The following is a 69,392-nucleotide window of genomic DNA, read 5'->3' on the forward strand; positions in this document are numbered from 1 at the left end:
ACCTTTCTGTTAGCCGCTGAGCACTTTAACCTCTGTGCCGCCAGGGCTCCCCCACGTACCTGAGGCCTTATTGATGTACTCTAGCAACGATATCACTTCTGGCATAGTTGCTGTGATCAGGGATACTACTTGCTTAATTCACGGTAGTTCACAGCACATTCTCCAGGACCCATTCAGTTTGTGCAGAGGCTAGACTGATGAGTTAAATAAAGATGTGATAGAGACCACCATTTCTGTACCTATTAGGTCTCTAATGGTGGCATGAATCTCTGTCATCCTCTCCTTTTCTCTGCTCCCAGGTGCAATATTGATTTTTAAACTTTTAAAAATTACAGTTTTATTAAGGTAAAACTAATATACAATAAACTGCACATATTTAAAGTGTACAATATAATACATTTTGACAAATGCATACAATTGTGAAACCATCACCGCAATCAAGTTAACGAACATTTCCATCATCTCTGCCGAGAAATCTGGAAGACAGTTACCTGGCCAACTGACTGGAAGAGATCCGTATTTATGCCTATTCCAAAGAAAGGTGATCCAAAAGAATGTGGAAATTATCAAACAATATTATTAATGTCACACACAGGTAAAATTTTGCTGAAGCTCATTTAAAAGCAATTGCAGCAGTACATTGACACGGAGCTGCCAGAAATTCAGGCCAGATTCAGAAGAGAACGTGGAACAAGAGATCATTGCTGATGTCAGATGGACTCTGGCTGAAAGTGGAGAATAGCAGAAAGATGTTTACCTGTGTTTTATTGGCTATGCAAAGGCATTCGACTGTGTGGATCATAACAAATGATGGGTAACGTTGCAAAGAATGGGAATTCCGGAACACTTAATTGTGCTCGTGAGGAACCCGTACTTACACAAAGAGGCAGTCATTCGAAAAGAACAAGGGGATAATGTGTGGTTTAAAGTCCGGAAAAGTTGCATCCTTTAGCCATATTTATTCAATCTGTATGCTGAGCAAATAATTTGCGAAGCTGGACTATATGAAGAAGAACGCAGCATCAGGATTGGAGGAAGACTCCTTAACAATCTGCATTATGCAGACCACACAATCTTGTTTGCTTAAAGTGAAGAGAACTTAAAGCACTTAGTGATGAAGATCAAAGGCTACAGCCTTCAGTACGGATTACGCCTCAACATAAAAAAAACAAAAATCCTCACAACTGGACCAATACGCAGTATCATGATAAATAAAGAAAACATTCAACTTGTCAAGGATTTCATTTTACTTGGATCCACAAGCAACGCTCATGGAAACAGTAGTCAAGAAATCAAACGATGCATTGCATTGGGCAAATCTGCTGCAAAAGACCTCTTTAAAGTGTTAAAAAGCAAAGATGACACTTTAAGGACTAAGATGTGCCTGACCCAAGCCATGGCATTTTTAATCGCCTCCTATGCATGCGAAAGCTGGACAATGAATAAGAAAGACCGAAGAAGAATTGACGCCTTTGAATTACAGTGTTGGCAAAGAATATTGAGTGGACTGCCAGAAAAATGAACAAATTCGTCTTGGAAGAAGTACAGCCAGAATGTTCCTTAGAAGCAAGGTTGGAGAGACTTTGTCTCACGTACTTTGGACATGTTACCAGGAGGGCCTAGTCCCTGGAGAAGAACATCGTGCTTGGTAAAGTAGATGGTCAGCAAAAAAAGAGAAAGACCCTCAGCGAGATGGATTGGCACAGTGGCTGCGACAATGGGCTCAACCATAACAATGATTATGAGAATGGCACAGGATCAGGCAGTGTTTCATCCTGTTGTACGTAGGGTGGTTATGAATCAGAACCAACTCGATGGCACCTAACAACAACAACAACAGAATTTTATATAAATTAATCATTTAGTAAGTACTGGTTTTCGTCTGACATCTTTCATTCAAAACAATTGTTTTGAAATTCATCCGTGTTGTAGTATGTATCCACACTTCATTCCTTTTTATTCCTGAGTAATATTCCATTAAGGAGTCCTGGTAGTGCAAAGATTAAGTGCTCAGCTGCTATCTGAAACCAGCGCTCTGCAGGAGGAAGACCTGGCTGTTTCCTTAAAGATTACAACCTAGAAAACCCTATGGGCAGTTATATTCTGTTACATGGTGTCGCTATGAGTTGGAATCTCCTCAAAGGCACCCAACAACAACAATATTCCATTGTGTGGATATACTACAATTTGCTTATCAATTCACTTGGACATTTGGGTATTTCCAGTTTGGGGCTATTACAAATAAAGCTTCCAAGAACATTCACATACAAGTCTTCATTATAAACCTCTTCCCCTTACGGAACAAAATTTGCCCTGAATTTTCCCGGAGCCACACAACAGTCTTCCAAGACAAAGAGGGAGAGGCTAAGTGTTTCACACTGAGTATGAGTTCAGCAGTAGGTTCTGTAACCTGACTGCCTGTTGAGAATCCATTTTCTACTACTTAGAATCTGAGTGACCTTGGCCGAGTCTTCACTTCCCTGAGCCTCAGTGTTCTCACATGTGAAACATGTTCTCTCTTTTGAGCTCCTGAACCGAACATACAAACTTTTTCTGGACATCTCTTTTTGTGTCTCCATCGACCCCTCAAAATCAACACGAGCAAAACAGGGATCGTATTCTTTCCACAAATACAGTCCTCCTCTGTGGCACAGTGATTAAGGGTTACAGTTGCTAACCAAAGTGTTGGCAGTTTGAATCCACCAGCCACTCCTTGGAAACCCTAAGAGGCAGTTCCACTATGTCCTGTGGGGTCACTATGAGTCAGAATCAACTTAACAGCAGCAGGTTTGTTTTTGTAGGACCGGAGCCCTGGTTGTGCAATGGTGGAGAGCTATGCTGCTAACAAAAAGGTTGGCAGTTTGAATCCACCACTTGCTCTTTTGAAACGCTATGGGGCAGTTCTACCCTGTCCTATAAGGTCGCTATGAGTCATAATCAACCTGATGGCAGTGGGTATATAGGACTAGCTACATGATTTGCAGGCACCAGTGCAAAATGAAAATGCAGGGCCCTTTGTTTAAAAAATTAAGAATTTCAAGACTGCTGCAGCAGAGCATTAATCAAGTGCAAGGGCCCTTCTAAGGGCAGGGTCCTGTGCAACTGCACAGGTTTCACACCCATGAAGTCCACCCTGTTCCTGTGTTCCTTTTATGAGTCAGCCTACAATCCTTTCTGGTCCACCATTTACCTCTTGCTCTGTGGCACCCTCCACTCTCCAGTCATAATGGACTTTTCAGAGTTCTCTAAATCCCCCAAACTTTTGCCTCTCGCCTGGGTGCCCTCTTGTTTCTTCCTCTTTACCAGCCTCAGTCTTTTTTCCTTGAGGCCCTTCTCGAAACAATGTCTTCTGTTTTCTGCTGCGAACACCACTTCTCCCTCATTTTCTTCAAACCTCTTGGCAAGTTCTTACCAAGTCTTTGCCACCTCACCCTCTCCTACTTGGTTTTTGTTTTATCTCGTTGGTGGAATCGCTGAGCTTTTATTTTAGCTTTAATAAAGTAGATAATAAAATTCACATAGTTCAAAACAAGCATTCACCAGTGCTTAAAGTCTGTCTTCACTTCCAAATGATGTTTTCTATGATCAAGACCTAGGTGGAGGTGACATTCACAAGGGCCTCAAATTTACACTTTTGAGGTCATCTCCAAATGAAGTTTGGAGACCCAAAGGAAGAAAACATCAAACAACTGTAAAATTACATCCAGACCACACCACCTGGAGGTACAGAAGCGCAAAATGTATGTAAAAATTTAAGTACATATTTATGTATGTATATATTAAAAGCTCAAATGTGTTTAGATGTACATTTAAAATATACCACAATTTCTGTAACTCAGCTTGGCCTTTCATCCTTCTTCAATTACTGCTAAGACTCAGAAAACTAAGTGGCCCTTTGGATCTTTCTACCTCTGTGAGGGAAAGTATCTACCTTTATTCTATTTTTTGGTATTCTAGTTTATCCCCCAAAGAGCGAATGAATCAAAGGAGACAAAGGCTGGCAGCGAACCCAGCGCAGCCTCAGCCCTGCAGCCTGATGCAGCAGGTTTGTATGGCGCTTAGCAACCGTTACCAGGGCAACGCAACTTCAGAGGACGCCACACTGAGTGTGGCACAACGCGATATACCAGAAGGCACTGCTCTGTCTCTAAGTCTTCCGCCTCCCTCTATCCCAACATGCAACGGGGCCAAAACGCCAAGCTCTCTTCTTTAGGGCAGTTATAGAAATGCCTAAAGATCCGCATTCATTTAAACTTTTAAATTGTCTGAATTAGACTCACATTTGGGAAAGAGCTCGGAATATCTACCTTAGTAATTTTTCCAGAGCGCTTAATAGTAAATCTGGAGGAGGAAATCCCTATTTTCCTCTGGACTTTCGCGGGCGCCTCATTGGACAGCCCGCAGAGGCCCGCTTCGTGGGGGGTCTTCGGGGGCTTAGGCCGGGCACGTGCGGAAGGAAGTGGCGTTGTCTGTCCGCGCGGCGCTGGTAGGCTCATCAACGTGGAGCGATGGGAGGCCTGGAGAAGAAGAAGGTGAGTAGAAGAGACGTCAGGGGTGCCTGGGTGGTGGAAGATGGGGGCAACGGAGCTTGGGGACAGTGCCCTTCCCCGGTCTTGGCTCCTCATGGGAAGAGGAACGGATCAACGCGAGGGGAGGCAGCTGTGAGTGGGGATCCGAGGATAGATGAGGACGGCAGTGCTCGTCCGATGGTAAAATCCGGGGAAGAGCCCTGGAATGGGCTGTGAGACAGAGCAAAGTTTCAGAAAAGCAGACCGAGCCGAGAGAGGACTCTTCATTGGGTGGTAAACTACGTGGAGATCATCTCTTAGACTTGTTCTCTGTAAGATTTCCATGTGTCGGAGTCGACTCCACGACATCTAGCAAGAAAAGAAGACTTATTATTCTTTTTCCACTTGAACCAGATCATCTCCTGGGCATTGGGGATAAAGGCGTGAAAAATCAGATGTCATCCCTGTCTTCCTGAACTCACTTTGTAGTAAACAACTAAATAAAATTATCACAGGTTGTCACTGTGAAGGAAACAAACGAGATAAGGCTAGAGAACACAAAAGGATACTGGTTTTAATTAGTGTTGTTTTGAAAAGTCTTTTTGAGGTGGTAGCATTTAAGCTGAAATCTGAATGAGTAGATTTAACCTTGGATGGGTCCTGGGGCATAGGAATGCTCAGTGAACAAGCTTGGCAGGGGAGACTGCAAGTGCCCAAGACCCTCGGGTGGGAAAGGTTTGCTCTGCAAGAAACCGGAAGGACATCAGGATGACTGGAATATACCAAACCAAGGGAAGAGCATCGGGTGAGGTTGGAGTTAGGCAGTGCTGCAATCATGCAGAGCCTTTTAAGCCACGGTGAGGAGCTTGGATTTTATTCTGAGTGCAATAGGGAGCAACATGATCAGAGTTTTTCAAGAAATTGTTTTTACTGCTGTGAGAGGAATCTCCTCTGGTGGCAGGAAGAAATTAGAGAGGGGGTAGAAGTGAGGAAGATGTAGTTGGCTCAAGTATTTCCTTCAGCTGGAAAGTTTCTAATACCATTTTTGTTTTTAACACAACACATTTACTGAACATCTGTAAGTGCTAGTCATTTGGTGCTACAAAGATGTAAGACAGAAAACCTGCCCTTGAGGCGGAAATGCAGATATGTGAGCAAATTATTACCGTTCTTCAAAGCTGGGTTTTGCAACCATTTTGATATTTTGGACCAGATAATTCTTTATTTTGGTAGGGGGAGGGAGGGAGGCTGTCTTGTACATTTTAGAACGTTTAGCAGCATCCCTGATCTCCACCCACTGGATGCCAGTAGCACCCAATAACCAAAAATGTCAGCAGACATTGCCAAATTGCACCCCATCCCCCAGGAGCAAAATCACCTTGGCTAAGAACCGCTTATCTCTTTACTTTTTAAAAGGATAAGTCTTGTGACAAGTATACGTGGTGTAGGGCAACGGAAGACACTTTTAATGAAGACGCACCATCCTGAGACAATCTGAAACCTATCTTTGCATCCCCAGGACTTAGCATGGGCCTGATCTGCAGTGAACAATTAATACCTGTCTGAAGGAAGGAAAGAGTGAAGGGCCTGTTTCAAGACTAGAGCTATTCATGGACATACCCCTCTGGAGTCTCTAGGTTTGTCTCTTTACAGCTGGTCCTGGCCTTAGAGGCCCTTGTTGTCTTGCTCCAGGAGGAGGGCTTGTTTGAACCGACATGCTTGGTCAGCATTGCAAGGTGCATGGTGCAAGACACTGCTACTCTCTATCAGGGATACAGAGATGTGAGTGTGAGGCAACATTTTAGCACCACAGACATCCAAATGGTTGCACAAAACAATAACCACCTCGGGACAGGTAGAGACCAGGCCTTTTACCTTAATTACCCTTGTAGTATCTAGCTTAATGCTTTGACTATAGTCAGAAACCAAAACCCATTGCCTTGGAGTTGATTCTGACTCATAGCGACCTTATAGGACAGAGTAGAACTGCCCCATAGGGTTTCCAAGGAGTGGCAGGTGGCCATGAACTGCTGACTTTCTGGTTAGGAGATAAACGTTATTGTCTGTCGAATGAAGGAATGAGGAAAGGGAGGGGTTGTGTGGTCTACAGCCTGCATTCTCAAGCCAGGCAGTACCACCCTCAAGGGTGCAAAAATTGGTTCTGGGGGAGGGAATTTTAGATATTACAGTGATTTATGGCCTTCCAAAGGCCTACGTTACATAAATATATAATAAATCTGTAGTATTAAAATTACATGAGTCTGTGAGGCTGGGGGAAAGGGAGTAATAATGAAAAGAAGGTTGAGAAATACTGGATTCATGCTTAGGAGCTCAGACTCAAGTCAAGCTGGTTTGAACCCCAGCTTCAGCACTTAGAAAGCTGTGTGACTTGGGCAGGTTATTTAATCTTGCTGAGCTTCTTTCCTAAGGAGCCCTCGTGGTGCAGTCGTTAAGCATTTGGCTGTTAACTAAAAGGTTGGCAGTTCAAACCCACCAGCTGCTCTGCAGAAGAAAGATGTGGCAGTCTGCTTGCATAAAGATGGCAGCCTTGAAAACCCTATGAGGTACTTTTACTCTGTCCTGTAGGGTTGCTATGAGTTGGAATCGACTTGACAGCAGTGGGTTTGGTTTTGGGTGTTTTGAGCCTCTTTCCTCCCGTGCTAAGTGGAGGAGGTAGGTGGATTATAATGGCATCTACCTCAGCGGGCTGTGGAGATTAAATGAAATGGTGCATGGAAATAACTCATCACGATAGCTAAAACCTGGAGCTGATACCGAGTGCAAGGTACAGCACCCGATACACAGCAACCTCATGGTCTCCAGCTTGTGTTTTGCAGATGTATGTGTCCTCTATACTGACAACTGCAAGGACAGTGCAGGGCTGCTCTTTCAGTTGGGTGGGCTCCCTCTCTACAGCATTTCCCATCTCAGAAGCGCTTCAACCACTTCTCTGGAGTGTTAGTTACCTCTGGAACAAGGTGTGCCCAGAGTTTGATGTCAGTCACCGAAATCATTGCTAATGAAGATTTGTTTTCTTCCTCCTCAAGTATGAACGAGGCTCTGCCACCAACTACATCACCCGAAACAAAGCCCGGAAGAAGCTGCAGCTGAGCCTGGCCGACTTCAGGTAAGGCCGAGAGGACTGCAGAGAGGGGCCTCAGGGTGCCTGGGCAGGGAATGCACAGTGAAAACTCAGCCTGACCGTTGGGCGTTATACCTGACTTACAGAGCTGCCCAGATGTTCTGGGCATTCTGGTAGTCCTCCTCTTTCTTGCCCAGCTAGCTTTAGTGGATTGTGCTTTGCCAGACATGGTCTGATGGGAATCTGGAGGAGAACTGAGTGATAGAGCCCTGAGGTCATCAGAATGGGACCACTGGGCTAGGGGTGTACCACCTGTTCCCTTCTGTAGGAAAGACCTCTGATCCTGCAACTGGGGGTGCCCACTCCTCAGAGAGTCAAATCCAGACTCCTCCATGGCCCGCGGGCCCTGCAATCTGGCTGTCTCTGACTTCTGCAGCCTCCTCTGGCTGTATTCCAGCCACATGGCCCACTTTTAGTTCTTCAGATACGCCCAGCACTTCCCAGCCTCATGGCCTTTGTCACCTGTCTAAGGATGCTCTTCTTCCTCCCGCCCCCCCCCCCCTTTTTTTTTTGGCCAATAAGAGCAGAATTTTATTGTCTCATGGTTCTGGATTCTAGAAATCCAAATCAGGGTGTCTGCCATGTTGGGTCCTCCTTAGGGCTCTGAGGGAGACTCAGTTCCATGCCTCTCCTAGCTTCTGGTGGTTCCATCCATCCTTGGCGGCTAAACTCTGCCTGTGTCTTCACATAGCTGTCTTTCCCCTGTTTCCCTGTCTCTGTGTATCTTCTCTTTTATGAGACACCAGTTATACAGGATTAGGACCCACTGTGCTCCAGTATGACATCACGTTAACTTATCCGATAACATCTTCAAAGACCCTATTTCCCAAAAAAGGTTGCATTCTCAGTTCCTGTTATGAGGGAGTCCTGACAGAGGCCAGGAGCCCAACATAACTTTTGAGGGAACACAGTTCAATCCGTAACAAGGGGTAAAAGGATAAATGAGTCAGGCAGTCAGTATTCTTCCCTCTGCTTTTTCCTTGGCTGACTCCTTAGGTTTGCTGAAATGTCACTTTCTCTGCAAGGCTTTTCCTGACCCACTTAGTGAAGGGGGTACCTGCCCGTCAGCCCCTCTCCATGTCCTGTGTGTTTCTTGCCAGTGTGTGGCAGTCTGCATCCTGTTTGTTGGGAATTCAACCTGTTGCTGCCCTAGGATGTTAGCCCTCTGAGGGCAGGGGCCTCGTGCTCCCTGTTCTCGTTGTTTTCCAGGCCCGGCCACAACCAGTGACAGTGCGTTTACTAACAGAACAAATGGCTTCTGCCTTCCAGGCGGCTGTGCATCCTGAAGGGCATTTATCCCCATGAGCCCAAACACAAGAAGAAGGTTAACAAGGGCTCCACGGCAGCCCGGACCTTCTACCTTATCAAAGACATCAAATTCCTTCTCCATGAACCCATCGTCAATAAGTTCCGGGAATACAAGGTGAGGCCTAGGCTCTAAACTCAGGGTGGGTCCCTATCAAGCTTGGAACCCACTAACTATGGCCTTGGGCAGATTACTTAACCTCTCTGAGTGAGCCCCTGCAAGGGAGAATATCATTCCACCTCAAAGGGATGTCATAAAGGTCATCTGACTATATGTGTGGAAATCATCTGCACAGACCTTGATAGTACTTTACCTGTGGTAACTTTTCCCTGGTTCTTTCTGAAGTTTTTTGGCTCTGAAGCAAAGGTGTGTTCTCTGCCAAAAGAAACAGCTCCTATTATGAGTCTTTCTGAAATTGCTCCCAGGAGGCCAAGCCTTTCATTCCACAAATAGAAGTCATTAAATGCTTAAATATCTCAGGGAAAGTAGAATCCTATTTATGCCAAATGCAAATAATGGAAAGTAGGCTACTGCTGGAAACCTTGGCCTGGAGCAGGCCAGGCCCTCCCTGGAGGGGTGGGGCGCCACCTGGTGGCCCACAGAAGGCTGGCCAGCAGCTGTTGCCATCCCTGCTGGCCTAGCCTGCTGGGAGTGGGTATCTGGTCCTGTTTCACTGCTGGGTTTTGTAACTACATAAACACACCGAGTTGGAAGTGGACCCTTTGTCCACTTAGTACTGCTGCTAGAAGTACTGGGAGGGAAGAAGGCTCATCTGTGAGTGGTTCTCACAGCCAAAGGGGTGCATTGGTCTAACCGCCCTTTAGAATGGGTCAGCCTTGCTGCTCCTTGGAGTTGGCAGTCTCGTAAACCCTGGGCTGAGGGTGCTGGCCAGCTTCAGGAAGCTTTGAGAATCCTCTTGCCCATGCCTCCATCCTCCATGGAAGAGAAGAGTCCAGGAGCCTTAGGGCCCTGGCATGAGCAGTCTCTTCTTCTTTTCCAGGTGTTTGTCCGGAAGCTCCGGAAGGCCTATGGGAAGGGCGAGTGGAACACTGTGGAGCGTTTGAAGGACAACAAGCCCAACTATAAGCTTGACCACATCATCAAGGAGCGGTGAGCTGGGCACCTTCAGAACACTACTGTCTTTGTATTCACGCCAGCCTCTGTCCTAGGCCTGGGGGGACAAGACCAAGACCCCACTCAAGGAACTGGGACCCTTTTGGAGAAGGCAGGCCAAAAAACAAATTAATAGATCACCATAATGATTGCAAGATACAATGAGTGCCATGAAGGGTGCAAACTGTGTGAAGGGGTCTGAGGGGTAGGTTCATCAGAGGAGGTCTCCCTGAGGGGAGTCATTTGAGCCAGCATGTGCCAAGCACAGAAAACAGCAAGTGCAAAGCCCCTGTGGTGGGGGAGAGCTCTGGGGTGCATGCTGGGTACATGAGAGATACGGTGGGACCCCTCTGTGGCCTTAACCCTTTCCTGCCCAACTTTCTCTGGAGTCCCCCTCATTTACTGGCTAAATCAGTGGTTCTCAGCTAGGGGCATTTTTGCCCCCAAGAGGACATTTAGCAATGGCTAGAGAAATTTTGGGTTATTATGACTAGAATGGGGATGCTGCTGGCATCCAGTGGGTAGAGGCCAAAGGGCTGCTAAACAACCTACAACACACAGGACAGCCCCCACTACAAAAAACTGTCTGGCCTGAAATGTCAATAATGCGGAGGTTCAGAACCCCTGGGCCAGATGAATGTCCATCTTCTCTTGCTCTGATGGCCCAGGACCATTTGGCTCCAGGGTGGATGGACTTGGCTTCATTGAGGCAGGCTGCCCCGCCCTGGGCTCCCACAGGACGAGCTAGACAGCCGGCATTCTTAGCCTAGCTCTGCGGCCCATGAGCTGGGTGGCCAGAAGACATTCCCTGTTCTGAGGGAGCCCTCATCTCTAACAGAGACGATGGTAATTCCTTTTCTGCCTCTGACACACAGCTGTTGTGTGGAACAAATGGGGGAAAAAATGCAAAAGAAAAATGCACTTTGAAAGTTAAGTGCCTAGATTCACACACACACACCAGGTGGTGGTGTGGTGGTGGCCAAGCCTCAGGGTGATGATGTTCCCAGCTCTGCACCAGGAAGCCAGACCATTTGAGAGGCCGCAGAAAGCACTTCTCTCATCTTTCTGGGTTGAAGACAGGGCAGACCCTACCTGACTTGTTGCAGTGAGTGACACCATCTAGAACTAGGAGGACCGTGGCGGTCTCTGGGCCCCTGGCTTTCAGAGTCCTTTTGTGAAGCAGCAGAGCCCTTTGTTCAAAACGAAGCTTCCGTGGAAGGCATTTTGGAAGCCACCCTGATTGAGAGAGAGAGACTTGGAGCCCTGTCTGCCCTCTTGTCCTCAGGCATTTCCGGGGAGAGTTCCAAGAGCCCAGTTTTAAACCAGCAGTGTGTCCTCACAGTGTTGTTTTCCAGATAAAGACAGAATCACAGGCCAGGATCACAGGCCAGAGTATGGGGCTGAAATCCAGGTCTTGTCACTCACAGGCCCTTGTTGGGTCCACCAGGGTGGCTTATTCTCCTGGCTTCCTCAGTTAGCACAGGATCCCTGGAAGCACTTTCTTCCTGTGGCTCTTCCTGGCCCAGGATGACCCAATTACAGCATTTTTACCACCTGGTTCTTAGTTCACAAACTGGACAGACTCTGGGTGATGAGAGACAGGGATGGTGACCTGAGGGAGGAAGGTCCCCAGCTCCACTTGGTTCAACTAGGGCAGCTTCTCATTTTTCCGTTTTATGTCTTGGATGTCCAGGTAGATTTTCTCTGAAGTAAAGGTTCCACCTTAAAAAAGACTACAGAGCCTCTGACCCGGTTGTCCCTCTTCCATTACAAAGTATGGCAAGGGCTCGAGGCTGGGTGCTCAGTGGGCAGCAGGATTCCTAGGCCTCATCAGGGTTTGATGCGCAGAGCCCAGTGGCACAGCCTGGTTGGTGGTTCCTCCCAGGGCTGTCCCCAGGTACTCAGGCCTCTCTGGGCACTGCCTAGCCTTCTGGTCAGGAAGCGGCAGTGACAAGGCTTGGCTTGGAGAACAGTGATCCCTGGGGCAGCTGGCAGGTGACCGAGTCTGTAAACACTGCCACCATCATACAGGTACCCCACCTTCATTGACGCCCTGCGGGACCTGGATGATGCCCTCTCCATGTGCTTCCTCTTCTCCACCTTCCCCCGCACTGGCAAGTGCCACGTGCAGACCATCCAGCTCTGCCGCCGGCTTACCGTGGAGTTCCTGCACTACATCATCGCCGCGCGCGCCCTACGCAAGGTGAGCCACGGCCACCGGTGGGGGGCCCCACCACCACCCAGCCTTTGCCACCTGTCGTCACCAGGCTTTCTGTCCCCCCAGGTCTTCCTGTCCATCAAAGGCATTTACTACCAGGCCGAGGTGCTGGGGCAGCCCATTGTGTGGATCACGCCCTATGCCTTCTCCCACGACGTGAGTGTGCCTCTGGGGAGGGGCTGTTCCAGGCTGTCGCTTCCTCTCTCCTGGCTGCTGGACAAGATCAGGGTGGATGGTGGGGGGATTGTGCTGTCCTGAGAAGTCCAGTGTGTGCTAAGTTCCTACTCGTTGGCTGGGGGGCAGCGTGTACTATGCAACCTTGTGATCAGGGCCCCAAACTGGTTCTTCCTGGTTTGATCATGGCCAAGGAAGCGACACTGGAACAGACCCAAATTTTTTAAATTTGGGTGAACAGTTGAGTTGGAAACAGTGGTCACCCACTCAAAGCTGGCAGCCGATCGTCCTGCTTTGAATGTGTGTCAATCTTCTCAGTCCTGGGAATAGTCCAGTCTCACACATCTGGCTCCAGAAAGGCTTCCATCCCCATTCCAAGTCTCTCATTCCAGGGCATCAAGCTGTAATTTTCCCCTTCAGGCTATCATTCTGGATCACCCAGATTTTCAGAATTCAGGTCTGTTTCCATTTCGCTTCATCAGCCAGGACTGAACCGGTTCAAACGTGCTCAAAGCCCTGGTTATAATTAAGAGCGTGAACGCTGCACAGTGGGTGAAGGTGGCCCTTTGGGGTGCAATTGGACAGTGAGAGGGGCTAGTGGGACCGAGTGCTGTCTGCACTCTGAATGGGTGCCAGAGCCCAGCCTGCAGCGAGCGTACTGGGCCCTGCTCCCTGCTCTGCTCTGCCCTGCACCCCCGCCCCCATTAGCCCCACAGGGGAGGAGGACGGGTAAGCTGTGGCTGTGAAGGGAGGAGCACAAGAGAAGCACCTAGCAAGGGGTGCTGCTGCTTATTCATCTTTTAAAAAACCATGAGTATTGTTGGCAGGGGCCCATTGAAGAAATCCTGTTCTTACCTCTGTAAGCTGTAACTTGGCTTGCTGCCTGGCCTCTCATTCTGTGGGCCTGCATTTGGCCCAACTTCCTTCTTGGTCTGTGGGCGAGCACTGGTGCCTCCTGTAGAGAGCAGGTGCTGCGGGCCTGGCTGATGGCGGGTTTGCTGACCAGGTTATCGGATGCTCCAGGGTGAGGCAGGAGCTAGGCCCCATGTCCACTCCCCATTACCCAGGGCTGGTGGGAGCCTGAGGGTCATAACCTGCTCTGGCCATGTGGGTGTCTGGTGGGGAAGCTGCAGTCTGTCTATAAGTGAGAGGCAGGCGTGGCTCGCTTGGCAGTCCAGTTGATGTCCCTACTCCTGGAGGCAGACACGGGCACCTGTGGTTCTCTCTTTCCCTCTCTCCCTCTCCTCCTCCTCCTTTTTTCCCTCCTTCCTCTCTGGTCCTCCTCTATGTTCTCTTGGATGCCCCACCCCATGCTGCTCAGACTACTCTTTGTGTGTGAATAGGGCCTACACACAGCTGGCCCTGGGGGGAAGGGTGCGGCTGCCCCTGCCTCCCTCCTCCCTGGCCAGCTTCCTGCCACTACTTCCTCTCAGCAGGAGAATGGGAACTGGAACTGAGGAGTGACAGAGGACCTGGTGTGACCCCCACCCCCTCTGGGAGATTGTGGTTATGTGGGAACCCAGGCAGGTAGTCGGGGTAGGGGGTGCCCTGCTGAGTGCTGTGCTATGAGAAACAAGGCTGGTGCTCAAATGCCCAGCCATGTCCTACAGGGCAGATACTAGTGCAGAGTGGAGGTGGGAGCAGAGGAAGTCAGGCACCTCACGGCCCCAGGTTGGAGAAACAGTTCCCAGTCACAGGTGCATCTAGTACAGACAGGCTGTTGTGATCATTACCAATCAATCCTTGCCATTGCTCGGCATGTCCTCCCGTCCAGGTCCTGGGACCAGCAGGGCTGGTCAGCCTCCTTGACATAGATAGCGACACCATTTGAAAGTTGAGGCATTTCGGTCTAGTCTCCAATCAACTTGTGGAGGGCGAAGACGAACCCTTCCATCTCCCCTGCTGCTGGGCTAGAGGTTAGGAGACTGCCTGGGCGCCTCTGCCCTAAAAGGCGGCCTCTGTGCTTCCCTCGCCCAAGGGCTCCCTGGAGGCTGGGCCACCCCAGCCTATTCTGGGCCCTTGGGCTATGCCTTTGTCTCTGGCTTGGGCCTGGCCTGGGTCACTGAGTTCCAAGTGTCCACCCCATTACTGCTGTCAGGGTATGGAGAGGTGAGGCCTGTCCGCCTACAGCTCCCCCCAGGCAGAGAGGGACCGCTCCAGGGTCACCTCGGCCAGCTGTGGCTTCCTTGGGCCAGGGATGGTGCTGGGCTCTGGGAGTGTTGCTTTCCATGGTCAGTCTGGCCCTGGAGGCAGGTGTTCCACAGAGAATGAGGGAGGTAATGGCGAAAGCCTGAGCTCTGCCTGGGTTGGCTAGGGAAGGCACCCTCTCCAAGGACAGATGTCTAAGCCAAGACTCGAGGGATGATGGGGAGAGCCAGGGTCAGAAGGCAGCCAGTCATGGGAACAGTAAGTCCAAAGGCTTCCCTCTACTCACTCGTAGCTTCCCTTCATGTTATGCGGTCTGGTGCTGGCCTCTAGGACATCCCTAATCCTTGGGACCCTTGTGTAGAGCCTCACTTGTGCCCAGATGCCCCCGGGTGAGCACGTGGCATTCCACCTCTTCCCTGGGGGCAGAGCTTTGTGGGCAGAGCTGCTCTTGAGGAGCCCGTGGTCCTCTGGTCAGCCAGACCCCAACCCTGTGCGGGTTGTCAGTGCCTTCTTGCCCCACACCTGGCACCCACACCCCTGACGCGCATCCCCTGTGCCCCCAGCACCCAACAGACGTGGACTACAGGGTCATGGCCACCTTCACCGAGTTCTACACCACCCTTCTGGGCTTTGTCAACTTCCGCCTCTACCAGTCCCTCAATCTCCATTACCCCCCCAAGGTAGGGCCCCAGCCCAGCGCCTTCTCCCCGGGACCCAGGGCCTTGATGGTGAGGGACCTTTGTCCACAGGGAGATGACAGGCTGTGTGTGTCCTTTTCCCCCTCTGACCTCCCCCTTCTCCCAGCTGGAGGGACAGACCCATGCTGAGCTGAAGGCCAGTGAGGGCGCATATGCGCTGGACTCCGAGAGCTCTGTGGAGGTGAGCAGCCTCAGGGGCATCAGTCCTGCATCTCCCCAAAGGTGATCCCTGTCCCCAACATGTCTGGGGGCCTGGCCTCAGGTTGAGTGGCAGTCGTGGCTAGATGGCCTAGGAGCCCAAACCCAGTATTATTACCACTACCTGTCCCCAGTCCTGGCAGCCCACCCAGACGTGTCCCCCACCTGCAAGTAGGCATCCTGTTTCTTTCCTGTAGAAACTGGCTGCTCTCAGTGCCAGCCTGGCCCGCGTGGTGGTGCCTGTCACGGAGGAAGAGGCCGAGATGGATGAGTTTCCCGTCGATGGGGTGAGGACTGTGCTGCTTCCAGAAGGAGATAGGCGGGGAGGGTATTGGGGCTGCCCACTCTGGCCTGAGGGATCTGGAAGGAAGCTAGGGATGGGATCACCTCCACCCCCTGCCCTCCAGTGGGGGTGGGGGTGGGCCTGGTGGTACGAGGCCTGGCCTCTTTCTCAGCAGGAGGTAGTAGCACAAGAGGAGGACCGAAGGAGGGAGCTGGAGAGTCAGGAAAAGCATAAGAAGCTCTTCGAGGGCCTGAAGTTCTTCCTGAACCGTGAGGTGCCCCGTGAGGCCCTGGCCTTCATTATCAGGTGGGGAGACCATGAGCGTGGAGCTCTGTCACGCTCTGGGCCTGCCACAGATGGGGTAGCCCTGGACACTCGGCAGTACAACCGGATGGGTCAGTCACCACTGCATGGGGTTGTTGTGAGGATTTTGGTTCATCAAAATGGTGTAAACGGTGCCTGGGAAGTGTGAGGCATAGCACCAAGTACAGCTATCAACATTTCATTCATTACAGTCTGGGGCAGAAGGACAGGCCAAGGGCAAAAGTGCTCAGCTGTACAGGGTCTGGGGGTGTCAGCACAGACTGGAGGATCCTGGGGGGTCAGGGGGTAAGTGTGTCCTAGGAGGGAGAGCTTGTGGGCTGGCAGCCACGGGTCTTGGGGGTCCCAGGGAGCCAGGCCCAGGGAAAGCATTTCATGCCAAGCACCCTTGAGTGCTCCTTCTGCCTGTAGGAGTTTTGGGGGGGACGTGTCCTGGGACAAGTCTCTGTGCATTGGGGCCACCTACGAGGTCACGGACTCCAGCATCACCCACCAGATTGTAGACCGTCCTGGGCAGCAGACCCTCGTCATTGGCAGGTAGGCCCCCGAGGCCCTCCCGTCTGCCACCTGTCTGGATTTCTGGGCATAGAAGTCTCATGAAGGCCCCTGTGGGTGCAGCGGGCCCTCGGGTTGCCCCATGACTGGTCTCTGCTCGCCACTCCTTGCCAGATACTATGTGCAGCCCCAGTGGGTGTTTGACTCTGTGAACGCCCGGCTCCTCCTCCCCATGGAGGACTACTTTCCCGGAGTGCCTCTGCCCCCACACCTCTCGCCGTTTGTCTCCGAAAAGGAGGGCGATTACATCCCACCCGAGAAGCTGAAGCTGCTGGCCCTGCAGCGGGGAGAGGACCCAGGTGAGCCGGAGGGACTGGGCTGGGCAGCTGGTGGACAGGCTCCGCTGAACTGGCCTTGGCCCCTGGGCCTGAGCAGAATCCCTCCCTTCTTGGCTACAAAGGTGACACGCTCCAGGGAAGAGGACACCAAAGTCACAAGCTTTCCTTGGGGTTCTTACCCTTTGGAGTAAGGTTTAGGCAAAATGAACATTTGTGTAGTGCAAGGTTATTTGATATCAAAGTAACTGAGTAGAAGAATGATCGGGAATTGTCATTGTTTTTTATACAGGAGGCAGCAGAGCTCTGGAATTCAGGAGCTTGGGGTTTCCTCAGAAGGCAGCTGGGGCTGGGGGCTGGGTACCAGAGGGGTCAGGGTAGTACAGCCCAGGGCTGCCTTTGCATATCTCTGTGAATGGCAGGATCAAAGAGCAGTGCCTGGGGCCAGTTCTCACCCTATAAGGGCAGGAGGAGGCTCCCAGGCCATTCAGAAATCCTCCATTGACTGTTGACAGGAAATAAGAATGAATCTGAGGAGGAGGAGGAGGAGGAAGACAATGAAGGTGACGAGGAGGAAGGGGGAGAAAATGAGGAGGAGGAGGATGCGGATGCTGATTCGGAAAAGGAGGAAGAGGCCCGCCTGGCGGCCCTGGAGGAGCAAAGGATGGAGGGGAAGGTACATGGGGCACTGGACAGGCTCAGCCTGGGGAGCAGCCCCGTTGGCCATTGTGGGGCCAGCCCTGGGGGCTGGTGCGGTTGGGGGTACCCATAGTGCTCACCCTGTGTCCCAGAAGCCCAGGGTGATGGCAGGCACTCTGAAGTTGGAGGACAAGCAGCGGCTGGCCCAGGAGGAGGAGAGTGAGGCCAAGCGGCTGGCTATCATGATGATGAAGAAGAGGGAGAAGTACCTGTACCGCAAGATCATGTTTGGCAAAAAGCGCAAAGTCCGAGAGGTAGGTACCTGCCACCCTACCGCAGCCTGAGACTCTGGGTGTGGCCACCAGGTGCAGCTGCCCAGGTGAATTTGGAGGCCAGCTAGCTCTTTTCTGAGGTACCTGCCTGGCCCAGCCCTTCCACGGCGGTTCAGTTTCCCTTCCTGCTCCCAGCTGTTCCTGAGTCTGCCAGGTTCTGGGGGACAGAATCTGAACCTGCTTTTCCAAAGGCCACTTAACAAAACTGCAGCAAGTAGGAGGGGCTGGAGCCAGTGCCTCTGGGTTTTTTGTTTTGTTTTGTTTTGTGCGTGCAATAACTCGAATGTTGTTTAGGGGTGTCAAACTACATGCAGGTTTTTTTTTTTTTTAACAATAACGTGGTCTTTTTAACCGTATCCACACACAATACGTAGCCTGCCCGCTACTGGGAGGATTAGATTGCTTTCCACTTTCAGTTCTTAAACCGCATCCTCGAGAATGTCCCTGCTGGTTAAGTTCTTAAGAGTGGAATTGCTGGTTGAAAGGCCCACGCATTTCCTAGTTGCAACCCCACCAGCACCTGGCGAAGGAAGGTTCCAGGGACTTCCCAGCTTTCCCAGCTACAGGGAGCAAGTGGGGCAGGTGCCCAGGCTCCTGTGACCGAGGTGTTGGGCCCATAAAGTAAAAGAGTTGTAAGGCACCCTTATGTTCACATGAAATCTTTTCCCAGGGTAATTTGTCTCTCCCCCGCCGACCCCCCCCCACCCCACCCCCCCGGCCACACACACACCACAGCCTGACTCCTCTCCCCACTTCCTCCTCAAAGGCCAACAAACTGGCGGCAAAGCGGAAAGCCCACGATGAAGCTGTGAGGTCTGAGAAGAAGGCCAAGAAGGCAAGGCCAGTGTGAGTGCTGGCAGCCCCTATCTGGGCTACGGCCACCTCCCAGTGGGCAGACAGGATGGAGACAGGCCAGAGGGCCTGGGCTGCTTTTGTTCTCCTCCCCCTCACTCCCCTGGCAGCCCTGGCCCCCGCCGGTTCCCAGCCCAGTTTGGTGCTCCCAGACATCAGTGATCTGGGGAGTAAGGGGCCAGCCATCATCACAGTGGCTTTCCCCAGCCCTCTCGTCATGGTCGGACCCATGATTCTCAGTGCTGTGATGAGGTGGGGATGGGGGGAGCATTTATTAAATGGCTGTAGTTTTGCAGTCAGTTGGATTCTCTGTTCCTGAGCTTTCCCGGGGTTGGGGAAGAGTAACGGAGTGCCCTGTGTGGCAGGCTGGGCCAGCCCTGGGTATTTGTCAACAGGGCCTGGTTGTTGGTCACACCTCTGAGTTGCCAAAGACCCTTTCAGGTCCAAGGCTGCCAGGAGTTGGGGGCAGAGCTTCTGGGCTTGGGCTGCCCTGTCACTGTGACTGTGGTTCACATCCAGTGTAGGCACTTTCCCCTGGGAACCTGTTTCCTTGTCTGTAAAATATGGGTAGGAATTCTGGGGACTCCCTCACAGGGATGCACGTGTTGGGAGTTCAGAGGTGATATATAGGTTCAACACTGTCACATGCCAAGTAAGTGCTTGGTACACACCAAGTGTGATTGGCATCACTTCCTGCAGAACCCAGGAGGTAAAAGCTAATGCTAAAAGGATCTGGGGCTCCAATCTGTGAGTCTTGAGTTGGGGAACCAAGCCTTCCCTCATGGCAGAACTGCTGAGTAAACCCCAGTGTGAGTTTTGCCAGCAGCCTAACTTGTGACCTTGTCAGGCCTTGCAACTTCCCACCTGTTCCCACAGCGCCCCTGCTGGGACTGCAGCTTGCCACAGCCAGGGCTAGACCTCAGGGCTCAGATGCTTATTCCCAGCCTCTCCCTAGTCAGGCAGGGAGCTTCTGAACCCTGGGTGCCCTTGCGAGTAGGGTCCGGGATGGGGAAGTGTGGGTTTGGAACTGGGCCCCAACTTCCCTGAATCTGAGCACCCCAGGGCTTTGGCCCTATACTGTCCTTGCTCCATAGGTGTAAAAGTGTTTTTTGGGGGGCAGTGTCTACAAGAACTTGGGCAGGCTCTGGCCTGAGAAGCAGAGAAGCCTGGGCCCCCAGCTTAGGCTGGGCCTTGTGGGCGGAAGGCTATGTCCCATGTCTACTCCCAGCATGCCCATTGGGGGAGGGGTGCTTCATGAGGCTGGGATGGGGTCAGGGCCTCTGGAGCCAGAGCCTGCGGCCCCAAGGGATAGAGGTGCATCCCAGGCTTTGGGCAGGAGCACCAGGGCAAGGCCAGAGAGCAGACCCGTCAGATGTGGAAAAATCCCTGGCAGCTATGCTGATGTGGAATATTCCCCATTCCAGAGTCGCCCAGTGATGGCGGGGGCAGCAGGGCTCTGATGTGGCCCATGCCCCCCGGGGGGCCAGCTGGTTCTGCATTGCCCACAGCTGGAGCGGAGCATCCCCAGCTCCACCGGACATTAGTCCACATTCTTGGTCCTGTTCAGGGGGTGAAGAAGGAAAGCCGGGCCTGGACCAGGAGGTGGGTCCTGGACGGTCATCTGCATCCTGACAGCCCTGTTCAGCCGGGTGGGTGCTCTGGTGAGGCAGGGCAGCTGGAACCTCCAAGTGGTGCCCTTTTGGGAGTGAGGTCCTGAGCACCCTTTAGGAGATCCTGGCACCCTCTCCCCCATGGATGCGAAAAATGTATGCCCCTACCCCCCACCCCCGACTTCCGAACAGGAAGCTCCATATCTTGCATTGGACCCTCAGAGGGTTTCAGAACCGCCCCCCCCCCGCAAAAGTTAAGCAGGCCGCCTCCTTTTCCCAGAGCCCCGCTGCCTCCTCCCCACCCCGTTTCCCAGGCACCTCGAGCCCCCTCCCGGGTTGGGGGCTCGGCGGCGGGACAATGGCCCCGTTGGCGCGCCCGAGACAAACGCGCCTTGTTGGGCTGGCGGCGGGGGCGCGGCGCTGCGCCCCGGCGCGCTGAATACAGCTTCTGTGCGTCCCGGGCGGGCGCCGAGGACCACGGGGCCCGGAGTGCCCATTGGCCGCGGCGCCGGGGGCAGGGCCAGGCCGGCGGCCGCACCTGGCCAGGAGCGGACGCGGCGGCGGGGGCGGGGGCCGGGGCCGGGGCCGGGGCGGGGACGGGGGCAGGGCCCAGGCCTGGCGGACTGGGGGCCCGGCGGGTGCGCCCGCCGCTCAGTTAGCGCCCGGGCGGCGCGGCCCGGGCCGAGCCAGCGGCGCTGAGCCCGAAGAGGACGGGAACAAGGTAAGTCCAGGGGCCCGGCATTCCCCGCCAGTTTGTGCCTTGCCTCAGCGTACCCCATTGGAGTCCCATCTACACTACCTCAGCCTCAAACTGGGGCCCCGTGCGTCAGACCCCAGGTGGACATGGAGTCTGGGAGGATGGACGAAGGAACTGGGGGTGCTGTGCTGCTGCAGCGGGACTGGGCACCCCTGCCGCTGCCGAAGGGTGGGTGGCTGCGGCCAGGGAGGGCACAGGTTGGTGCTCCCCTGCCCGGGTTTTCCTCCCTACAGCCCCTTTTTCCAGAGTTTCTTGAGTCCCTGGAGTGGGGTGGGTGGGGCTGGGGAAACAGGCACTTGAGCTGGAGTCTGTTAATGATTAATCTGCTTGGACACAGTGCCCTAAGCCCTGGAGGGGGAAGGGCCCAGCTGTCTCCCCCCACCAACCCTCCCCAGAAGGGGACCAGGGTCAGAGCAGAGGCTAGGGGCTGGAGTAAGGGACAGGACCCCTCTGCTCGGCAAAGGCCCTGTCCTGTACCCCAGAAAGAGGAAGTCACCGGCCAGAGGCATGGAGAGGTGAGGGTGGCACTGAGACAGCTCTGGTATCCAGGAGGGCCCCATAGGAAATCCCAGCAGTCTCCTGCTCCCTGAGCCAGCACCCAGGAAGGGGGTCCCGCCAGTTCTGCTCCGCAGTGCCAGGCCAGCACTCGGTAACAGCCGAGCTGAACGTAGAGCAGGACTGTGGCCCTTTGCAGTGGGGACCTCCTCCCCAGCTGCACGGAGCAGAGAGGTGATGGGTGCACATCTGGCTGCTGTCACCCACACCAGTGGGAGGGAGAGAAGAAGGGAGGGCAGCAGGCCTGACACCTGATGCCGGGTTGCCATGGTGACAGGTGCCATGGAAATCCTCAACAGGAGAGGGAGGGGTGGAGGGCGGTCCAGTTGGGAGAATCCAATCTCCTCCCTTACCAGGGGGTAACCTGAGGCCCGGAGAGGATGAGGCTTGTTCAGGGCCACACAGGAGACTGGGGCTTGAGAGCCCCCACACTGTGCTGACCTCCTGGTGGTGTCTGCAACCCCCAGCAGCCTTGAGAAGGAGGCATTGCTACTATTTCATTATCCAGAGGGGAAACTGAGGCTCAGGCAGACTTGGCAACTTGCCCAAGGTCACGTAGTTTAGAGGTGGCTGAGTTGGCTCCCAATGGTAGGAATCTTGCCCCACCACCTCCTCAGCCCCATCTTGGGGCTCCAGTCCTGCCCAACAGCTGTCTGTCTTCCTGGGGTCTTAGCCTCTTGGATCTGCTGGGGCTGCCCCCAAACCCCAGCTTGGGACCCCTCCCCCTCGCCTCCCTGGCTCCCAGCTCTGCCTGACACTCGGGGGGGTGGGCAAGAACAGAGACAACGGAGCCCTGTTCCCAGCTGCCACTTTGGGCCGCCTTTATCCCTGCTGAGGGGAGCTTCCTGTGGACGAAGAAACACGCTGCTTCTTGCATGCCCCCTTCCCCTAGAGGGTCCCATGCCCTCTTGCCACCCACTGAGGAAGGAGTGTCGCCTATGGCCCCTCCCTTTGGGCTCTGAGGGACTGAGGGCATCACCCCAGGAAAGAGGCAGTGACTAACTTGGAAGAAGGGTGCACAAACAGCGTTTCTGGCACGGCAGCAAACTGGGGAAGGGCTGCTTGCTTCGTTCCCACTGGGTGAGGAATAGGCTAGCCCCCTTTTAGGGTCCCCTACCTTTCCTGAGAGGAAGGCAGGTTGGAACAGAAGTGCCCATGGGGATCGCCAGGGGAGAGCGTTGCTGGTTGGGAGAAAGTGGGGGCCCGAGGGCACCTGCTTCCCTATCTGCCTGTTAGTTCCAGGGCAGAGAAAAGGGTTGGGGCCTCTCTCTGAGATTCAAGTACGGCTGGCTGGGCACCACAAACTTGGCACTAGCTGTCTCAGTTTCCTTGCATGTGATACCTAGGGATTGGGGCAACTTGAGTCTGAAACACGGAAAATATGGAACTTTGGAAGGGGAGGGTAGCCTTCCAGAAATTTGTAGGGGCAGATCCTACTTGCCCCACCAGGGGGGCCTAGGAGGGTAATAGTTCATTTCTTCCACTAACATTGACAGATGGTCTCTGGGGGTGCAAATGGTTTATGTTTGACAACTAATCAAGAGGTTAGTTGGTGGTTCAGACCCACCCAGTGGTGCTACAGAAGAAAGGCCTGGAGATCTGTTTCCGTAAAATTTACAGCCAAGAAAATCCTGTGCAGCAGTTCTACTCTGTAACACATAGGTTGCCGTGAATCAGAATCGACTCAGTGACCGTGGGTTTGGCTTGGTCAACAATGACTGAGTTCATGCCAGGCACTGTGCAAAGGACTTCACGTGCCAGAGATCCTGTGAGAGGCTCGCGGTACCCCCATTTTACAGATGAGCAAACTGAGGCTTGGGGAGGGAAAGTCACTTGCCCAAGGTCACCCAGCTGGGGAGTGGGCGAGGGATTCATAGCCAGGACGTCTCAGAGCTTGTGGCTTCAGGAGCAGAAAAGTGGGCAGGTGCACCCAGGGTACCGCACACAGCAGTGCTCAGGACCTCGTTTCAAACTTTTATATGATTAAATAACTTTATGGAAAAAAATACAAGACACTCCTGTACAAAATATTTGAGGCAGGTTATAAAATACACTCTTTTTATATCACTTTATATCCCCAACTCCTACATACACATTTCTGGGGTTCTCAGTATCTTTGGAGCAAATAAGGAAGCAGCTAACTTCCTGGTTAACATCTTTATCACTGTTCTCCAGTCAGAGCTACTCTGGGGCTTCTTAAATCCACCACCAGGGAGGGTGTAGATTTGCCCAGGACAGGGCAACGTCATGGGAGTTGCTGCGAGCCTGCTCCTAGTTCTGGTCTTACTGTTTAGACCCTCTACAAGTTGCAAAGCCTCAGTTTCCCCACATGTCCCATGAGGTTCTCAGAGGGTACTGAGAGGGGCTGCTGAAGTCGTGGTGTGGCTGCCTTTTGGCCTTTTGAAATAGCAAGACAGAATGTGTTGCCCCAGCAGGCCTGGGCCCCAGCTAGCAGCCATTCCCCTCAGCCGAGGGGGCACTAGAAGCAAGCTCAGAGAGGATGCTGTGAGCCAGTGTGTTGGCTGAAATGCCCCTTTGGGTGGTCCACCCGTGTCCGCTGCAGCACCCCACTCCAGAAGGCTCAAAACAGGGAAGCTTCTGGTCTTTAGAGTGCTATCCTCTTTCTTCTGCACTTTCAGCTGTAGAGCTGATACTTCCCAGTTCCTTCTTCTGCTCCTTCTGTTCCAGCCCCCTTCCCACTCAGGACACTGAGGCTCAGAGAAGGTAGTGTGCCTGCCATAGTCACACAGCAAGGTACATGGCTCACATCAGCCACTTGGCCCTCTTCCTCCAGACCTGTTTTTTTCAGAATGGAAATATCTTTATTTTTTGCTTTTTACAGAAGTGATACAGGCTTATTGTATATAAAAAAAATTATATGTACATAGATACTCTACAAAAATATATGTAGGATATATATGTATATATGGTCTATAGAACATATATATATATTCCACAGAATCAAAATGTGAGACAGAAAATGAATGGCCCCACTCCCCAGGTAATTACAGTTAACAGCTGGGTATCTTTTTAGACCCTTATTTGTGTATATAAACATAGGACTTTCCTGTACATTAATAAATTCATTCTATACATATTGTAAAGGAGACCTGACAGTGCAACGGTTAAGTGCTTGGCTACTAACCGAAAGGCCTAGCGACCTACTCCTGTAAAGATTATAGCCTTGGAAACTCTATGGGGCAGTTCTACTGTGTCCTGTAGGGTCCCTAGAGTCCAGATCGACTCGACAGCACCTAACAACAACAATACAGCATACACAGTGTACGTCATGTGCAATCTGGCTTAATATGGTTGTTAGGCGCCATGAAGTCGCTTTCAACTCATAGCAACCCTATGTACAACAGAAGGAACCCCTGCCCAGTCCTGTGCCATCCTCACGATCGTTGCTATGCTTGAGTCCATTGTTGCAGCCACTGTGTGAATCCATCTCGTTGAGGCTCTTCCTCTTTTTCGCTGACCCTCTACGAAGCATGATATCCTTCTTCAGGGACTGATCCCTCCTGATAACATATTCAAAGTACATGAGACGAATTCTGGCCATCCTTGCTTCTAAGGAGCATTCAGGCTGTACTTCTTCCGATACAGATTTGTTAATTCTTCTGGCAATCCATGGTATATTCAGTATTCTTCGCTAACACCGTAATTCAAATACATCAATTCTTCTCTGGTCCTACTTATACATAGGCTTAATATTCTCATTGTCATCGAGTCCATCCCAACTCATAGCGACCCTATAGGGCAGAGTAGAACCACCCCATAGAGTTTCCAAGAAGGCCCTGGTGGATTTGAACTGCTGACATCTTGGTTAGCAGCCATTGCTCTTAACCAGCACACCACCAGGGTTTCCAGCTTAATATTAGGCAACTTTAAAAAAAAAATTCTCTGAGCCTCAGTTTCCTCATCTACAAAGTGGAGGTAAAGGTTTTGTGAGCATTTAATGGGCTGATTACGGTGTGTCAAGCTCTTTGACCATTCTCAGCTAGAAAAATACTATATCATGTTATCGTCCTCTTGGTTTTTTTTTTTTTCCACTTCATTATACATTGTGGACATCACTTTAATGGCTGCATAATCATTCATGGGGTGAGTGTCATATAATATGGTTAACTGGCCCCTATTGTTGGACATTTAGGTCGTTTCCATTTTTTCTCTTTTTCTAAATAACACTGCAATGAACATCTGCATGTGTCCATCTCAGTCCTCTTACTAGGTCATCTTCTTTTAACATGTTTCCACAGATGGAACTGCTGGATTTAAGGATGGGCACTTTTAGCACTGTGATACCAAAAAAACCCCAAACCCACTGTGGTTGAGTCGATTCCGACTCATAGTGATCCTATAGGACAGAGTAGAGATTCCAAGGAGCACCTGGCGGATTCGAACTGCCGACCTCTTGGTTAGCAGCCATAGCCCTTAACCACTGTGCCACCAGGGTAAACAAAAGGTAGTTGCTGTCAAATTTGCACTTCTGTGCACCGTTGAGAAAGTCTTTTTGCACCACCGTTAAAGCCTCCTCACACTCTGCATCTAAGATTCTCCAAGTACGGGAAATTGCCTTAAGACACCTTCGTCCCACCACAGCCCTGTTCCCACCTGTGGACACTGAGCAAACAGCTTGAATGTCCCTCAGTCAGGAAATGGTTCTTGGAAGTTCGTGGTGGAGACTGTGATACTGCCGATGGCATTGGAAGCTCTGGCTGTCCTCCCCTCGGTGGGCTCCTCCCCTCCCTGCTCCCCTCATCTCCTCTCCTTCCTCACCCTTTCTATGGAGATCCCATTCTCTCCTATGGCCTCACTTTCCACTTCTGTGCCAATAGCCCCCATCCTCTCTCCCCCACCCAAGACCTCCCTCTTGCGCTCCTGGCAGAAGATCCTACTGCCCAGTGGGTATCCTATGAGCATCCCACCCAGACCTCAGACTCAACATGTCCTCGAGTGAACTGACATCACCCATCCCAGCACCAACCTGCCCCTCCCTCAGCCACCTCTACTCAGGGACTAGCTCTAACCCCAACCAGCAGGGAATCTCAGCCAGGACTCCTCCCTGCTCTCCTCCCACGCCCAGTACCCACCCAGTGCTGTCCAGGCTGTGGCCTTCAGCTCTCTATTGCCCACCCCCATCTTTGCCTTGGTCCAGGTACAGTCATCTTGTCCTTGGGCAGCTGTAACAGCTACTGTTGAATCTGCCTGCTTCTCCTACTCCGTCCTCAATCCTACATTTTCCATCCAGCAGCCTGAGGGGAATCCCAGCTCTTCACTTACTTGCTGAAGACCCTCTCAGGGTCTCCTACTCCCCACAGGATCTAGGCCAGACTCCTTAGCATGCTTCCTGGGGCCCTGCCCTCCTGCCCTTGCCCCTCATATTGGCTTTGTCTCTCAGCTCCCCTGCCCACTCAACACCTTCCATGCATACTGGACACACCAGCTAGGTGGAACATTTGTTACTTTCTCAATCCACTGAGTCTTTACACATGCCTGTCTGCTTGGCTCATTCCAGTCTAACAGGTGCATTCGTTAATGCTAGCTGCGTAACAAACTCCAGGCTCCAAAAGGCTTAGCACAATGACAGTTTAGTTCTCATTTTCATGAAATCCGATTCAGCGTTTGGTCCCATCTTATAGCTCCGCCAACCTCCAGATCCTTTGAGACCGCTCCATTCATCCAGCACAAGGAAAGGCCCACCCACTTCTGAACTGGTCAGCACTGTCATGCTGGTCATATTAAACTGCAAGGGAGACTGGGAAATGTAGTTCAGCCATGTGCCAGGGATCGTACACAGCAGCCTGCGACACCCCAGTTGCCTCCCCAGGAAGCCTCCCTCACCACCCCCAGCAGCCTCCCCTCTGGAGTGTCCTCTGTTGTGGCTAGCAGGTGCTGAGGAAATACCTGTGGAGCAGATCAATGCAACTCTGTAATTATGGTCACAAAAAGAGGCCCACAACTGTTGATATGTGGAGAAAGCAGATTAAAAACAAAATGTATTCCAAAAAAGAGATCCCTCCCGTCATGATATGCTTGTATAGATAGGAAAAATGTGAGAAGACTGAGACCTCTGGGGGCGGGACTTTTTTGATCTTCTTCGGTATACTTTTTCTCTATTCTCTACTTTTGTGTGTGTGGCGGGGAGGGGGGGAACAACCAGTGATGGTGTCACCAGGTGCCCTGGGAAGGGACGTCTCTGGCACAGTTGGCAGGCAGATTCCAGAGCACCCTCCCACCACGCCGCATACTCAACGGCCCCCGCTCTGGGAATCTGCTCTTCTGTGCTCTCCTCATCCTGTGCGTGACCTCCAGCTCCTTCCTGATGCCCTGTTGCTCCAAAGCCCGAGATCCTCTCCCAACTGGACAAGATCTTCCCCAGCCCTGCCTCTCACCAGCTGTGTGCCGTTGAGCCTGGCAATGCCCCTCTCTGAGCCTCAGCCCTCTCCTCTATAAAATGGGGATGATAGCAGGAGGTCCACAGAGAGGATTGTGAGGGTACATGGATGACACACTTTCCCTATTCGGTCCAGAGTCCATGATCGTAAAACACCATCACTGCTATTTGATGCCAGCTGTGCCCCAACTCATCCTCATAAAACTGTACTCACACTGGCTCAGCACACAAGGCAAAAAGGCCAGTGGGGTGTTAGACAGAACAAAACGCCTTCTCCACACTGTGTCCCAGCCCTGATACCAGCATTCGGAGAGGTGGGGACTCTGATGTCTCATGGGTGCTGCTCCCAGGCTGGACCCACACTGGGGACGGGGGCTGTGCAGAGCAGATGCTGCATGTATGCTGTTTCCTGGGGTGGGGGAGGAGCAGCTTCTTAACCCATGAACATACTCAGTGCCAGGGGTGGTGTGGGACACATAACCATCACAATAATAATAATGGTTAATTGGTGGTGACATCTGGGTCCCCAGAGTGCATGCCTGGAGCATTAGTGCTGAAGGAGAGTAGAGAGGGCTCTTCCAGGCACAGGGGGACCCTCAGTCCTGGAAGAAGCTGAGAGAGACCAAACCTGAACCCAGCCAAGTGTAAGGTGGAGAGAGTCCAGGCCTGGGTTGAGTCTGGGGCCCCTGGGGGTCAGGGCCAAGCACCCAGAACTGCCCCCTCCTGCCCAGGCCTGACGGATCAGCATCTCTGATCAGCCCACATCCCAGGTGGCTGTCCCTCACACAAGAGGGGAGACAGAACAGGTCCAGAGTGGCTCTCAAACCTCTGTAATGGAGGATTCGTAGCTCAGAGAAGGGAAACCCCATCAGATGCCTCTGCCCAGCCCTGGTCAGCTGCTCCGCCTCCAGGAAGGTTTCAGGCTGAGCTAGGTACTCTCTACTCTGAACTCCAAGTTAGGCAAGTCGCTGTTTGGTCTCTGGCTCTGCCCTTGGCCAGCATGTGACCTTGGCAGGTGACTTCACCTCTTGGAGCCATGGCTTTTCACCTGGGGAGGGGGCTGACAGTGCCTCCCTTGTGCACCCTTCTCCCACCATCCCCAGTCTCTCCCTGGGCCTTTGGACCTGTCTTGGGCTCTCTGCAGGGCTCTGCGGCTGCAGTGTCCTTGGCCCAAGGACATCTGGGCCTTTGCTGACCCCCTGGGTGAAGGAGCTGCCCAGAGAGGGGCGGGTGCCGCCCACGGCTGCCCAGTAGGGGCAGAGGGCCAGGGCAGCACCTGCAAGGGACTGGAGCATGTCACCTGGTGTCCCCAGGGAGAGGACTCATAAATATTCAAATATTCAAACCCACTGGAGCGGGAGGGAGCCAGGCTGCTGCTGGGTGTCATTGGAGCATTCCTGTCTCCTGGTGACCACAGAGGCAGCCTGGGAACCTGACGAGGCTCCAGCAGGGAGAAGAGAGAGTGGCTGGCACAGCCCAGGTGAGTATGTCTCCCTCTGCCCGTTGGCATGAGGGTCACTGGCACCGAGGCTGGCCTGGTGGTGATGCTCTAGGCCAGAAAGCTTGCCATCCTGGGTCTGTGTCCCTGCGTGCAGGATGGGGGAGGGGGTGAGTCAGGCTTGCTGCATCTGGCCTGCTGCCAGAGTCTGCACTCATGGGAGCCATGTGGCTTCTGATAGCTAGTGGGGGCAGGAGTGGAAAGGGTGGGCTAGGAGGGCCCTGTCCCTCCTGAGTGCCATGGGCCGAGGAGGAGGGAGGCCCGGTCCCAGTCCTATCTGTGCAGCTGCTGAGCTGTGTGACCTTAAGTGCACCACTGCCCTCTCTGAGGGCCAGGCCCTGCCATGCCATCTTCCAGCCTGGATGCTGTGAGGCTCTGAGGCTCGGCTGTAGTGAGGTCTTCCTCCAAACCTCAGGCCTTGGACATTGGGCCGTCAGCTGCCAACAAGCTGCCCCTTCATGGGCCAGTGGGCGCATACCTTGCCGGGGCCATGGCGAGACCCTGGGGTGGTAATAGAAATGATGATAATAGCAGTAGTGGCAGCTCGATGAGTTTGCTCTGTGCACGCCCCATGCTGGGCGCCTTCCTTGTGGGGTGAAGAGGATCCTCGAAGCACACTGTGATGGGGGGAAGTATCTATGTCATCACTTTGGAGAAGAAATTGAGGCATAGAGAGGGGCACAGCCTTGCCTGAGGCACTCAGCAGGGAAGTAGCAGAGCTGAGATTTCAACCCAGGACCCTGGCTCCAGGGTGCTGGCTCTGTGTAGCTCTTATGTGCGGCTCTTACACGTGGTACTCTCACCTGTGACTCCCATACATGGACTCTCACATACATGTGGTTTTCACATGTATGACTCCCATGTGTAGCTCTTACATACGGGCTCCCATACAAATGTGGCTCTCATTTATATGTTCCCACGTATGGCTTCCACACACAGGCTCACATACACATGGTTTTCACATATGGCTCCCACATGTGGCTATCACACACGGCTCTCACACATATGGCTCTTAATGAGGTGTTTTCTGCCTGGGTCATGTTCTCATCCACATTCTCTGCTCAGACCTCACAGCCCTGGGCCACGTTCTCCCTGAGGGTCACAGGGGTCATTCATCAAACATTTACAAGGTGCCAGCTTGGAGGGTGCAGGGATGAGTCATCATCAGGCCTACCTGCTGCTCCACCTGCATACCTGGGCCCTGGTCCGTCATGGTGATAATAATTAATATGCATCGATTGCCTCCTGGGGACCCACATGCATCCTGTCGCTAAAAACTCAGAGTCTTAGGACAGTTCTTCCCTGAGTTTGGGCTTCTGACTGCCACTCAGCCCCTCTCTGGGCCCCAGTCTATCTGCAGGCTCTGGCCGTGATGGCAAAGGGCCCCGTCTGCACTGCCCTGGCTGTCATCATTGTGCATATGAGGAGACTGAGACTCACTGGAGCTGGGTAGGAAGAGAATGGCTGGCCTTGGGTGCCTCAGGCTGCAAAGACAGGAGGGACCAGCCACCTCTCCCCTCATCCTGGCTACCCCAGCCAGGCCACAGAGCCATACTCTATTATGCTCGTGGAGCAGATCTCCCCTGCCATGCCTCAGCCTTCGGTGATGGAACTCCATGGTGTACACACCCACCTTCCCAGGGGGCTTGGGGCTGGGCTTGGGACACACCAGCCTGCCACAGACACAGCTGGAAGCTGGGCATTGCAGGTGGAACTCCAGCCCTGCCCCGGCCTTGCCAAGTCACCCTGGGCAAGTCACATCACCTCCCAGAGCCTCAGTTTTCCTCATCTGAAAAATAGGGGTGACAGTAGGGTCTGCCTCCCACGATGGCTGAGTGGAGTCAACGAAATGCTCTGAAGAAGCCCCCACCTAGGGCTTGGTTCATACTAGGGGCTCAAAATTAAAACTAGAGGGTGGGACGGCCCAGAGCACAGTGCTCAGCATGGCCCAGCACCCAGCAGAAACCTGCAAGGTTTGAGAGAGCTAAAATGGGAGAGTGAAAAAATGAATCAGTGAATCAGTGAATGAGAGGGGTGGGGCCATCCTGGGCAGGGCCAGGCGGAATCTGATTGGTGGTTGGGGAGGCTGGTCTGCCCCCTGCTGTCTGGCTTCCACCTAGAGCCTCCATCATTGCAGCCTCTCAGAGTTCTGGAAAGTGCTGTGGTGAGTGGGGCTTTCCAGGCAGGGTGGGCCCTCAGGATTTGTGGGGCAGGCCGTAGGAATCCTAACACCTCCGCGTTTACAGTAAGAAAAACTGAGGCCTAGGGGCCCCACTCAGGTTTAGGCCTGAGTCTGAGGTTCTGCCTCGTTTTCCGTGGGCTGCCCCTGGGGAGCAGGAGGCTGATGGAGGCACCTGAGGCGTGGGGCAGGTTTGTGCTTGGTGACGAACTACTCCTTGTCCAGGGGACCCTCCTTAAAGAAAGGAAGACCAGGCCGGGGCAAGCACCTGGGACTCAGGAAGGAAAGAGCTAGCACTCTGGGACAATGACTATATGCTTTGCCTGTCCCATCTCACAAAGGCTGCCAAGAGCCTTGCAAGGGAGGCTTCTAGTGCCCTTATTTTACAGGTGAGAAACTGAGGCTCCAAGAGGGTTCCTGGCTTGTCCGAAGTCACAGTGCCGGGTTAGAACACGGACCTGGGGTTCCAGAGCCTGAGGTCAACACCCCCTCCTCCCGGGGCTCTTTGTTGGCCAGGCTGAGGCTGGCCAGCACATCCCATCTTGAAAGTGTTATTATTTAAATGTCTTCAATACATTTTACTGCCTCTTTCTGTTTAAGAAAGTAATACAAACCCATCGCTGTCCAACCGATTCTGAGTCATAGCAACCGTATAGGACAGACTAGAAGGGCCCCGTAGGGTTCCCAAGGCTGTCATCTTTACAAAGTAGACTGCCACCTCATTCTGCCGGGAGCGGCTGGTGGGTTCGAACTACTGACCTTTGGGTTAGCAGTCGAGCGCTTTAACCACTGTGTCACCAGGGCTCCCAAGAAAGTAATATATGCTCCTTTAAAAAATGCAGCCATTACAGAGATGAACAGTATAGAAAAAGATACTCTTATATGCCCCTTTCCCTCTGCGTGAGAGGAAACCACTGTTAAAATTTACAAGAACCAAACCAGTGGCCGTGGAGTCGACTCCAACTCATGGGGACCCCGTGTCAGAGTAGAACTGTGCTCCATAGGGTTTTCAATGGCTGATTTTTCAGAAATGGATCGCCAGGCCTTTCTTGTGAGGGGCCTCTGGGTACACTCGAATTGCCAACCTTTCAGTTAGCAACCAAGCACTTTAACCGCACCACCCAAGGACTCCAAAATCTAGAATACTGTCCCCAACTTTTTTTTTTTTTCCTGGGCCTGCATGTATGTTATTTACCTACCTACGTGGATTTTTGAAGGGGAGGGCATATTGTTCTGTGACTTTCGTTTTTCACATAAATAGATCATGGGTATTTCTGAGTCAGTCCACTTACCTTTGATTGTGGTAAGAATATACATGACAAAACACTTGAAAATTCAACAATTTTCACATGTATAATTCAGTGATGGCGATTACAGTCTTCGTGTTGTACAACCTTTGTCACTGTCCTTTTCTGGCATATTTCACCACCATTAACATAAATTCAGTGCCCTGTAACCAATAACTCCTCCTTTCTTCCTCCCTCCCACCCCTGGTAACCACTCATAAGCTTTGGTTTCTGTGTATTTGTCTGTTTCGTATAAGGGAGATCACACAGTATTTGTCCTTTGGCGACTGATCTCGCTCAGCGTGCTTTCAAGGTTCATCCATGTCGTGGCATCCATCAAGACTTCCTTTCTCTTTACGGCCGATAATATCCCACTGTACGTATAGACCGAATTCTGTTTATCCATCTGTTGATGGACATTTAGGCTGTCTCCATCATTCAGCTCTTGTGACCACAGCTGCAGTAAACACTGGTGGTCAGGTTTCAGCCTTGGTGTTTTTTAAAGCCTGCAGATGACTCCATCTGGGAATGGGCCTTTATTTACAGTCCCCTTCTGATGGCCACTGAGGTTGTTTCTATTTCTCTTCTATTTCTGACTGAGCTGCTGTGAACATCCTCACACCCGTGACTTTGCTCACTTGCCCAGGGGTTTCGGCAAGATGTTGGCAATCAGATGGCTTGCCTTTGACTGAATTGCCCTCTGAAAACCCTCTCCCCGTGCCCTGTCCTCTCCAGGCCCTGTCCACTCTGCCTGTCTGAGGGTGAACTGGGATATTGCACCGTCATGAGGGAGGCCAGATTCCCTCACCTATCGTTTCTTCTTCTCCTTCTTGGTGTTATTTTCTGTGAGGAGAAATTTCTAGATGACGAGTCAAGGACTCAGGCAGTAGTTCCAGCCAGTCTGGAGAGCCTGGGATGCCCCCTTCTCTTGTGAATAGGCTGGAGGGGTTTGTGGGTACCCCAAGTAACTGTTCCAGGGGAAGTGTGTGGGTCCCTCCCCAGGCGGGCTTCCTGGCTTCTGCGCCTCAGGGTCAGTGATGCCGTGCTGTGTGCATGGTCATGGCGTGAACGTGTGACCTCTCGTACATGGCCTCAGGGGCCCAGGGTGCAGTGCAGCATGCACCAGGACAGGAATGGAAAGTTCTGAGCCCCAGCCTTGCAGCTAAGGGGAGACGAGAGACCCCTCTGAGCCCAGCTGCCCTGGACCCCACCCCTTAGCCTGAACTGCCCCTTCACAGCTCAGGGGAGGCTGGAGGGCCTTCTGAGCCCCCTCTCTCCAGGACCCTGCCCCTCAGTCTGAACTGCCCCCTCACAGCTCACGTCTAAGTCCCCTGCTAGTAGGGTTGCCACATTTAGACACCCTCACAAAAAAAAAGGACCAGTTAAATATGAATTTCAGATAAACAATTTTTTTTTTTTTTTGGTGTAAGCATGTTCCATACAATATTTAGAATATACTTATACTAAAAAGGAAACCCTGGTGGCCTAGTGGTTAAGAGCTATGGCTGCTAACCAAGGGCCGCCAGTGTGAATCTGCCAGGCTGTCCTTGGAAGCTTTATGGGGCAGTTCTACTCTGTCCTATAGGGTCACTATGAGTTGGAATCGAGTCGACAGCACTGGGTTTGGTTTTTTTGGTTTTATCCTAAAAAATTTATTTATTATTTATCTGAAGTTCAAATTTAGTTGGGCAACCCTGCCTGCTGGGAAGGGAAAAGGAGGTGGATGTGTGGGCAGGGGCCTGGCCAGCTGTGCAACCCAAGCCCTCACCTTCCCCCACAGGGCAGTGAGGAGAGACGAGGAGCCCTGGCTCCCCATGGTCAGCTGGGAGGGTGGCACTGGGAACAGATGGGGTGGCTGGGCCTTCTGAAAGTCAAGGGCTCGCCCTGGGGAGGTTCTGCCCCCTCCCTGTGGACAGCCCTGGTTCCAGCCCTGGGGAAGATGAGCATCGGGGGAGGGTCGTCTTTTCCTTTTTTCCTTAAAAAACTGTTTCATTATGAAGCCCCAAAAGCTATAATAAGCGAATGAACCCCCTGTACCAGTGGCATTACTAGGGGAGTGTCACCACACCCAGTGACATTGTTAGAGGGGGTGACAACAAAATAACTGTCCATGAAATTTTTGTGCAGTGTTTCAGCAGAAATTTATTATTTTTTTTAATAAAAAATCCCTGTGGTCAGTTATAAGAACAAAAACATTTTTCGCAAGCCCAGCTTACATGTATCACAAACCTACAAGGCTAAAACTATATGCTAATTTACTTTTTGAACCTACTAATGCTCTCGGTCAGAGCTGTCATTATTACCCAATTACAATAATGCTTTGAATCACGTGGTTTCATCCGCAGGGACTAGAAGCCAATGTTTTCACAGTCACTGATTTTGTCAAATTTTCTGGCGTTTTTGCTACAATATTGGGATTAGAACGAGGGTGGGAACACTGTGAGTTACCACACTGGGTGACACCAGTCCTAGTGACACCACTGCCCTGTACCCACCACCCAGCTTGGAAATAAAAGCAGAACCTTCTCCTTGTGGCACTCCCCAATCTCCTTTGAGTTGGCTTTGCCCACCATGTCTCTCTCTCCGCCTGTCTCTCTCCACAGTGTGTCTCTCTCCACAGTGTGTCTCTCTGTGTCTCTGTCTACAGTCCTTTCACTGTCTCTCTCAGTGTGTTTGTCTCTTCGGTGTCTGTCTCTGTCTGGATCCTGCTGGGGGGCCACAGGTGAAGGCAGGTTCTGGGATCAAGGGCCAGCCTCAGGGGGCTCCCTAGGGCCAGTCTCCTGACGCCTTCTCCCCCCTGTGCCCCTCAGGTGCTGAGATGCCGCCACAGAAGAAGCACTGGGAGTCCATGGCCAAGGGGCTGGTGCTGGGTGCACTCTTCACCAGCTTTCTACTGCTGCTGTACTCCTACGCCGTGCCCCCGCTGCACGCTGGCCTGGCCACCACGTGAGTGGCCCTGCTGGGTGGCCTCGGGTGGGGTGGAGAGAGGGGCTGCTGCCCTACATGGCCACCCTGAAGATCACGGCTACCTTCTGGGTAGCCACCCTGTGCCCTGCACCATGCCAGGTCATGCCACGCACAGTTCCATTGCGGGCAGAACTCATTGTGTAACCCCAGGCCTCCCTGTTCACCTCTCCGGGCCTCAGTATCCTCATCTGTGAAGTGGGGATAATAACTTAGTCTGCCTCATGGGGTACGAGAATTAAATAACACAGTCTGTGTACTGGCTCAGAATATCAGGGCTCCAGCAGGAGTAGGGGTTTGGCAGTGACTTACACCAAAGGTCACACAGCTGGCATGGGACCTGGATTCTAACTGGGGCCCGTCTGACTCCAAGCCCAGGCTCCTAAGCATCAGGCCAACTCACTCCTCATGGAGGAGGCCCTGGCACAGCGTAAGCCCTTACTTAGTGGCATTAAGTTGAGATAAAGGAAACTGCCTACAGAAAAAGGCAATTTTATGTGGTCCTGACACTATTTTGTGACAAATGCAGGACGAGCTGCTTTGATTGGTGGGCCTGCCACAATCCATCTCCCTTCATCTCATGTCAACACCACCAGTAGAGCCTGTTAGTGTTCCCATTACACAGATGAGGAAAGTGAGGCCAGAGAGGCCAAATCCTGGACCCAGGCCCCACAGCTGGGTCGGTAGCTGCCTTGCCATCAATGTCCCCAACCACGCCCCCCCCCCCACATACCAGGGTGGAGGGTCCTCAGGATCCCAGCAGCCCACCAAGGCTCTCCCTACCTCTCTGTCCCCCCAGCAGGACTCCCGAGGCCGCAGCACCCTGCTCTCCAACCCCGGACGAGCCCCCGGCGGTGGTGACTCCAGCCAACGGCTCAGCAGGCGGGTGCCAGCCAGGGCGAAACATCGTGTTCATGAAGACGCACAAGACAGCCAGCAGCACCCTGCTCAACATCCTGTTCCGCTTCGGTCAGAAGCATGGGCTCAAGTTCGCCTTCCCCAATGGCCGCAATGACTTCGACTACCCAGCCTTCTTCAGCCGAAGCCTGGTGCAGGACTACCAGCCCGGCGCCTGCTTCAACATTATCTGTAACCACATGCGCTTCCACTACGAGGAGGTGCGTGGCCTGGTGCCGCCCAACTCCACCTTCATCACAGTGCTCCGCGACCCCGCCCGCCTCTTTGAGTCCTCCTTTCACTACTTCGGGCCGGTGGTGCCCCTCACGTGGAAGCTCTCGGGCCGCGACAAGCTGGCCGAGTTCCTGCAGGACCCGGACCGCTACTACGACCCCAGTGGTTACAACGCCCACTACCTCCGCAACCTGCTCTTCTTTGACCTGGGCTACGACAGCGGCCTGGACCCCGGCAGCCCGCGTGTGCAGGAGCACATTCTGGAGGTGGAGCGGCGCTTCCACCTGGTGCTCTTGCAGGAGTACTTCGACGAGTCGCTGGTGCTGCTCAAGGACTTGCTGTGCTGGGAGCTGGAGGACGTGGTCTACTTCAAGCTCAATGCGCGGCGCGACTCGGCCGTGCCGCGCCTCTCCGGGGAGCTGTACCGGCGCGCCACGGCCTGGAACATGCTGGACGCCCGCCTCTACCGCCACTTCAACGCCAGCTTCTGGCGCAAGGTGGAGGCCTTCGGACGGGAGCGCATGGCCCGCGAGGTGGCCGCCCTGAGGCGGGCCAACGAGCGCATGCGGCACATCTGCATCGATGGCGGCCGGGCTGTGGACGCCGCCGCCATTCAGGACTCAGCCATGCAGCCCTGGCAGCCGCTGGGCGCCAAATCCATCCTGGGCTACAACCTCAAGAAGAGCATCGGGCAGCGCCACGAGCAGCTCTGCCGCCGCATGCTGACGCCTGAGATTCAGTACCTGATGGACCTCGGTGTAAACCTGTGGGTCACCAAACTTTGGAAGCTCATTCGGGACTTCCTGCGGTGGTGACATCCCGCCTGCCCAAGGGGCCCTGCCCTGCCGCTCGCTGAGGAGGGGCTGGACAGGGACCCTCTGGGCTGGCTCCCTGGGTCCCCCCTGGTGCCCCCCGGTCCCCGGGGTGAGGTGGGGATGCCGCGGGGACACAGCAGGCCAGGACCAGGCCCAAGGCACACTGAGAGGTCTAACCGAGATCAGTATTTGACTAATTGTACCCTTTTTTTATTAAACCCTCCAAAGAGCAAATGTTCTATTTCCTGCCTCCCCTTAAAGGGGAGACCACAGAAGTAAAGGAATTTGAAGTTGTGTTTTTGTTAAACTGCCTCAGTGGTGGTGACTGGTGGGGCCCTGGGTGGGGAGACCCTGAGGGTGCATAGTGGGGGCCTGTGTGAGTGTGTTCACAAAACAGAGTCCCATGGTGTGGCTCAGATTTGGGGTGTGTCTTTTACACCTTGAAGCCCTGTGTGCTTCAGGAGCTCACATGAGCTACCAGGACCTGGAGGACTGTGTGTGGGGGGTGTATGTGTGTATGGTGTGTGCGTGTGGTGTGTGTGTGTGCTGTGTATGTGTATGTAGGTATGTGCGTGCTGTCTCTGTGGGGTGTGTGCATGTGCTGTGTATGTGGGGGTGTGCACATGTGGGGTGTGCATGTGGGGAGTGTGCGTGTCATATGTGTGCATGTGTGCTATGTACTGCCTAGGTGGGGCATGTGCGTGGCTGTGTATGTGGGGTATGTGCACATGTGGGGTGTGTGTGTGTGTGCTGTGTTTGTGGGGGGTGCACATGTGATATGTGTATGTGTACTATGTATCCACGTGTGTGTGTGTGTGCATCCTGAGGGTCATGCCAACTGCTCATGCTGATGAACCCTCACCCAAACTCAGGGATGCGGGCACTGTCGTTAACTCACGTGAGTTAGGAAGGGACCTCAGAAAGGGAAAATCACTTGGCCAAGATCAGACAGCAAGTGGTAGGATGCAGGAGGGGTCGTGGAGGGCACGGCCAGATCACATTGTCAGTGTTTGGGGGGGCGGGGAGGTGGGGAGCACTCACAAGGCATCGGCCAGCCTGCTCAGGCTAGGGTAAGGGCTCCTCACATGATCTCATTCATCTCCACAAAGATCCTTCCAGGCAGGCATAATTACCGTTCCATTCTACAGATGTGGGAACTGAGACAGCGAGGGGAACACTGCAGGACATGTCAAACCCATTACTCAGACCGCCTTTTGAGACCTTGAGCCCCTTCCATCTAGTCACCCCATCCCTGCTAGCTCCTCTCTTGGCTCTGGGCCAGCTTTCTTCTCTGCCCCACTCTGTCCTTGGACCCCCCCCCCCACTTCCCACCCTGTTTGCCCCGCATACCTGTTTGTGCTTCAGTTCCACCCAGATCCTGGGCTTCCCCAACCATCCTGGGATCCAGTTAATTAATCCAAAGAGTATTTGGTTTTCACCCAATGTCTGTTCTGCCCCAGCCCTGAGCCAGCCCCAAGAACACAGCTGTCAACCGGGTGGCTGGCCCTCCTGAGCTCATATCCAGAGGATGGCATAAGCCTGGCTCTAACGGGAGCCTTTCTTGGGCCTCCAACCAGATTCCAGCATCAAAAAGGCAGAAATGACAGCCAAGCAACTCTTTACTGAAGACCCGTTTGTGCCAGGCTGTGCCAAGTGCTGGTATACACCTTACCCCACTGAATATCTACCACACCTCGGCTTTATTGACCAGAACTCAGAAAGGATAAGGGACCCATCCAAGGTCGAATAGCTAATTAGTGGCTGAGCTGGAGCTCAAACCCATATTGTTCTGTTATTAATCCAACCCTGCTTCCTGGGGTGAGCGCGTGGTCCAAGGAGGGTGATCAACTGTTTCAGTTTCCCAGTACTGTCCCAGTTTTAGCATTAAAAATCCCGCGTCTGGAAAACCCCTTAGTCTTGAGCAAACCAGGAGGATTGGTCCCCCTGGGTTGACTCCACCCCCACGGAGCCACTGCCTTCACCCTCATAATGTTGTCTGCAGCAAGAAACAAGCACACGCCTACAGTCTTTGTCTAATTTATATGGACAGAAATAAAAAACCAAATCCACTGCTGTCGAGTCGACTCCAACTCATGATGACCCCATGTGTTGCAGGATAGAACTGCTCCACAGGGCTTTCAAGGCTGTGACCTTTTGGAAGATTGCCAGGCCTTTCTTCTGAGGCACCTCTGGTTGGGTTTGAACTGCCAACCTTTTGGTTAGTAGTCAAGCGCTTAAATGTTTGTGCCACCCAGTGAACCTATGGAGAGAAATAAACAACAAAGAAAAATACAACTGACAGTAGCTAAGACGGTTCACAGAAAAGGGTGTTACTGACCACAAATGTGAGAAAATTCGTTCCCCCATTTTTATTAATCAAAGATAGATATAACTGTGCAATATGATAACATCCTAGATTTCAGCAATCCCGCAATATATTTCCTTGGACCCCTGAGGGCCCAGAAATGCCAATAATAATATTAACAACAACAACAATAATAATACAAGTGACTTCATTGGTGCTTACTATTAGCCAGGTTTGTTCTAAGAGCTTTATAGGTATTGGCTTATTTATTAATAATTAATACTTTAATAAGAAGTAGTTGTCAGGTACTGAGCAACCACTCTGTGTCCAGCCCTTTGCCAAGCGGGGACATACAGGGTCGTCTTTGCTTCTCTCAGGAGGTGACCGAACCCAGGGCAATGTTATGCCAAAGTTGGTCGACACCATTGCAGTTGGCGCCTTAACCTCAGATCAGCTCTGAGGTTCCTTGCACAGTGGAAAAATGTAGCATCACCAAGGCCTTTTCTCCTTGTTGTAGGCAGAAGCCAGGCTGCTCTTACCACACCCAGGCAGCAGAGGGCACCATGGGGCCAAGCCTAGTTTTGCGTGGCCCTGACACTCCCGGTGCAGGTGGGGGCTGGAGGCACCATGGTGCCCTGGTACCCAGGGCCTGTTATGTGGAAGCCTGGGCTGTGGGGAGGATGGCCGCCTCCAGGCAGAGAAACGGTGGAGACCCTTTCCTTTGCACTCCCTGTCCCTGCTCTGCGTCACAATGACTCTTCCTGATCTTCCTCCCCCAGGCTCACCCAGGCAAGCACTTCTCCTCTGCTCCCCCATCAGCCCCACCACGATCCCCACCACCCTCGGGGAGAAACTGGTGCTTCGTGTCTCTGGCTTTGCACATGCTGTTCCCTCTAACGAAGGCCCCCTTTGCTTTGAAGCCTTAGCATTCCTCCTTGTTTTCAAAACAAGCTCTGTTGGCACTTCCTCCAGCACCCTCCCCAACGACACTGGAGCCTCAGGCTAGTTTAGGGCCTCCCCTAGGGGCCCTCAGCCACCAAGCTTCCCCCATTACAGCTCTGCTCACCTAGGACCTGAAGAGTTCCTTAGCTTACCTGTGACACCCGGATGTGAGTTCCTAAGGAAACTGGGTCTTATTGGCACAATTGGGCCCAGGACAGTGTTTGGCATACAGATCACCAGTTGCCATGGAGTCGATTTCAACTCACGGCGCCCCCGTGCGTGTCAGAGTAGAACAGTGCCCCACTGGGTCTGCAATGGCTGATTTTCAGAAGTAGATCACCAGGCCTTTCTTCTGAGGTGCCTCTGGGTGGACTTGAGCTGCCAACCTTTCAGTTAGCTGTTGAGCGTCTACCATTTGCACCATCCAGGGACACCACTTTGCACACAGTAGGTTCTTAATAAATGCTGAAAGACAGGAAAGAAAGAAAGAAAAGGAAGGCAGGGAGAGAGACAGGGAGGAAGGGAGGGAGGGGCCATGGTGAGCACAGGAGTCAATGTACAAAGGAGTCCCCGGCGGCGGGAGGGGGGACTGTAAGGTGCTCACAATAGCTAGGCAGATAGCAGATGACAGGAGGTTGTGGGAGTTTAGGGTAAAGTACTTGGGGGGCAGATTGCTTCCCAGCTAGCAGATCAGAAAAACCCTCCCAGAAGAGGCGGTGTTGAAAAAGGCACTGAGGGCTATGGAGATTTGGATACAGTATGATGCAAGGAAAGGCATTCCAGGGAGAGGGAACAGCATTAGAAAAAGCTGGAAAGAGAATTGCAAAAAGGCAAGGGGGCTAGAATAAGTAGGAGAAAATCAGCTCAGGAAGGACCCCAAAGGGCCTTGAACACCAGGCTAAGGGGCTTGCAGTTTCTCCTGAGGGTGTCAAGGAGCCATGGGAGGCTTTTGAGCTGGGGCGGGGGGACATTCTCAAAGGTGGGCTTCAAGAAGATGGGCCAGAGGTGCTGGGTATGGGAAGTCAGAGGGAAGGATGAAGGCCTGAACCGGGGCAGGGGCAGGGACAGAAGAGGGAGTCTTGCACTTGCTCTTTGTGGCTAAAGCCCCAGCTTGCAGGTCTGTGGGGCCCTGGGGAAGCCACATACTGCAGAAGAGGCAAACACACCCCAGTTAACCCCCATGCAAGGTCAAGGGTGGACCATAGTGGGGCTCAGCAAGGCCACCCCTGTGCATGCTCCACCCAGTGGTAGGTACAGGGGCTCCAGGGTCCTTGGCTCCAGCGCTGTGGCTCTCAGTCCAGACAGTCGTGACTGGCTCACTTGCTGCATGGCCTCAGACAAGCTGTTTCCCTCCGGCAGTCTCTGCACTTGTCAGTCCATCACATGGGAGAAGGCTGGTCTGGGGCTCACAGAGCAAAAAGCCCTTGGCCTAGAACCTGGCATGGAGCCCAACACAAAGTTCCTGGTTATAGGAAGCTGCGGTGCCCTGCCCACGTGCCCTCAGCCTCACACTTCCCAGCTGTGGCACCTGCATTTCTCTGCCTGAGGGCTTTCTCCAGTCTTCGAGTCTGCACAGCAGGCCTGGAGTGCCAGCAGGATACTTACTGATGAAGGTCAAAGATTATAGCTAGCCTTCAATGCGGATTACACCTGAACGTGAAGAAAATGAAAATCTACACAACTGGACTGATAAACATCATGATAAAAGGAGAAAAAAGAAAAAATGAACCTGTCGGTGATTTCACTCTACTTGAGTCAACAGCGGATGTCCAGGGAAGCAGCAGTCAGAAAACCAAACATTAGGCAAATTTGCCTCAAAAAACCTCTTTAAAGTTTTCAAAAGCAAAGATGTCCCTTTGATGACAAAGGTGCGTCTGACCAAGCCATGGTCTTTTCAGTTGCCTCGTATTTGTGTAATAGTTGGGCAATGAAAAAAGAAAGCAGAAGAATTGATGCATTCAAATTGTGATATTGGTGAAGAATATTGAATATTCCGTGGACTGCCCCAAAATGAACAAATCAGTCTTAGAAGAAATAAAACCAGAATGCTCCTTAGAAACAAAGATTGTGAGACTTTGGCTGGCTTACTTTGGACCCATCCTCAGGAAAGATCCATTGCTAGAAAATCACGGCATGGTTGGTGAAGTAGAGGGTCAGCAAAGACAACGAAAACCTTGACACGATAGCCACAACAACGAACTCAAACATACCAATCATCACGACGGTGGCACAGGACCGGGCAATATTTTGTCGTATATAAGGTTACCATGAGTCAGAGCCAACTCAATGACAGCTAAGAACAGTAATAGCAAGGACGAGTCCTCAATCAAAGGCTGTCAGAAGTTGATGCATAAATATCCCAACTCCCTCATCCCTTGGGTGGGACAAGCCTGAGGTGGGTGTTCCCCACTGTCTCCCAGAGGTCCCCAGCAGGATTAAGCTCCAGTTGCCCACAGTGGTAAGTTCCTTGGCAGCCCTTCCTATCTAGCTGCCTTCCTTACTCTGTCTCCCTTCCCCACTTCCCTATTTGTGTTTCCTGGGATCACCTCCCGAATAAACTTGTAAACTTGCACTGGAATCCTAGTCTCAGGGTCTGCTTCTGGGGGCGCCGGACTAAGACAAGCATCTATTTTGTGCGAGGACGTATCCTCATCTCGAGCTCTGGTTTCTGGATGTCCAGGGAGTGGAGGGGGCAGACAGGCCAGATGTGGCCCAGCCCCAGATGCATATCTACCTCCTTGGGTCTGAACTTGGGAAGTCTCTCCCTCCCCCTGAAGCCAGATGGCCTAACAGGCAGGGTGAATCATGGACAGATGTTTCAGACATATTAGTTGACAGGTGGAGCCTAGGACACACTGGGGTGTGATGGCAATATGTTCCAGGCCTCTGCTGGGGGTGAGGGGTAGCCTTCCCTGGTTCCAGGAGGCCTCTGATGGAGTTATAGGAGTAGTGGGGCAGGGTGGGGGGGACTAAGAGGCACAATGGAGAGCAGCCCCCTGTGTGTGACAGCAGGTGGTGTCACTTTAGACATGGTGTCACTTGTTGTCATCATCCCCACATCAACACAGCGAGGCAAACATCACTGTCCTTGATTTACAATGAGGACTTGAACCCAGGGCAGCCTGAGTCCAGGGCCAAGCTGAGGATACCTGAGAAAGAATGAGAGGCCCAGCAGGAAGGGGCGGACCCTGGGTAGGCATAGACCTGGGCCAGCTGAGCAAAAGGCAAGCAACCTGAGGGACCTGCAGACCGGGGCCTGGACCCAAGAAGAGTGAACCAGACCCCACTCCTGCCACTGTGGGCAGCATGAGCAGACAAGTAGGTGACTGAGCCGGTCACAAGAGAAGATGCTGGCTCAGGTGAATCAGGGAGAGCCCTATGCCGGCCTCAGTTTCAACTTGTGCCCCATGAGGGGCAGGTCTCAAGGCACCTGGGGTCCCTGTGAGCTGAGCAGCTCTGGATCTCTTCCTAATCTTGAGGGGCTTGGTGGCCAGAGGCTACACCATGACTGTCCTACAGAAATAGAGTGTGAGCCACAAATTGAAGTCACATATGTCATTTAGAATTTCCTCATAGCCAGATTAAAAAAGTAAATTGAAACAGATGAAGTTAATTTTAATAATGTATTCTACTTAATCTAATATGTCCGAATCATTTTCATTTCAACATGTCATCAATGTAAAAATTACTATTGAGATCTTGTTATTGTTGTTGTTAGGTCTTTGGAATCACGTCTGTATTCTGCACTCATAGCAGATCTCAGGACCCGCCACGTCTCTATTGAGAGTGGCTCCCATATTGGACAGTGCAGGTGTCGGCTGCTGGTTTGGTGGGCTGACCACGAGGCAGCCCAGGTACTCATCACCTCCCCGGGGAGAGGCAGGGGCAAGGATGCATTTTCCTCTCTAGCCTGTAAGGAGTTCCTCAGGAACTTTTCCTCTGGGCTCTAAGCATGGGCTCTAAGCATGGGCTGTGGGAGGGTTCAAATGGGGGAGCAACTGACCCAATTACTACCCTAAAAGTGTTCCACTTCGGGAAGGGGGCACCCTGCCCAGGCCAGAAATGAGCCCTCTTACCAGACAATTGGGGTAAGGAATTGGGTTCAAATCTTGGCTGAGAAAGTCAGGTCACCAGTTCGAGCCTCAGTTTCCTCACCTCGGGATAGGTATAATGGCAATATCACAGCAAAGATATATAGAAAAGATACTATAGTCAGGATTAATTGAATGCTTAGCCTGGAGCCAAACACCCCATCATGTTTCTGAGGATAAGGGTTTTCAGTTCATTTGGAGTGGGGCCCAGAGAAGGTCCTTTGAGCAGCTGTTGGAATGCTGAGGAGACCAATCCAGAGAGAGGGGAAGTGACTCAAGCAAGGCCACACTGGGACTGCTGACCCTTTGTCCAGTGCTCTTTCCCTGACCTGATTTATCAGTGTTTGAAGCTGGCTTTGGCACAGTTAGCAATATCCACCCTCAGACTCCAGGGCCAGCTGGACTGCCCTGACTAGCTCCTAGGGCCCATCTGTGAAGGATCCTCTCCCAGGCCTGGCCAAGCCACTTCTCACTTGGGCCTGGTTGACCAGCTCTGGACCAGATGTGTGATTTGCCTCCCGACTCTGCCATTCACTGACTGTGTGACACTGGGCAAGTTGCTCAACCTCTCTGTGCCTCAGACTCTGTGTGACCCACTCCCCCCCGCCTGACCTGGGGGCTCCCTGAGGACAGAGACCAGGGCCTTGAAGAGGATCCTCCCTGCCTCCATACTCCTAAGTGCAGTGAGACTCAGAAAATCGTTTTCATGTTTAATGCTCACTTAATCCGCTCTGAAGGCTTGTAGGGCTAGCTCATTATTATTCCATTTCCCACAGGAGAAAGGCAACTGCCACGACTTGACCAGGACCTGGCTCTCCCAGTGTCCAGGTGTTTTGGGGGCCTCTTGACTCAGACACCCTATTCCACAAAGGAGGTGAGCCCTGCAGGCCTGAGGGTGGCTGACCAACCCTTTGATGGCATCAAAGGGGCTAGGGAGCCTCTAACCTGGGTTTCTGCCTGCTTTGTCCCTAGTTCCAGGAAAATATTCGGGATGTGCTGCCTGCCCTACCCAATCCTGATGACCACTTCTTCCTGTGCTAGCTCCAAGGTGAGGACGGAGGGTCAAGGGTACAAAAGAGGACTGTGTTAGGTATTTATTGCTGTGTAACAAACAAATTACTCCAAAGCACAGCAGTTTAAAACAATCATAAACATTTTTTCTCTCTCACTACTCTGTGGGTCAGGAATTATAGAGTGGCTTATCGTGGTTCTGGCTCAGGGTCTCTCATGCTGTTAGATGTCAGCCAGGGCTGCAGTCTCATCTGAAGGTTTGAGTGGTGCTGGAGGATCTACTTCCAAGATGGCTCATACATGGAACTAGGAAGTCGGTGCTGGCTGTTGGCTGGAGGCCTCAGTTCCTCCTCACAGAGACCTCCCCAGAGGGCTGCTTGAGTGTCCTTACAATATGGCGGCTGGCTTCCCCCAGAGCGAGGGATCCAAGAGAGCAAGGAGGAAGTGACTTGAAAGTTACATTCCATCAGTTCTGCAATATCCTATTGGTTACTCAGGTGGCCCTGCTCAGGGTGGGAGGGGACTACACAGGCTGTGAATACTAGGAGGTGAGGATCATTGGGGGCCATCTTGGAGACTGGCTACTGAAAGGAGTAATAATAATTACTAGCATCTTTTGAGCACTTATTCTGTGCCAGACAGTGGGTAAAGCAATTTTGGCTTCTTATTTTCTTCTTTTTTTTTCCCACACTAATCCAATGAAGTAAGTACTATTATTAGCCCCATTTTGCATTGGAGAAAACTGTAGCTCAGAGTGGCTAAAGCACTTGACTAAGGTCACCCAGCTAGCAAGTGGCAAAACCAGGTCAGTCTGACTTTTGAGCCGATTACTTGATATCTTCCCAGAGAAAGGCTTTGGGAACTGGGGTAGCAAGGGTTTGCTCTTGAGATAAATGTTGAAATCCCAGGAATCTGAACGCACAGACAGGAGACGCTTTCTTGGTGGCCCTGAGAATGTGGTCCTAACTCCCTCCCTCAGAATTCTTCCTGATAAGGTAAGGCTGGAACCGATATCCTCTGCTGTGAGGAAACCATTATAAAACAGTGTTGATTATCACATCTGCTGCAGCGTTTGTGAAGTTCACAGGAATTCATGTCCCTGGAGGTACAGGGAGAGCCCAGCATATTTAATATACATTGGACAGCCCTTGCAGACCTCTGAGGGCAGCTTGCCTCTGAGCCTGGTGTGTGGTTTATATAAATTACAGCATGTCTACCAGCAGGCTTCCCCGCCTCAAGGCCTTTGCTTGGGCAGTTTCCTCCACCTGGAATGCCCTTCCTACTGCCACCAAGTTAGAAAAGTATCCTGACTGTGCCTGCGCCCAGTCCTTCCTGGGGCTCAGGGTATCCCGGGTTTGCCTGAGCCCCACTGTGGCTCCCCCTGTTGGGCACTGGGCCTTCTGAGTAAAAGAAGGCCAAGCCCTGAAGGAGGGAGGAGAGGGGCTTCTATTCAGACAACTCAGGGATTCCAGTTACATGACCCTGTCCCCTTGTTGCAGCTTGGAGCTTTGACCTGCAGGAATCAGAGTCCACGCTTTGGAAGGTGAGAGTGACACCTCCCCCAGCCTCACTGGGCCTGCTTCCTATCCCAAATCTGAAGCGTTCATTCACTCATTCATTTATTCATTCACGTAACATTCATTTATTCAGCCCCTACGGTGAGCCTGGCCCTGTGCTAAGCGCTCCTTGATGTGAAGAGAGAGAAAAGAAATCAGGTAAATGAATAAATAAACAAGACAATTCCAGAGAGTAGAAAGTACAACAAAGACAGTAAAACAGAGAAGAAAGGGAAATCAGGGGATGTCTTGCTGAGGAGGTAACATTTTAACTGGGGTGTGAATGCCCAAAGGGGGCAGGCATGTGAAGATGAGTGGCAGAGGGCATAGCTAGTGCAAAGGCCCTGGGGTGGGCACGAGTTGGGTGCTTTCCAAGAGGCCACGTTGTGTAGAAAAGGAGAGATGAGGCTGCACAGGTGGCCAGGCCCATCTGCAGAGCCCTGCAGGATCATCTGGGAGCCAGGGAACCAAGAGTCTGATGCCTGCTCTGCAGAGCTTGCCAGGGCAGCCCGTGGAGCATGGGACAGGTGGAAGGACACAGGGAGAGGTAGGCAGCTGCAGCTTGAGGACTCCCTTGTCCCTTTCTTAGTTTCCTCCTCGCCCATCTCAGGCCCTCGTCCCCTCCACCCTCTTCTGTCCCTGTTCTGTGTTGGTGGGGCTGGGATGCTCTGGCACGTCCTGGGTGGCTGTAGGCAGAGAGGCCCAGCCTGCTGCCCCCAGGTCCCCACAGAGGCCTTTGGGGCAGGCGGGGCCTTCAGCTCCGGCTGTGTTTCCCCAGCACTTGGAGTTCTGGAAGCAACAAGACCCGGACAACATCCTTGTGTGGCAGCCCCCAGAGGTGAGGCCCCACTATGTCCCCCTACCCAGGACCCTCTTCCTTAAACCCAGCCCTGCTCCCTGGCCTCCCAGCCGAGGCACTGAACCTCCTCTTGTGTACATCCAGGTGGTCAGGCTGTTCCGTGCCACTGGCATCTGCAGCCATGACCAAGAGGGCAGCCTCATCTAGGACCTCATCATCAGAGGCCTGGACACCAAGGGCTTCCTCCTCTCAACCTCCAAACAGGAGCTGTTCAGGGACAAGTTCTGGAGCTGCAAGCTGCTCCTTCGGGCCTGTGAACAGCAGAATCAAGAGGTGGTCACCACCCCAGCCACAGCCCACACCATAAAGGCCACCCTACAGTACCAGGCAGATACTCCTCGCCCCCAGAACCATCTCAGAACCCCACCTTTCTGAGCACCTTTGTTCCTTTTAGTGGAACATGAGTTGACGGTGGCCTCTCTGAGCCCGCCCAAAGCCACACAGTATGTGACCAAGCTAGAACTCATCATCCCAGCAGCCCCCCACTGACTCACCCCTAAGCCAACACTAAGCAATGCTGCCCGCTGTGGCCTCATTTGATGGAGAAGGACAAGTATTTCAGCCTCACTGGATAAAGGAGAAAACTGAGGCACATTGGCTTGTCCTCCCATGGCAGAATCAGAGAGGGTAGGCCTCAGGCCATTCCAGCCCTGGCGCCCCTTGGGATGACCCCTTCCTAGACCTGGCTCCTGGCCCAAAACCTCTATACCAGGCCAAGCCAGGGACTTGCCGGCCTTTTCAGACCACCCAGGCTGTTGCCCCAGGCTCAGGCCCAGCCCCACCTTGGTGGGTATGGGAGGCACTGAGCCTCACGAGGTCTCACCCCTGTTGTTTCCAAGAAGCTGGGGAAGAAGGTGGACAAAATCTTCACCGTTGTTGATTTTGAGGGGCTGGATCTGAGGCATCTGTGGAAGCCGGGAGTTGAGTTCACCCAGGAGGTGAGGTAACCGCCAAGAGTATCAGGTGAGGCGCCAGGAGCCTGGTCTCTGCTCCTCTCCTCGTCGATATGGGGTGGTGGGTCTTCATTCTTCTCGCTGCCAGGGTAGTGTAGTGGTTAAGAGCTACATCTGCTAACCAAAAGGTTGGCAGTTGGAATATACCAGACGCTCCTTGGAAACTCTATGGGGCAGTTCTACTCTGTCCTATAGGATTGCTATGAGTCGGAATTGACTGGATGGCAATGGGTTTGGATTTTTTTTTAATTTCCTGTTTGCAGGGGTGTTTTCAAATCCACAGCCTCTCAGGGTTGTGCCAAGTCAGGCAGCACTTGATGTCACAATCTCATGCCTGGCGAGTGCAACTAGGCTCATCCCCAGGCCTCCCAGTGCCCCGTGAATGCCCCTCCCCTTCTCACACCCATACCCTGCTCATCCCCAACCTGCCCTCTTATTCCCACCCCCACCTCACCCCTTTCCAGTATCTGCCCTTCTGCAAGGAGCCCTTGGGTCTCCTGCTGCTGTTTCCTCTGGGAGCGAGCTAGGATCGGGACTCAGCTCTGGGGAGTCTTAGAGGCCCTGGGCCCTGGGGGCAGCCAGCCCTTTTCTCTCCTGCTCCACCCAAGATAGCAAAAAAACTAAAAAAAAAAAGTTTAAAAAATGATCACAAAAACACTATACTAAATGAAAGAAACCAAACACAAAAGGCCACATATTGTACGATTCCATGTATACGAAGTGTCCAGAATAGGCAAACCCATAAAGAAAGAAAGTAGGTTACTGGTAGCCAGGGAAAAGAGGGGTGTGGGGAGGGACTTAAGACTGCTAATGGGTTAACAGATTTCTTCTTGGGTTTCTTTTGATGACGAAAATGTTCTGGAGCTAGATAGTGGTGATAGTCACACAAGCTTGTGAATACACCAAAAACCACTGAATTGTACATTTTAAAAACAGTGACTTTTATAGTTCGTGAATTATATCTCAATTAAAAACAAAAAAAAAAAAGTCCATACTTTGCAACTGTGAGTCTGTTATGCCAAAAGGAAGTTGGCCTCATTTCTGATGCTACACCATTGTCTAGAGCCACATGGGGAGAACTTTCCCAAGTTCTGAATGGGATTTTTCTTGCCTGCAGTAGATGGGATCCTCCTTCCACCCTCCTATCAAGAATCTGTGTCAGTTTCTTAAGGAAAGTTTGTCTAATTTCCTAGAGCTGCCTTAATGCAGATACCAAAAATGGGTGGCTTTAAAGAACAGGAGTTTATTTTCTCATAGTTGAGAAGCCCAGAAGTCCAAACTCAAGGGATGGCTCTAGGAGAAGGTCTTTCCTTGTCTATTTCAGCTTCTAGTATCTGCCAGCAACACCTGGTGTTCCTGGGCTTGTAGCTGCATCTGTCTCCATCGTCAGTTTTCCTCTTCCCCCGGAATCTATGTCTCTGTGTCTGTTCTGGTCTTTTTATAACTCGGAAGCAATTGGGTTTAGGGCCCACCCTACTCTCACATGATCTCATTAACATAACAAAAGAAAAACCCTATTTCCAAACAGGATCACAGGTACAGGGGCCAGGACTTCAAAATATATTTTAGGGAACACAATTCAATCCATAACAGGGTCTGTGACTTGGACCCAACAAACAGAAGCAGCAGATTCTGCCCTTTTCCTGGGTGGGTTCTGAAGTGTCTGGGACGTCAGGTAGCTTCCTTCATTGACACCTGGGATGGCTGGCAGCAGAGGCTAGGGCTTCCCTTGGAGCCTTGAAGATGAGGTACAATGGGGCAGAAGTGGTGGGGCGGCATGTGGAAGTATTTAGATGCCTGTAGCTCGTATGTTGACCCGAGTTTGGTTCCAGTTTTTCAGTGGACTGGATATAGAATTTAATTGTTGTGAAAAAGTATGCGTGAATGGAGGACAGGAATGGCATGAGGGAAATGGGCATGATGGGGCTGGCATCCAAGGCTCCAGGAGACCCTACTACGCCAGCCACTGCTGAGGGGGGAACTATGTGCCTGTTTCAGTCCCCAAACTGTTCCACATGGCCTTCAACCTGATCAAGTCCTACATGAGTGAGCAGACAAGCAGGAAGGTGGTGATTCTGGGAGATGAGTGGGCCACTTCAGGCCCGAGCTGGGGGCTGCTCCTGGCACCCTGAATGGGCCCTGCATCTGAGGGCACTGGGCTCCTGGACCCAAGCTGGTGTTGATAAACATAGCTTTCTGGCATCAACTGCTGAGGCTGATGTGCCCACTCACCAGAGAGTAGAGGGGCCAGGGGGCATCTGAGAGGCCCCAAAGGCAGCATGGGTGAGGAGCCCCAATTTTAAGTTGGTAGATCTGGATTTGAGGCTTGGCTTTGCCGGTTATCAGCTGCTCTGTCTGGGTTTCCGTTTCCTCATCTGTAAAGTGAGAACGTAAGATCCAGGTTGCTGTGAGAGAAAATGGAGACAATGAAAAGAACATGCCCACCCCAGTGCCTGCCATAGGAGTCATCTAGTCAATGTTTACTACATTGGCATATCTCTTATAAACACCCCATCTCTGGTACTGTCCACTAACCCCCTGCATTTGTTTCCTATGGCTGCCATAACAAAGTACCACAAACTTAGTGACCTAAAACCATAAATTTATTATCTTACTGAAGTCTGAAATAGGTCTCACTGGGCTGAAATCAAGGTGTAGGCAGGACTGCATTCCTTTCTGGAGGCTCTAGGGAAGAATCCATTTCTTTGCCTTTTCCAGATTCTAGGTGCTGCCCACATTCCTTGGCTTGTAGCCCCCTCCTCCATTTTCATTCAAATACAGCAATGGTGGTTGAGCCTTCTGGTGCTGAGTCACTCTGACACTGACTCTTCTGCCTCCCTCTTCCACTTTTGAATACCTTTGTGATTACATGGGGCTGTCCTAGATAATCCAGGATAATCTATTTTAAGGTCAGTTTATTAGCAGCCTTAAATACCCTTAATGTGTAATGTAGCATATTGATCCAAAAACAAAAAAAACCAAACCCAGTGCCACTGGGTCAATTCCAACTCATAGTGACCCTATAGAACAGAGTAGAACTGCCCCATAGAGTTTCCAAGGAGCGCCTGGCAGATTCAAACTTCCTACCCTTTGGTTAGCAGCCGTAGCACTTAACCACTACGCCACCAGGGTTTCCAGCATATTCCAGGAATTAGGATGTGGGCATCTTTAGGGGCCATTGTTCTGCCTGCCATACTCCCATACACATTTTCCTAAAATTATACAACTAATAACTGCTCATGGTCAAAAAATTAGAAAATACAAAGATGTACAAAGAAGAGGAAAAAAAATCATGTCACTCAGAGAATTACTGTTAATGAAGCAGGCAGTCATGAAAGGGTTACTAACCATCCCATAATAGTTGTTTTTCAGAAATGTTGACTCTTGCTACATTTTTGTTACAGCTTTTACAACACTTCACCATGATTGGCTGAATCCCCAGGTTTGTTCTCATCTCCCGGCAGGAGGCAGAGGTGCCGGGCACTGACTCCGGATCTACCCACTATATGACCTTCCTGGGGTGGCAGCAGGGAGCCGCCGCCATTTTTTCAGGGCTGTGTGCAATATTTTTAGAGTCGTGTGCAAAAATTAATTCACTAAAATTATGTGGACTGCACGGTTCACAAGACTGAAGATCCTCCCCTCACTGTTTATGCATATGTATGTAATTCCCTATAAAAGGAACAAATTTGCCCCGGTTCAGGGAGCTGGCAGCCTTAGGTCATGAGACTGTACCTGTCTCCCAGTTTGCAAACTGTGAATAAACCTTTCTGTTCTTCCAGCCCTGTGTGTGGCTGACTTCAATTAGCTAGTCTGCTTGACAAGAACCTGTTATTAATACTTACACTGTCTTTTTTGGAGGAATGCATTAAGAAAAAAACAAATATAGGTTCAAACCATACATACCCTTTTGTAGCCCGCTGTATCCATTCAGGAGCCCTAGTGGCTCAGTGGTTAAGAGCTACAACTGTTAACCAAAAGGTCAGCAGTTCGAGTCCATCGGCTGCTTCTTGGAAACCCTAAGGGGCAGTTGTCAGGATCAACTCGATGGCAACGGATTTGAGTTTTTTTTTGGGGGGGGGCAGTATCCATTTAACACATGATAAGCATTTTTCCATTTTGGTGAATATTTTTCTAAGATGACTATACAGTATTTCATTGTAAGGAATTTTCATAATTTACTTTTTAAATTTTCTAATGTTGTAAATTTAGGTTGTTTATAATATATTCACTATCAGGAACAAATTAGAAATGAAGACCTTATAGATAAATCTTTGTTCACATTCACAATTTTTTCATAGGATAAAATCCTAGAAATCCTAGTTTTTCCTCAAAGGAAATGTATGCATTAGGACTCCTGATATCTTTTACAGAGCAGTGCTCCACACAGATGACATGATTTAACTTCGCCAGCTGTGAATAATGACCCCATTTGCCAATATTGGGTATTTATAATTTAAGACTCCTGTCACTTTTGTAATGGAAAATGATTATATGTTATTGTTTTACTTAAGATTTCTCACATAGCTTATGAAATTCAACTTTTTCTTTATGCTCATTGGCTGTTCTAATTTCTTGTTTTATTGCCTCCTGATGCCTCTTGTCCATTTTCTAAAAAAGTATTTTTCTGATTGATTTATAAATTCTCTTTACATATTAAGCACATTGACTGTCCTCAGCCTTGGACTCTAGGAGTTGCTGATCTGAGTCCCTACCAAGAAGGTCCATGCTCCAACCACGGGACAGGCAGCAGGGTAAGGCGCAGGGCCTGGAGGGGCAGCAAGAGCAGGGCAGGCAAGGAACTGGTCAACACAGGAACACATGCTGAACCCCAGGGCTAGAGCTGCTCAGCTTCTATTCTGGGGACTGTATTGCTCCAGGGAATGGGCCACCAGGAGCACAGGAGGGCCTCAAGGGCCCCAGGAAGAGGGAAAGCACTGGGCTTGACCTCGTCTGCCCTCTGTTGAGCCTCCCTGAACCCCCTTGGAACCCCTTCTTGTCCCCACAAGCAATTGGAAGGAAGAGTTGCTGAAGTTCAGCAGCCCTGACCAGCTATCTGCAGAGTTTGGGGGAAAAATGACTGACCTCAATGGCAACCCCAAGTGCCTGACCAAGGCACAGAGTGCCCAGATGATGGGAAAGGAGGGGATGGACAGGCTCAGGTCTAGTGCCCACTCACCCAGCTTCACTCTCAAATCAACTACGGAGGTGAGGTGCCCAAGAGCTACTACCTATGCAACCAGGTGAAGATGTGATAGGAGCACACCATGCCTGTGGGCCAAGGCTCCTCCCTACAGGCAGAGAACACTATCCTGTTCCCGGGCTGTATGCTCAGGTAGGGACAGTGGCCACTCCACCCCTGGGCACAGCTGGGAGGGGCCACAGGGCACAGCAGTGTCCTCAGCAGGGTTCTGTCCACTGCAGGTGGCAGTTCTCATCAGACTGTGTGGTAGGGAGAACATCAGCTTTGGGATCTTCCTAAAGGCTAAGATGAGGGAGAGGCAGTGGTGGGGGCGAGATGGCAGAGGTGCTGCCCAGCCAGCACTACGATGGTTGCATGGTGCCTGAGGACGGAAGCCTCACCTGCCTCAAGTCAGGTGTCTGTAAGTGCTGGCCAGGAACAGCTCCACCCAGACAAGATCCAGATGGGGAGAGGGGTGGTCCTCTATATGGCTCCCTGGTCTGGTACCCTGGCAAGGAATCATGATGTGACAGGGCAGGTCGTGGATGGGGCATCCTGTCTGAATGTCTGTCCCTCCGTGCAGACGTACTGAGTTTCGACAACACGTACAGCCTGGTTCATTCCAAACACATTAGCTACACTTTGGAAGTCCTGTTCACAGACCAAACCTTTGTGGAGAAGACTGAGAAATTCTAGGGTGAGCCTGTGGCCCCAGTGCCCTCTTCTTTGATCTCTGGGTCCACAATGAGTTCATGGTCTTCCCTGGCCTGACCTCTCAAGGACAGGGATTCTATAACAACGAGCACAGCCTGTCTGCTCCTCAGGAACTGCCTGGACAGTGACCCAGTGGTCACCACAAAGCAACACAAACCCTCTCTCTCCACCATTACCTCCTGTGACTTCGAGCTCAGTGACAACTCCAGGCCTTTTTCTGTGAACCAAGACCAAATCACGAGTTACCCATCAAGCAGTTGTGCAATTGCTGTTCTGAGTTGAAATTCAAGTTTAAGTGAAATCCAACCTTACTGCTTCTCCATCTAGAAGAAGCTTTTCAACTCTCAATTTTGTCTCCCAATGCATGTTCTTTCCCTCCCAGCATTACAGCACCTAAGAATTTGTTAATCCTCAGGGTCTCCATCCAAGCCCCCATGAAGGTTTCAGCCTGGGTCTCGAATGGAGCTTGGCGCCAGGCCTCACAGACCCATAGGCGCACTTCAGTGTTAAGGTAATATTTTTACTTTTCAACACTTTAAAGAGGTCTTTTGCAGCAGATTTGCCCAATGCAATGCATCTTTTGATTTCTAGACTGCTGCTTCCATGAGCATTGATTGTGGATCCAAGTAAAATGAAATCCTTGACAACTTCAACCTTTTCCCCGTTTATCATGATGTTGCTTATTGGTGCAGTTGTGAGGATTTTTGTTTTCTTTATGTTGAGGCGTAATCCATACTGAAGGTGTGGTCTTTGACCTTCATCAGTAAGTGCTTCAAGTCCTCTTCACTTTCAGCAAAGAAGCTTGTGTCATCTGCATAACGCAGGTTGTTAATGAGTCTTCCTCCAATCCTGATGCCCCGTTCTTCTTCATACACTCCAGCTTCTCGGATTAGTTTCTCAGCATACAGACTGAATAGGTGTGGTGAAAGGATACAACCCTGACACACACCTTTCCTGACTTTAAACCACTCACTATCCCCTTGTTTTGTTTGAATGACTGCCTCTTGATCTATGTACAGATTCCTCATGAGCACAATTAAGTGTTCAGGAATTCCCATTCTTCAAAATATTATCCATAATTTGTTATGATCCACACAGTCGAATGCATTTGCATAGTCAGTAAAACACAGATAAACATCTTTCTGCTTTCAGTTAGGATCCATCTGACATCAGCAATAATATCCCTGGTTCCTCGTCCTCTTCTGAATCTGGCTTGAATTTCTTACAGTCCCCTGTCAAAACCTGCAGCTGCTTTTGAACAATCTTCAGTAAAATGTTACTTGCTTGTAATATTAATGATATTGTTCCATAATTTCTGAATTGGCGGGATCACCTTTCTTGGGAATAGACATAAATATAGATCTTTTCCAGCTGGTTGGCCAGATAGCTGTCTTCCAAATTTCTTGGCATAGACGAGGGAGTACTTTCAGCACCGCATCCGTTGCTTGAAACATCTCAATTGATATTCCATCAATTCCTGGAGCCTTGTTTTTCACCAGTGCCTTCAGTGTAGCTTGGACTTCTTCCTTCAATACCACCGGTTCCTGTTCATACTGCACCTCCTGAAATGGTTGAACGTCGACCAATTCTTTTTGGTATAGTGACTCTGTGTTGCTTCCACCTTCTTTTGATGCTTCCTGAGTCATTTATTATCTTCCCCATAGAATTCTTCACTATTGCAACTCGAGGCTTGAATTTTTTGTTCAGTTCTTTCAGCTTGAGAAATGCACAGCCTGTTCTTTCCTTTTGGTTTTCCATCTCCAGGTCATTGCACATGTTACTGTAATACTTTGTCTTCTCAAGTTGCCCTTTGAAATCATCTGTTCAACTCTTTTACGTCATCATTTCTTCCTTTCGCTTTAGCTACTCAATATTCAACAGCATTTCAAAGTCTCTTCTGACATCATTTTGGTCTTTTCTTTCTTTCCTGTCTTTTAAATGACCTTTTGCTTTCTTCATGTGTGATGTCCTTGATGTCATTCCACAACTCGTCTGGCCTTCGGTGATTCATGTTTGATGTGTCAAATCTGTTCTTGAGAGGGTCTCTAAATTCAGGTGGGCTCACTTTGGGTTGTACTTTGGCTTTCGTTGGCTTGTTCTAATTTTCTTCAGTTTCAACAGGAACTTCCATGTGAGCAATCGATGGTCTGTTCTGCAGTCAGCCCGTGGCCTTGTTTTGCCTGTTGATATTGAGCTTTTCCATCACCTCTGCCCACAGATGTAGTCGATCTGATTCCTGTGTATTCCATCTGGCAAGGTCCATGTGTACAGTTGTCATTTATGTTGGCGAAAAAAAGGTATTTGCAATGAAGGAGTCGTTGGTCTTGCAAAATTCTATCATGAGATCTCTGGCATCATTTCTATCACCCAGGCCATATTTTCCAACTACCGATCCTTCTTCTTTGTTTCCAACTTTTGCTTTCCAATCTCCAGTAATTATCAATGCATGCTGATTGCATGTTCGATCAATATCAGACTGCAGAAGTTGTTAAAAAGTTTCAATTTCTTCATCTTTGGCCTTAGTGGTTGGTGCATAAATTTGAATAATAGTTGTATTAACTGATCTTCCTTGAAGGCATATGGATAGCCTATCACTGACAACGTTGTACTTCAGGATAGATCTTGAATTTTTTTTTTGGATGATGAGTGCAACACCATTCCTCTTCAAGTTGTCATTGCCAGCATACTAGACCATATGATTGTCTGATTCAAAATGGCCAATACCAGTCCATTTCAGCTCCCTAATGCCTAGAATATCAATGTTTATGTGTTCCAGTTCATTTTTGATGACTTCTAATTTTCCTAGATTCGTGCTTCATACATATCATGTTCCTATTATTAATGGATGTTTGCAGCTGTTTTCTTCTCATTTTGAATCGTGCACACCAGCAAATGAAGGTCCCAAAAGCTTGATTCCATCCATGTCATTAAGGTCAACTCTACCTCGAGGAGGCAGCTCTTCCCCAGTTGTCTTTTGAGTGCCTTCCAACCTGAGGGGTTCATCTTCTGGCACTATATCAAACAATGTTCTGCTCTATTCATAAGGTTTTCATTGGCTAAATCTTTTCGGAAGTAGACTGCCAGATCCTTCTTCCTAGTCTGCCTTAGACTGGAAGCTCAGCTAAAGCCTGTCCTCCATGGGTGACTCTGCTGGTATCTGAATACTGGTGGCATAGGTTCCAGCATCACACCAACCCGCAAGCCCCCAAAGTATGACAAACTGACAGACATGTGGGGGTATTCTGAGTAGAGAAATAGAATAAATGGAATCACAAAATATATGACTTTTTATGTCTGATTTCCTTTATTTAGCATAACGTTTTTGAGATTCATCTATCTTATAGGATGTATCAGAACTTCATTCCTTCTTATGGTTAAGTATTATTCCATTGTATGAACATATCACGTTTTGTTTACCCATCATCTGTTGATGGGCATTAAGACTACGTCTACTTTTTGGGTATTGTGAACAGTGCTGCCATGAACATACATATTACTATTACTCATTACTATTATAATTTCAATATCATCAATCAGAACAAGGCCAGGGGCTAACTGGGAAACAGACCATCAATTGCTCATATGCAAGTTCAAGCTGAAACTGAAGAAAATCAGAGCAAGTCCACATCATATGCATGTGAAAGCTGGAAAATGAATAAGGAAAACCGAAGAAGAATTGATGCCTTTGAATTGTGGTGTTGGCGAAGAATATTGAATATACCATGGGCTGCCAAAAGAAGGAACAAATCTGTCTTGAAAGAAGTACAACCAGAATGCTCCTTAGAAGCAAGGGTGGGGAGACTGCATTTTACATACTTTGGACATGTTGTCAGGAGGGATCAGTCCCTGGAGAAGGACATCATGCTTGGCAGAGTACAGGGTCAGTGGAAAAGAGGAAGACCCTCAATGAGGTGGATTGATAGAGTGGCTGCAACGATGAACTCAAGCATAACAACAATTGTAAGGATGGCTCAGGACCGAGCAGTGTTTCGTCCTATTGTGCATAGGGTCACTATGAGTCGGAACTGACTGGATGGCACCTAACAACAATAACAACAGGAAACCCTATAGGGCAGTTCTACTCTGTCATATAGGGTTGCTATAAGTTGGATTAGACTCTATGACACACAGCAACAAATGATCACTTACCATGTGCCTTGCAGTGGGTAAGGCACCTTCCTGGCCTCTTCTAACCATCTCAGTAACCTTTTATTAGCCCCAATTTACAGATGAGAAAACTGAAGCTCAAGATCACACAGTACATTAGAGGTGAAGCCGGCATTCAAACCCAGGCATCCTGGCTAATGCTTTAGCACCACGTTTCTGAACTGTTGGGTGATTATCTGTTCAGTCTTGGGAAAGGAATTACAGCTGTTTGGGCTATTTTGCTTGTGGTCACCCATAGGCTCTGTTTCCCCCACCTTAGTTTGGGTACCCCAGGCTCCCCAAGGATGGCAATGAAAGCAGAGTATAGTTTGGCATGAAGAACTTGGGACACTTATGCCCTTAGATCCCTCTGGGCACTGTGGGAGGGGACATGCCATCTCCTGACCTAGACAATGTGTGTATAAATTAAGGCTTCCTCCACTTTGCGGCATGTTCACTATCCTCGTAATCCTCTCACCATAACAACCTACATCCTATGATAAGCATCAGAAGTGTCATGAACTTGATTCCGACGAACTTGGTCAAGAGCGGTATCCTCAACTCAGAAGTCTTTGGAGTCTCCTGCAGTGAGAGTCTTGACTTCTTGGTGGCTCTTGACACCTGTGGCACAGACATCATCGTCATTATCATCAACATCATCATTATCACGCTTCATTTTCTGATCACAAAAGAAGACAAAACTAAACCCTAAAGGCTACTCATACACACACGTGTACACACACACAATTAGAGTTAATAAACAAGGTCATTAGGTTGCAGGATACATGATCAAAATACAAAAGTCATTTGTATTTCTATACACTTGAATGAACAATCCAAAATGAAATTGAGAAAACAATTTCATTTGTAAAATACTTAGGAATAAATTTAACCAAATAAGTGCAAGACTTGTACACTGAAAACTACAAAGCATTGCTGAAAGAAATTAGAGAAGGCCTAAATAAATGGAAGGGGGCCCTGGTGGTACAGTGGTTAAGCATTCAGCTGCTAACCTAAATGTTATTTGAACCCACTAGCTGCTCCAGGAGAGAAAGATGTGGCAGCCTGCTTGCGTAAAGATTACAGCCTTGGAACCCCTATGGGGACGGTTCTACTCTGTCCTATAGGGTTGCTATTAGTCAAAATCGACTCAATGGCAATGGGTTTGGTTTGCATCTGCTATTAGGCATTGAGGATTTGAGGTGGTGTCCCCTGGTGCTAAAATGTTAGTATCCCCAAGGCACGTGGAATGGAACAGAGAGAAGACCCCCAAGAATAAATATTTACAAATAAAAAAAAATATTTACAAACAGGATACAAAATTGTCATTTCTGGGTTTTCTCCTCACGTTTCTTTTGGGGGAAAAAAACAAAACAGCAGTGCCTGTTGTGAAACGATGATTTTACAGTGATAAGGAGAAGGTGGGTGGCTGAAATAGGAGAAAGACTTGCAATGTGGGGGACTCAAATTATGTGTAATTTTGGGAACATTTACTGCACTGCTGGAGATTTCAGGTTGCATGGAACCTGCCCCATATCACTAATGGGCATCATATTATTGCTAGTTGCCCTGGAGTCGATTCTGACTCACAGTGACTCCATGTGCAAGGTCAATAAATGTTTCTTAATATATATGAATCAGATGTGATATCTTCTTCTCTGTGTTTTCCCAGAAACTCGGGAGTGTGGGCATAGAGGGTAGAGTGTAACTATAAAAAAGAAGCAGTTGTAACAAACTGAATCAAAATCAAAGGACAAACGGAAAGTGACTTGCCACTAAAAATCATGGGGGGAAACAATAATGCACCTAAGGAATGTGCTTCTTAGTTCAATCAAGTATATGAGACCAGATGGGCAATACTTGCTCAAAAGCAAAGATGAGAAGGCAGGAAGAAACAGGAAAACTGGACAAATGAACACAGAGAACCCAGGGTGGAAAGGGAAAGGGGAGAGTGCTGACACATTGCAGTGATTGTAACCAATGTCACAAAACAATTTGTATATAAATTTTTGAATGAAAAGCTAACTTGTGCTGTAAACTTTCACCTGAAACACACGTACCTAAAAAAGATTACAGCCTTGGAAACCCCATGGGGCAGTTCTATTCTGTCCTATAGGGTCACTATGAGTTGGAATCAACTCAACAGCAATGGGTTAAATAAATGGAAATATACCTGATGTTCATAGACTGGAAGACCATATTGTTGAGATGGCAATACTGCCCAAAGCGGTCTACAGACTCAGTATGATCTCTGTTAAAATCTCAACTGCTCTTTTTTTTTTTTTGAGAAATGAACATTCCGATCCCAAAATTTGTATGTACTCAGAATAGCAAAAACAATCTTGAAAGAGTAGAACAAAGCTGAAGGATTCATAACTTCCAATTTCAGAAATTAATACAAAGCAACAGTAATCAAAACAATGTGGTATACTGGCAGAAGGACAGATATATAGATCAATGGAATTAAATTGAGAGTGCATAAATAAATCCATACGTCTATAGTCAATTGAATTTCAACAAAGGTGTCAAAGTCTTTCAGTGGGGGAAAGAATAGTCTTCAACAAATGGTCCTGGGACAATTGGATTTCCACATGTAAAAGAATGAAGTTGGATCCCTACCTCACACCATGTATAAAAATTAACTCAAAATTGAGCAAAGACCTGAATATTAGAGCTAAAACCATAGAGTTAAATGTGGACTGCAGCCAATTAAGCCATCCGGCCTCCTCTCCCCATGGGCACCCAGAGTGCCATTGCTGCAAACAGCAGCCTCCTCAGTAGTGTACACAGCCTATTGCTTATATGGGTCACCCTAAAGGACCTTGGAGATAGCCCTTCCCTATTGCTATTCATGTCTTTGACCTATTGCTGTCCCCAGTCTAGGCTCTAGATAGGTATGCAAGGTGCCTTTGGAAAGTCCTAGGGTATAGTGGCCGGGATCCACATCAGCCAAGTCATCATGTCCATTTGCACCAGCCTTCAGAAAAAGAAGCATGAGGCTGAGGCCCTAAGCAGGACCCAGTTCAAGTTTGCTGGCTGCCGGAAAATTTGTATCTCTAAGAAGTGCGGCTTTACCAAGTTTCATGCTCATGAATTTCAAGACATAGTGGCTGAGAAGCACCTCTTTCTGTATGGTTGTGGGGTCAAATATATCTCCAAGTGGAGCCTCTCGGAGAAGTGGTGGGCCCTGCACTCAAGAGGGCTTTGGCTGAAATGGTCTCACCTTACTTGTGCCCACCAATAAATCCAAATTCTTGGCTGTGTAAAAAATAAAAAAAAGTTAAGCACGGAATTACCATATGTCCCAGCAATTCCACTCTTCCACTCCTAGGGCTATACCCCCAAATAAATGAAAACATATGTCCACACAAACACTTGTACAGGAATGTTCTTTGTAGCATTTTTCACAATGGCCAAAAGGTGGAAATGACCCACATGTTCACCAACTGATAAATGGATAAACAAAATGTGGTATATCTATACGAAATAAACCATAAAAAGAAATGAAGTACTGACACATGCTACAACATAAATGAACCTTGAAAATATTATACTGAGTGAAAGAAGTCAGTCACAAAATATAACATAGGATTCCATTCGTAGGAAATGTCCAGGGTAGGGAACTCTATGGAGACAGAAAGCAGATTAATGGTTGTCGAGGCCTGGGAGTGGGGCGGGGAATGTGGAGTGACTGCTAACAAGTACGGGGGATTCTTTTACACGTGATGAAAATGTTCTGGAATTAGATAGTGATAATGGTTGTACAACCTTGTGGATATACTAAAATCACTGAATCACTTCAAATCACTTTAAAGTGGCGAATTTTATAGTATGTGAGTTATAGCGCATTTAAAAATCTTTTTTGTTGTTGTTTTTCATTTTAAAAAAGGAGATGAAACTGTCAAAGGGTAAAAGATGCAAAAGCGGCTGTCCCAGGGTGACGCCCAGGGCACCAGTGGGACTTTGGTGAGACACCCTAATTCCGGGGTCTGAGTTGTCCCCACTTGCCTCTTCCCAGTGGACACTAAGCCCATGGTGAGGCGCCCACACCCCCGTCTCCTCTCTGTACATGTACAACTGTTTCTGGGACAATGAGTCTCAGGAAAGGCAGGCAGGAATGTACCCAGGGCATTGGGGCCAGCCAGGGGGGCACCCTTTCACATTTCCTTGTAACCACCTGGAAGGGAGAGTCCCGGGTGTGGGGCCGGTCTCGTTGTTTGTTTATGTCGTAGTTGTCCCCACAGTCACCTGAGAGCTGGGCAAACTGAGGAGCTAAATACAACCAGTAGCTTGACTTGGAGAAGGTGTGCACTGGGGGTGGGGTGGGGCTCTCCTTCACTTGGGCCTTTGTTGGGAGTGCGGGAAAATTAACCCTTCTGTGCCCAAGGTGCAGGCTTCCTAACACAGGAATCATGGTGATTTAGACCACCTATTGATCACTGACATGTGGCAGGTACAGTGTTAAACCCTGTGAGGGCAGCCAGGGCTGGGCTGTGGTTTTGGTGCAGGTTCCAGAGCCAGACAACTTGAGTTCAAATCCTGCCTCCCCAATTATTGGCTGTGTGACCTCAGAAAAGTTTCTTAACTTCTCTGATCTTCCATTTCATTATCCGCAAAGTGAGGGTATCCGTATCTGCTTCAAAGTGGCTTGATAATGTATGCAAAGCTCTAAGCACAGAAGAATGGCTCAAGAAATGGGAGACTCTGAGCTCCAGTGGAGGCAGGGAGCAAATCCATCTTGTTTACTATAATAGCCCTTGCAGTGTCCGTAGGGCCTGGAGCGGAATACATGTTCGAGCCACATTTGCGGGGAAAAGTAATGTATGAATTATTCTTAGCATCTTGAATGGTGGTGGATTTAATTAGCCCCATTTTACAGCTGGGGGAAACTGAGGCTCAGAGAGGCTAAGCTGTTACCTTGCACAAGGTCACACATTGAGTAGGTGTTGTAGGTTGAATTATGTCCTGGTCAAAATGTGTGTCAACCTCGCTAGGCCATGATTCCCAGTATTATGTGACTGTCCACCATTTTGTCATCTGATGTGATTTTCCTATGTGTTGTAAATCCTATCTCTGTGACCTTAATGAGGCAGGATTAGGTTGTGTCTTAAATCAAAGTCTTTTGAGATCTAAAAGAAGCCAGCAGAAAGACTGGGGGATCTCATACCACCAAGAAAGCAGAGCTGGGAGCAGAGCGCATCCTTGGGACCTGAGGTTCCTGCGCTGAGAAGCTCCTAGACCAGGGGAAGATTAATGACAAGGACCTTCCCCCAGAACCAACAAAAAAAAGCCTTCCTCTATAGCTGGCACCCTGAATTTGGACTTCTAGCCTCCTAAACTGTGAGAGTATAAATTTCTTTGTTAAAGCCATCCACTTGTGGTATTTCTGTTATAGCAGCACTAGATAACTAAGACAGAATGGGACCTGAGATTTGCTCTCAGATCTGCATGGCTCCACTGTCACACATACCCTGGTTGCTCCATTTCTCAGCCCTACCCAGCCACACTCATCTCTGCATTCTCCCCTCCACACCCTTGCCCGTGCTGTCCCCAACACTTGGGATGCCCTCCTCTCTACTCCCATTTCCACTAATCAACATCCTCCCCTTTCTTCAAAGCCTGGCTCAAATGCCACCTGCATCACACTGGGGTGACTTTTGTGTCTGAGTTCTCTCCCTGTTTAGTGGGAAGACTCCTGGAGCTGACACTGTGTGCTCACTTGACAGTACCACAGCAGAGTGGTTATTCACATGGGCTTAATCTTGGATGGGTTACTTAATGTCTTGGTACCTCAGTCTCCTCATCTGTAAAATGGGTTTAATGATGGTACCTACACCACAGGGGTGTTCTGAGGTTTAAATGAGATAATGCACTTAGGATAGGGCCTGGCACGTAAAAAGCTCTCAGCAAATGTAGTAGACCTGCATTATTCAATATGGTAACCACAAGTCACGTTTGTTGTTATTGTTGTGTGCCGTTAATTGCAACTCATAGTGAGTCCATGTGACAGAGCAGAACAGCCCCATAGGGTTTTCTTGGCTGTAGTCTTTACAGAAGCAGGTCACCCGGTCTTTTTCATGTAGCAGCTAGGTAGTTTCAAACCACCTGACTTTTTAATTAGTGGCCAAGCATTTAACTGCTGAGCTGACAGGGTTCCTTACAAGTCATATGGAGCAATTTTAATTAAAATTAAGTCAATACTTCAGGTCCTCAGTCACACTACGCACACTTCACATGTGGCTAGTGGCTACCACATACAGGACAGCACAGAGACGGAACATTGCCATCATCATAGAAGGTTCCACTGGACGGTGCTGTAGACAATGATGCACACACTACATGCTCTTTGCACCCTAGTGGTCTGGGTCAGGGAAAGAGCTGAGAGGTGTCTCCGAAGGCCGGGCTCCCAGCTCCTGCTTGGGCCCGGCACCCTCCCTCTGGGTCTTCCTGTCCAACACTGCTTCCTCCAGCAGTGACTGGGGCACCTCCCATTAGAGGGATTAGGGTGAGAAAGGAGACTGGTGGGAAACGGGCAGGATTAGGGCTAATGAGAGGGCAGCCGAGGAACCCAATCCCTGCCTACAGCAGACCTGGCAGGAAGTGGGTGTGGACACTCCCTGGGGATCAGCAGAGATGGAGCTGGAATGTGAAGTGGGCTGGGTGTGCAGTTACCTAACTCTCCTGAGCCCACAGGCAGCACCCCAGATGGAGGGAAGTGGCCGAAGACAGCCCCAGCTTTTCCTATTGGCCCAACTCTACCCGGAATCCCAGAGCAAAGAAAGTATCTGATGCTACCCCATAGTTAGTCCAAAGAGGCCCTGAGATAGCCCAGAATAGAGGCCCGGGCTAGCCTAAAGGTGAGGACCCAGGTTGGGCACCTGGAGAGCCCTGGGCAGAGTGGCTTGGGCTAGCTCAGCTGTTGGGGCCTAGGCTAGCCCAGGAGTGGTTTCAGTCCATGTAGACCCCCTCAAGGTCAGGAAGATGTGGCCATGTGGCCGTCACTATGGTCCCAAGCAGATGCACTCTCATTTTATTTTGCCAACACCCTTCTGAGGCCTCCTCCTCACTTGTTCATTTCACCATCAATTACTGGCACCATCGTTCATGTGCCAGGCCCTGCATCCAGGCCTAAGCTACAGAGATGGTCATTGACAAAATGGCCCCCACCCCCTGGAGCTTCTGACGACTGGAGGATAATCCCTTAGATGTGCATGACTCCTGACAGTTCATTAGCTCTTCCCGCCAACCACATGAGGTGGGCAGGGCAAGTGCTGATAGCTGCATTTAATAAATGAGGTAAGTGATGCTCTGAGATGTCATTTTGAAGGGAGGCTTCAGGAAGGAGAGGGGAGCAGGGCACCTCTAACTGTGGGATGTCAGGCGGCATAACAGAAATCAAAGGACAGGGGATCTTTCCGGGCTTCCTTCACCACCTGGCATAGATGACCCCTTAACTCCTTCCCTTCTAAGTGAATCCCTGTCACTTGATCAACGGTTTGTTGTTGTTTTTATTAGCTGCCATAGAGTCAATTCCAACTCATGGGGACCCGTGTGTGCGGAGTAGAACTGCTCCAAGGCTGTGACCTTTCAGAAGTAGATCACCAGGCTTGTCTTCCGAAGTGCCTCTGGGTGGGCTTGAACTGCCAAACTTATTTGTGCCACCCAGAGACTCCTGATCAACTATTTGAAACAACAACAAAAAAAATCCTCACCTCCCAAGGCCATCAACACTTCTCACCTCTCCCCTAGGACTACAATCCCTAACTGGTCAAGGACAAGGGACCCTATATGAATCCCCTCTTTGTCCTCATGACCTCACCGATGGGAAGAGAGAGCAGTATGGTCAGGGTGCTCAGCCTTTCCCATGTCGGTCTCCTCAGGGCCAGCTCTGCAGGAAAGGATTTGAAAGACATCAGGAGAAGTAGTATCTGCTCCATAGAAAACAAACTTTCACCAAGGACACCTTTTGAGCTCCATTTTTCTGAAATTTCTGAAATTTTCTGCCCCAGCCTATCCTCTTCTTGAATGCAGATGCTTGTTACAGAAGAACGAGTGTCTCCTGATCTCCTGATAATGTAAATTAACTGTTTACCAGTAGGCTCAAGCCTACAGACTTGATTGTAAACTGCTAGAGCTGGTTCAGGTAGGTGGTTTGGAGAGCCTAGATGTGGGGTCTCTTCATCGGTGAGGTAGGGAAACTGAGGCCCAGAGAGAAAGGGTGCCGGTAGGGAGCCAGCCTTTCTCCTTGAGATCCCTTTTCTCCAGGCAGTGGCCTGGGACACTGATAAGGGCTCTACAGGCACTCATCCTGGATGCCCAGGCCACAGGAGGCCAGCTTCATTCCCTCCTCCTGGCAGGGCTCCTCTGGCACTCCCTCCAGTGCCTGGTGTCCCCCCAACCTGTCCCAGAGCCAAACACGTGACCTCACTTAATCCCAATTATGTAATGTGCAACCCAAACAGTTGGCCAAGGAGGAGGTGCCTGGAACCAAGCCCTGGAGTGGGGGCAAAAGGCCGCAACTGGATCAGGGCTGAGAGACTAGACTGGCCTCCTTCCGCAGTGCCCACCACTCCTTGAACCTCACCTGGCACCATGAGTGGCCACGTTGGAGACCTCAGCCCCAAGCAGGCAGAGACCCTGGCCAAGGTGAGAGCCCCTTCTCCAGAAGCCCTGGAGAAAGTTGCTGAGGAGCAGGTGGGTGGCCTGCCCCACTCTGTTGGTTTAGCTGGTCCTACTCTAATCTGTCAATTTAGAACATCCCTTTGACAATTTACCTCTTTGTTGTCCCTGCTCCAGGGTTAGATCTCACAGTGCCTGGTAACATCAGCCCTGTCCCAGGCAGATGTTGACGGAGCAACTGGAGAGCTTCCAGGCAATAGTGGGGGTGATGCCCACTCAGGATCCAGCCTGCCTTCTTCTTACCCGGGAGCCTCAGAGAGCTTTATCTGGCAGTTTCCTCCCCCCTCTTCTCTTCCCCCAGGCGCCATAGGTGACAGCTGAAGGATGTTCCTGGTGTGCCCTCTAACTCTATTCTCCCTTCCTCCCTGAGGCACAACTTTGAAGAATAACGGGTCTATCTGTATGAGCCAGAGAGTCAGAGCAGAGTACATTGTCATCCCCATAGTCAATGGGGAAAAGGCCACATAATCACTAACCATGTTTTTGCAGAAAATGGCATAAAAAAAGCAGAAGCCTTAGTGGGCTAACACATGGAGAGAACTAAGAATACATCCATACTCCAAACTACCTACCAGACTATTTATCCTTTCTTCTATCCACCCACCCATCTATTCTTCCACCAACCCATCCATCTATTCATCCTTTCTTCTGTCCATTCACCCATTCAACTCTTCTTCCTTCCGTTTACCCATGTATCCATCCACCCACTCATCCATCCATCCGTTCATCCTTCGTTTCTTACACCATCCATCAATTCATCCATCCATCCACCCATCCATCTGCCCAGTCACCCTTCCAATCATCCATCTCTCTTTCTACCCATTCATTCACCCACCCTTCCAACAGCATGGGCCAGACCTATGTAGGGGGCAAGTAGGGATGATGAAAACAATCATTGAGACTGGAGGCCAAAGCTCAGCCTCTCTCTTCCCAGTTCCGAGAAAATGTCCAGGACGTGCTACCTGCCCTTCCCAACCCTGATGACTACTTCCTTCTGCGC

General features: G+C 50.6%; 3 protein-coding genes, 1 non-coding gene and 1 pseudogene across 6 annotated transcripts in view; all 5 read left to right on the forward strand.

The window, feature by feature from the left end:
- Window positions 1–4,440: 4,440 nt before the first annotated feature.
- On the forward strand, window positions 4,441–20,557 carry PES1 (pescadillo ribosomal biogenesis factor 1). 3 transcript variants are annotated; one of them, XM_049866445.1, is made up of 15 exons: window positions 4,441–4,532; window positions 7,556–7,635; window positions 8,920–9,073; window positions 9,957–10,066; window positions 12,101–12,272; window positions 12,354–12,443; window positions 15,173–15,289; window positions 15,414–15,488; window positions 15,703–15,792; window positions 15,961–16,094; window positions 16,521–16,646; window positions 16,779–16,963; window positions 17,455–17,615; window positions 17,734–17,892; window positions 18,677–20,557. In XM_049866445.1, exons 1-15 carry the CDS (start codon window positions 4,509–4,511, stop codon window positions 18,758–18,760), a joined length of 1,761 nt encoding a protein of 586 aa, XP_049722402.1. In that variant the 5' UTR covers window positions 4,441–4,508; the 3' UTR covers window positions 18,761–20,557. The 3 variants fall into 3 exon arrangements, with proteins under 3 accessions (XP_049722402.1, XP_049722400.1, XP_049722401.1); XM_049866443.1 differs by having other exon boundaries at window positions 17,731–17,892; window positions 18,677–20,555; XM_049866444.1 differs by having other exon boundaries at window positions 15,964–16,094; window positions 17,731–17,892; window positions 18,677–20,552.
- A 473-nt stretch (window positions 20,558–21,030) lies between these two features.
- Window positions 21,031–38,179, forward strand: GAL3ST1 (galactose-3-O-sulfotransferase 1). The gene is made up of 3 exons (XM_049865848.1): window positions 21,031–21,093; window positions 35,855–35,990; window positions 36,811–38,179. Exons 2-3 carry the CDS (start codon window positions 35,863–35,865, stop codon window positions 37,952–37,954), a joined length of 1,272 nt encoding a protein of 423 aa, XP_049721805.1. The 5' UTR covers window positions 21,031–21,093; window positions 35,855–35,862; the 3' UTR covers window positions 37,955–38,179.
- A 3,557-nt stretch (window positions 38,180–41,736) lies between these two features.
- LOC126065434 (putative SEC14-like protein 6) lies at window positions 41,737–55,549 on the forward strand (annotated as a pseudogene).
- A 6,863-nt stretch (window positions 55,550–62,412) lies between these two features.
- On the forward strand, window positions 62,413–62,547 carry LOC126066180 (small nucleolar RNA SNORA70). Its single transcript, XR_007515032.1, has one exon. It is a non-coding gene; the product is annotated as a small nucleolar RNA SNORA70 (small nucleolar RNA).
- Window positions 62,548–68,228: 5,681 nt separating this feature from the next.
- SEC14L3 (SEC14 like lipid binding 3) overlaps window positions 68,229–69,392 on the forward strand; it is a 10,355-nt gene continuing 9,191 nt past the window's right edge. Inside the window, exons 1-2 of the mRNA XM_049865870.1 lie at window positions 68,229–68,359; window positions 69,327–69,392. The exon at window positions 69,327–69,392 is cut by the window's right edge and continues 10 nt beyond it. Coding sequence (XP_049721827.1) covers window positions 68,306–68,359; window positions 69,327–69,392 — 120 coding nt within the window. The 5' untranslated portion in view covers window positions 68,229–68,305. The remainder of the gene's footprint in view (window positions 68,360–69,326) is intronic.

The sequence above is a fragment of the Elephas maximus genome, chromosome 22 (genome assembly GCF_024166365.1).
Source record: "Elephas maximus indicus isolate mEleMax1 chromosome 22, mEleMax1 primary haplotype, whole genome shotgun sequence".
Taxonomy (NCBI): domain Eukaryota; kingdom Metazoa; phylum Chordata; class Mammalia; order Proboscidea; family Elephantidae; genus Elephas; species Elephas maximus.

What these genes read in the sequence shown, in the direction of transcription:
- PES1 (XM_049866443.1), top strand. Translation starts at nt 4,509, where the DNA reads ATGGGAGGCCTGGAGAAGAAGAAG. An exon ending in CCGCGCGCGCCCTACGCAAG is followed by an intron (nt 12,273 to 12,353) that starts GTGAGCCACGGC and finishes CTGTCCCCCCAG; the next exon opens with GTCTTCCTGTCCATCAAAGG. An exon ending in ACTCCGAGAGCTCTGTGGAG is followed by an intron (nt 15,489 to 15,702) that starts GTGAGCAGCCTC and finishes TCTTTCCTGTAG; the next exon opens with AAACTGGCTGCTCTCAGTGC.
- GAL3ST1 (XM_049865848.1), top strand. Translation starts at nt 35,863, where the DNA reads ATGCCGCCACAGAAGAAGCACTGGGAGTCCATGGCCAAGGGGCTGGTG. An exon ending in CACGCTGGCCTGGCCACCAC is followed by an intron (nt 35,991 to 36,810) that starts GTGAGTGGCCCT and finishes TCCCCCCAGCAG; the next exon opens with GACTCCCGAGGCCGCAGCAC.